Genomic DNA, 71,728 nt, shown 5'->3' with positions numbered 1-71,728 from the left:
TAGCTAAAAATGAAATGAAAATCATACTGTAATTTTGCTTTTGTGGCTGCAAATTAAGTTCTCTGAAAGATTCTATCAGTAAAAATCAACACTTCAAAAGATACTGTTATCAATCCCGCAGGCCAGGAACCGAAAGTACAGTCTCATCCACAGTGTACTGCATTTGACAATTCTTTAATATCATTTCTAGGCATATCATTTATTTTTCACTCTGCCAATGAAATAATGAAGGCTTTTGTGCCGTGTTTCATTGGCTGGACAATGATAATCCTGAGTATCCCAGCTGGTGCTGCTGGACTCCCAATTAAAGAATAAAATTAAACTGCAAAGAATGAAGATATCCAGAAAGTCAGGAAGCAGAAAGAAGAGGCATCATGCTTTATGGGTGTTCATTCTAGATATGTTCATTATATGCCAAAGCCTGGGGAAGGCAAATATGGAATTTAAAAAGACACCATCTGTTGTGTGATGTTCCAAATTATAAACTTAACCCTTAATTTCTACATCCCCTGCTGTTCAGTAGTTCTCCTTCTTCAGGATGAATAAAAAAAAAAAAAAAAGGTTAGCACATTAATGAAGCAGATTTAGTAGGATTGATGCATATGCCCAGTACGATATTTTGATAAGCCCAACATCACAACCTGTATATTTTCCTCAGAAAGAAATTCTTGTTATATTTTACTCCTAAACACTACCCATAAATATAGTGGTTGCCATAAGCTGAAGGTCCATGCAACACACAGCAAGCCACAGTCTTTATGTGATTTTTATATTACTTATTATCTTTGGACCCTTTGAAAGAAAAAAGCAGAGATTTAAGAAAGCTTTCAAATCTGTGAAATGAAAAGTAGAATAATCCCTCAAGGGAAGAAAGTTTCTTTTTTAAAAAATGCTTTTAAGACAAAAAAAGAAAAAAGAAAAACCACCCCAAAGAGTGTATAGTCCAAATCAAAAAGATTTCCTGGGTAAATATTCAAAAGCAACCTGTGGCATACATAAGAGGAGAAATTTCTATTAAAAAGAAAAACAAGAGTAGGGTATCCTCGGAAATGCCTATGTTTTCTTCCCCCCATGGGTCTGAAATAGCCCAGTTTCTAAAACATACTTAACAAATAGGACACAGCTCATTCAGGGTTGATTAGAGTTCACAAAATAGTTTTATTATATGTAAGAAAGCATACAGGCAATAAAATGAAGAAACATTCACAATGCATAAATAACACAGACCTGATGCAGGAGATAATTTTCAGTGGATTTCCTTCTTGTTACCCATTTCATCTAAATGCTAAGTAAATTGCTTATCAGCAAGAATATTCTGTAAACATTTCAAAGAAATTCTCTTGAAATGCCCCACATGAATGAGTATCTGGCAGGAGAGACTCATGATACTTTATACAGTTGAGATGATGAGCTAGGAACTTGATTCCAAAGCATAGAGAAGGAGCTAGCATTTGTCAAAAGATACTGATGGCTTTGGGGCACTTAACACACCCAAAGAGAAGGGGTCTCCTGTTTCTTCCACCAAGAGAAGTATCTAACTGGAGGATGATAATGAGGCACTATTCGTTAGTTAGTATACTATTAACATTTAGACTTAAAAAAAAAAAACAGTTCTAAATTCAGATTAAAGCACTACAAAAAGTCGTCCCACTGAGTGGTGTGATTTGATCTGGTAAGATGGTGATGCAGGATTTGACCTTTGTCCACTGGTGAGACTGTAACGCAAGAGTTAAGGAAACATACTATCTTCAATACACTACATGTGTCTAACCAGGACAGCCATTTGTTTGGTTCAGAAAAACTACCTGACACTGAAATGAGAAAAGACACAGAGGGCCAATTATTTTACATAAATACAAAGTGGCACATACTTTTTATTACCACCTAAGGTCATAAATTTCAAGTTGGGTCCTTCTCAAGCTAGCTTTTATGTAAGATATTTACAGAACTGCAAATCAGTCTCCTGGGAAAGTCTTTGTCATTAAAAAAATTTGGACACAATAGTAGCTATGCCTTTTTAAGTTTTTCAAAAATTTTCTAGAAAAAAAATCCATTCACAGCATTTGCAAATTCTCATCTTGTATTTATTTATGCCAATGAATTTTCTGTCAGTCTTGCTGTGTTTCTGGAAGTTAGACATGAGGATTTAGAATCTCTGAGAGTTTGTGTGTTTGTTTCATTGGCCAATAAAGTGCTAGTTTTAAGTGGACGAAATGTGATTGTAAGGTCTCAGATAACTCATTAGCTTATCTTATGACATCTGATAAATATAGATTTATTTAATAAATTAAAAATATCCATATAATACAATAAATAAATAAATAAAACCAATTACAACAAAGCATCTCTCAAGTCTGAAAAAAATATCACTCCTACTGTAAGGCTCAATTATGTTTTAGAAATAATTTATGAAGGCATGCACCTACCTTTACAATCTGAAAACTCTGCTTGGGCCAGTGTTAGCACCTGTTTGTACACAGCAAACTCAACCCTTCTCATTTCCTTCCTGGAAAGGATTTATTTTTTAAGCGATGCTGTTCATTGTTGATTCTGTGCCCTATTTTTTGAGTCCTAAGATAAGAATCAGTTTCTAAAAATAATTTTGGAGCCTAAGACACATCCCTGTGAACATTCACTTCGCATATGTCTCTTTGATTCACTATGAACAACACAGAAAACACACCGGAATGGATTTTAAAATATAGTTAGTTGTTGAAGGGAGTAGCTGAAGGGAAGCAGCAGAGAGAGAGGAGGGCTTGCCTGACATCTGAGTCTCACCACACCTAAGTTTCTTAACAGCAAGCCACTGAAAATCTCCTCCAGCTTTTGGGATAAGCCTGTCTGGCAGGATTCATCTCAGGGTTCAGGTTGGATGCTGTCCATTTTGTGTGACGGGCTGGATCTTCTCTAGAGAGACATCAGTATCATAGTCCAATATGACAGACAAGGCCGGGGACAGCTTCTCCAAGGGTCTGGCCATTCCACCTGCCTCCTCCTTCTTGAGGTCCTCAGAGGAGCCCACTGCATGTGGGATCAGATAAACCAGATTGCAGTCCTTGGAAATGGAGCCTCGAGGCTCGTGATGGCTGGAAAACACCACGGCCCCATTGTTATTGATGCTAACCGTCTCTATGGCATTATTCGTTGTAGGGCAAAGTCTGTAGCATCCTAAGAGGGTTGAAAATGCCTTCCGAAAATCAGCATTAAAGGCATAAATGATGGGGTTCAAGGAGGAATTAGCCCACCCAAACCACACAAACACATCAAAGGTGATGGAATCAATGCAGAAGGGCTTGGTCTCCCCAGACCCACAGAAGGGCACCATGCAGTTCAAGATGAAGAAAGGAAGCCAGCAGCACACAAATACCCCCATGATCACAGACAGCGTCTTCAGAACTTTAGTCTCTCTCTTGAAGGACATCTTAAAGGAGCTTTCTGGTTGAGAACACTCCACAGGGTTTCCATTACCTGTAGTGGTCTGGCAATTCTTGGCATGGACTGCTGCCCTCTCTAAGGCCGAAATGCGCCGTATTTGTTTCTGGGCGATCCTATAGATCCTGGTGTAGGTGACAATCATGATGGCCACGGGGATATAAAAGCTTATTAGGGAGGATGAAATGGCATATGTCCTGCTTAAGCTGGAATCACAGTTGTCCATGGTCTCACCCAGGGAAGTGGCATTCCCATCGGAGGAACTTGTGGGTTTTGCCTTGTGCCAGCTGAGCTGCACTGGGATGAAGGAGATAAGTACAGACAAGGTCCACGCCACGCTGATCAGAATGAAGGCTGCCTTGGGGGTCATCTTCCTCTCATACCGGAAGGGACTAGAGATGGCCCAATACCTGTCCACGCTAATCACACAGAGGTTGAGGATGGACGCAGTGGAGCACATGATGTCAAAGGCCACCCAGATGTTACAGAAGGACCCAAAGGGCCAGAAGCCAGCGATCTCCGCCACCGCTTTCCAGGGCATGACCAAGACGGCCACCAAGAGATCTGACACGGCCAAGGAGATGACAAAGAAGTTGGTCACCTTGGACCGCAGGTGTCGGAACCTGATGACAGCGGCACAGACCAGTGTGTTCCCCAGCAGTGTGGACAGGATGAGCAGAGACAGGAAACAGGCTGTAAGGATGCGGAATGAGAAGTCTCTCTCCACCACCAGCCCAGCCCCATCCATAGTAGAGGTGTTCAGAGTCCTCATATTGCTGAGGGAGAGCACACAGGGGGCTCTGACACCCTCCAGTTCCTAAGCAGGGATTAGGGGGCAGGCAGACCTGCAGGAGTTCTCACTCACCAGGCAGCCCCCTTGCACAGCCCCACTCGCTCCCCTGGGTGGAGGACCTCACCATCACAGGGCTGCAACAGTTTGTGTGGCAGGAGCCTGCCCTCAGCGACCCAAGTCAGCCCCTCGGAAGGTCCGTCTTGCTTGCTACAACTGTCTTCTGACTCCCTTGCTCCAGGTCGCTGTCGTGTTGACCAGCTGCCCCTTCAATTCTCCGTGGAAAGCCCTGGCTTTTTAGCATATTCTAAACTATCAATCCAGAGACTCCCAGGCCTCTGTGGATCTAGTCATCTGTAGTCACATTTGGGAGCTGTTGCCTCGCTGGTGGTGACGGAGGCTCCCCTTTAGAAGGTGCAGCTGAAAATACATGCCTCACTCCTCCAAGCCCCAGCTCCGCGGCAGCTCTGCAAACGTCCTATAAAAGCGAAAAGAACGCAAAGATTGTCCGCCAGGACTTGAGCAGATCGCAGCTTTACCCGTATCAGACCCACTTCCACTCGGTCCGAGCCACCTACCTTGCCTTGAGCTTGTCTCTCCCAAAGCCCCAGAGCTCGGAAAGCGGCTTCGCTGGGCGCCGCAGCTCCACGACGCCCCGGAGGTGCGCCCGAGTCCTGCCTCCTGCCTCCTGCCTCCTGCCTCCTGCCTCCTGCCTCCTGCCTGGCGGGCGCAGCCGGGGGCTGGCTCCTGACGCGCAAAAATCGGAGGACAGGTTTGGGAAATGGTCCCAGGCCAGGTCCCCGAGGGCCGGCGCTGCCCTGCTGCCTCCAACGGCTAAAGGTCGTCCAAAGGCTAAGGCGCCCGGGGCGAGGGTTCCCAGGCGCGCGGCGCCTCCTTGAGAGAGGCCACCTCCGGGGCTGCTCGCGCGGACAGTGGCTGTCTCCGCTGCCTTTCTCTCGGCCCCCCGGGGCAGGGCTCTGCGCCTCCCGCCGCGCCGTCCGCTACCTCCCGGGAGCCCGAGCCCGTGGGAGCGCCAGGCAGAGCGAGCCGAGCTGGCACCGGAGGGCGCGCGGGCCAGCCGGGTTCCCGCGGGGCACAGCCCACCCCGCCCGCGCGTCCCCTCCCCTGCCCTGGGGGCGGGCTCCGCTTGACAGGCAGAGTCGCGGGCGACAGCCGCACGTGGTTCCCTGGAGGTGCGGCGGGTGAGAGGGGGGCGGCGCTGGGGCGGGGGTAAGCCCAGGCGAGCGCCCGCTAGCCCTGGGGTCCCGGCCCACCCCCGGGCCCTCGGACCCCCGGACAGCGCGCCAGACAAATCCCCGTGTTCAAACCTCGGGTAAGCCTGAAAGCGAAGCTCGGCCGACATCCCCGGGGTGGACCCCAAGCCCTTCCCGAAGACCGACGCAAGCTGGGGCCCTGCCCACCGTCCACGCACACCAAGCCCTGAACGGCCTGCGTCCGACCTGCGCGGTCTCCAGGCGTCCCCAAGTAGGGCGAGGCGGCCGCGGCGCCCGTACTCACCGCTCTCGCCGTCCGAGCGCGCTCCGCGCACAGGCGCGCCTGGCGGGTGCGCTCACCTGCTCCGCCCGGGCGGCCGGCGCCTCGCGCGCCTCGGCCACCGCGGGCCTGCAGCCTGCGCCCCGCGCGCGGAGCGCCCCGACCCAGCACCGCGCGCTCGGCAGCCCCGGGGCGCCCTCTGCCGGCCGCGGCGGCTTCGCGAGGCCCCTCGGCGCCCTCGCGGGTACAGACCTCCCCCGCCCGGGCTCTGGGATCCCTGGGTTTGCGCGGGACCCGCGCGCGGACCCGCCCTTCCCCGACCTTGGCTGCCGGAACCTGGAGAAGAAGATGCTCAATATTCCTCATTTAGGCCTCATTCTGCTAAAGATCGACAAGAACGAAAAGTTCCTTTTGCTGGCACTGCGTTCACTGAATCGGCGTATTTTCCTGAGCACTCATTGGGGCGAGAGGGTCATGAGCAAGGTGCACGCTTACTCCCAAAGGGACCACACGGAACGGGCATTTCCTGAGCGGCCTCTGCGTCCCGGCACATACCTTCGGTTGTTCACCCCCTCCCACAATCCCTCCTCATAGGCCTGCTCCTCTTCACCTTGCCCAAGTGGAAAATGAGGTTCAGAAAGATGTTCAAAGTTACAGGGCTGACGAGGGTGCGGGCTGGCCGACTCCCGCCTGCGTGTTCTTTTCACTTACACATCACTGGCCACGGGGGGCTCCGGGTCCAGCGTCGGAGCCAACACACTAAATAAGTAATTACCCACAGGTCTAAAATAGGGCGCGGGGCAAAACGGAGCTACTGGAAAAGACCTCCCTGGCCTCCTCCCAGCTCGCCTGGACAATGCTTTGCGGGTCAGACTGCGGACTGACTGTGCATAGATGGCCATAGCGGCGCCTTCCTGCGCGAGGAGCATCCACCGCAGACCGCCCGGCTTCCCGCCCTTGCCCTGCCCCTGCGCTGCGGGCCGCGTGGGCTCCCTCTCTTCCCCAGCTTGGTTTCTTCCTCTGCAAAATGGTGATGGCCTAAGCAGGATTGTCGTAAGCATCACATGAGTTCACAGAGGCTTGGCCCTGAGCCTAGGTACTCAGCCCCCCGCCGGGCAGATGTCCCTGGGGCTCATTAGAAAACCAATAGCCTTAGCTCCGTGAGAACCCGGCACCACAGTGGAAGCTACAGTTTTCTCTGTAAAAACCCAGAATGTTAAGTAACAATTCGATTCACTTAACCAGTACAACTTGCACCTTAGTTTTAGAGGATCCTGACCAGACCATCCTGTGCCCCTGCCCCCGGCTCTGCGCTGCCACCCTCTTTCTCGGTGTCACACGCCGTGAGTCATGAGTCAAAATCACAGACACACGCGTGCCCGAAGAATCACATTCTTGTAAAGCCGTAAGTCATGCTTAACATGATACTTCCAAATCCTTGGCCTTGAAGCAGTTCCCCCAAGCGTCTTCATCTTTCTTTCCCTTTTACTAAGAAGTACAAATTAAGGGTATGCTTCTGATTCAAGATGGCCATGTGAGCGTGAACATTTAACTCCCCACATCCAACCACTCCATCCTGAAATGTTTCCAGTGTCTTACACCCGAAAAGACACAAGTAAGAGAACTTCAGCATTAACCCTGGAAAAGACGGGGCAGCCCCCGGTGGCGCAGCGGTTGAGCGCTGCCTGCAGCCCCGGGCGTGATCCTGGAGACCCTCGATCGAGTCCCATGTCAGGCTCTCTGCATGGTGCCTGCTTCTCCCTCTGCCTCTCTCTGTGTGTCTCTATGAATAAATAAATAAAATCTTAAAAAAAAAAAAAACCTGGAAAACAGGAAAGAGTGTGGTCCTTTTTCTGGGATAAAGAGCAGGTGGGATTGGATTAGAGGAGGGAAGACCTCCCTGGCATTTTCCGTATGGAATGAAACCCCAAAAGAACACATTACCGAGATTGAGGTAACAGATGCTGGAGGTCATGGTAAGGCCAATTGAGAAGTGCCCTCAACGCTGAAGTCCTCCCAGAGTCAATAACCCTGACAATGCCCACTGCTCTTTAAATTAAAACAAGGAAGACAACTTCAGCCAGAACACCCAGGTCCGCCCCCCCGTAGTCTCATCTATATAAAGCCCAGTGGTGACTGGTCAGGTGCCAAGTGACATCACATTTAATGAAGTACCAGTCCATCGGCCAAAAAATACTTGACATGAAATGTAACTGTTACTCAAAAGCTTGTTGGAATCCTCGCTTCCCTCAAGCTCCGCAGCTGCTCCGGGGCAGGGACTCTTTCTTTGCTTGAAAAGTCCCCTAAAATTTTTCCGAACTAACCTACGCTGACCTTTGTCATTTTCTCTCAACTCATTCACCTGACAGGTCTAGGTGTTCAAATCAACACACATCACTTCCGTGGTGGCTGAGAGTTATTTCTCATTCACAAGTAAATGTCTGCCATTTTCAGTGTCAGAACATCAAAGCTCCTCCTTACCGTAATACACAAGAAAGCTAGAGAAGGAGGGAAGAACCCGTGAATACCCGAGGGAGTGGTTTTGTTTCCTGTCACCAGGAAACCAGGAGAGTGGAACAATTTCTCATGATTCCAAGACAAACACCTGAGATCTTATTCTAGCAGACTTAGTTCACTGATTTTTGAACATGATTGCAGAGAGAACAGGAAAGAGTAAAATGTAGCTTAAATCCCATGGCTTTTTTCACTTTGCAGAGTGTGAATTTCAGAGGAACTTACAATTTGGCTGGAGATTTGGGCTTTTTCCCATTTTTTTTTTCCTCTCTTGAAGCAAGGTGAAACAAAGGCTTCCATTTTGTTCTAAAAAAATCTCCCCCACAAACATCAAGAACACGAATATAAATGCAAGCAGGTATTAGCATTAGATCATGCTGGGAATGTAAACCCAAACACAAAAGCACCTTTATTTCCCAAATTGGCAGGTCTTTTAAGCTCCGCTGTGATTTATGCACTGCAGGAAGGAGGAAGTTAAAATGATGCTTTTCAACAAATTTTTATTTAGAGTTTGTAAAAGTAAATCAATACAAAAGGCATGTTATCACAGAGGTATCTTAATCTCATAAAGGAATACATAAAACAACTGAACTGCCAGGTATAACAAAGACATATTGGAGAAGCTTTGGGATTACTAAAGCTGATGTTATACCAAAAATGATTGCTTATAATGTCAATGAAAAAAAATAATGAAGCTTGGCTGACCTTGACTAAGTAACTAGAATGAATGCTTGTTTTCCACCATAAATACAGCATCTCTGAAATTCCTAATCCCGTGTCATATTTTCTTTTCCTATAGTTACTACACAATTCAAAACTCAACGCCATTAACAATTTTGAAATCAACAAATATTACTTTGTGTAGTGGTTGCGATGTAGCTCGGCACACATTAAGTGCTTTCATTATTGCGTATGTTCATGGTTCCTTTTTTCCTCTTCCTCTTTTTCTACCTTCTTTAAGCTTAACTGAATAGTTTTTTATCTCCTGCTGTCCCTTTATGTTCTATAATTCTTTGTTACTTTCATCATTGCTTTAGAGTGCATCCTGTATATAATAAGATTTTTATGATATAATTCATATGATACATACTACATATTTATATAGGATGCATACATTATATATGAATATCGCTGATCTATATTATGTATCAGCATAGGATATATATCCATATCTTACATTATACGTCTTTCCTAAAGCCTATCTTCAAACTATAGTATATCATTTCATGCACAGTCAAGAATCTTGTAATAATTTTCTTCCATGTCTCCCCTGCCAGCTTTATGCTGTTATTGCCATACATTTTACTTCTCCATGTGATATAAACCCCATAATACACTGTTATAATTTTTCTTTAAACAGCCAATTATCTCATAGATTTAAATAATAAGAAGAAAATACATTACTTAGCCCTGCACCGTTTCTGATGCTCCGCATTCTTTTGTGTGGCTTCATACTTTCATCTGGTACCATCTTTCTGCTTACAGGAGGAACTCTAACTTGTCTAGTGGTACAGGTCTGCCGGTGATTGAGCCGGCAATCAGCTTTTAGATCTCTTAGTCTTTATATTCCTTTTGCTTTTCAGAGATATATTTTTAAAGATTTTATTTATTTATTCATGAGAGACAGAGACATAGACAGAGAGAGAAGTAGACTCCCTGCAGGGAGCCTGATGTGGGACTCCATCCTAGGACCTGGGATCACACCCTGAGCCAAAGGCAGACACGCAACGACTGAGCCACCCAGGTGCCCCTTTCAGAGATATTTTTGTTCAGGTTAGGTTAACAGAGCTTCCCTTTTAGTTCTTTAAGAGGTTAGCCCAGTGTCTTCTCACCTGCATGGTTTCCAGTGAAAAATCTGCTGTTACCTTTACCTGTGTCCTTCTCTACCTAACTCATCGTTTTTTAACTCTGGGTGCTTTCAAGATATTTTTTCTCTATTGCTGATTTTGATCAATTTAGTCAAGATGTACCTTCTTATAGTTTTCTTCAAACTTTTGGTGTGCTGGGGATGTTGTTGAATTTCTTAGTTCTGTGGGCTTGTAGTTTTTGTCTAATTTGGAAAATTGGGTGCTATTGTCTCCTCAAGTATTTTTTTTTCTGTCTTCCCCTGTTCTCTTTTTCGGGTTCTTCAGTTACATATATATTAGACTGCTTGAGGCTGGCATACACCTCACGGATGCTCTTCTGTTTCCTCAGTATTTCATCTTGGGTAGTTTCTATTCTTTAAGTTTAAAGTTTAAAGTTTCTATATCTTTAAGTTCATTACTTCTTTTTCCTCCAGTGTCTAATCTGTTGTTAATCTCCTCCAGTATATTTTTCATCTCACATTTTGTAGTTTTCATTTCTATTAGTTCATTCTGCATCTTTTTTTTTTTACATCTCCTATGCTCCTAATTAACTTTCAGAATCTATGAAATATACTTGTAACTGTTTTCATGTCCCTCTTTGCTCATTCTAACCTCTATGTCAGTTCAACTGCTGTTTTTCCTCGTTATAGGTTGTATTTTCCTAATTCTTTTCATGCTTGGTAATTCTTGATTGGACACCACATACTATGAATTTTATCTTGTTAGGTGCTAGCTAGGTCTTTAATACTCCCACCAATATTCTTGAGCTTTGCTGTAAAACACATTTATACTTAAAAACAGTTTGATCCTTTCAGGTATTGCTTTCAAGGTTTGTTAGGTAGAACCAGAGCAGAGTTTAGTCTGGGGCTAATTATTTTCCATGACTGAGGCAAGATTCATTTGTGTACTCTACCAAATGTTTTGTGAACTTTGAGATTTTCTAGTCTGGCTGGTGGCAACAAGCACTGTTCCTGGCCTTTAGGAGTTCCAGATACTGTTCCCTATAATCTGCACACTCCCTTTCCTCATATCATGCACCTTTTGGGTCTCTGCCAAATACTCAAAAGGACTCTGAAGGTATCTAGAGTTCTCTCTCTCTCCCCCCCCCCTTTCTTTTTCTCTGCAGGTCTCTCCTCTCCAGTAGTCTGTTTTGCAACCTCTAGATGGCTTGGTGTCCCTGAACTTGCAATTTTATCTCTTCAACTTGATGAGTCCACCAGATTCCACCTGTGTTCTTCTCCCCTGTACCATGGCCTGGAAATCCTCTCAAGTCAGTAAGCTAAGGTGGTTGTAAGGCTCACTTCATTTGTTTCCCATCTCTCCATAATCACTGTCCTTTGTTGCCTGATGTCTGGTATCTTGAAAACCAGTGTTTTGTATATTTTGCCCATTTTATTAATTCTTTCAAATGAGTGGATTGATCCAGGCCGTTACTCCATCTTATTTGGAAATAGAAATACTGACTGTTTTTTTCATTGACCCTCTTCTCTCAGGAGTCTTTTATTTTATTTATTTCTGTTTTATTTTTAAAAAATATTTATTTATTTGTTTGACAGAGAACATAAGCAGGCAGAGGGAGAGGCAGACTAGACTCCCTGCTGAGCAGAGAGCCCAACGTGGGGCTCTGATCTCAGGCCCCTGGGATCATGACCTAAGGAGAAGGCAGTTGCTTAACTGATTGAGCCACCCAGGTGCCCTGAAGTATTGACATTTTAGATTTCAAATCTAAAAAATAGCAAAGGAATGTAAGCAACAAGGTAAATTGCTATTGGAAGTAGAGACTTGTTATACAACACTGATTTTCTTCTGGTTTTCCTGCACCCCATAACTGCTACTGGCTTATAGCTCTGGGCTGCCATAAGCACTAAATCTAGCCCTAGCCCACTTATTATTATTATGGCTCCAAATTTTTCCTTTCCTCTTGCCTAAATCCCTCAGTCCTGAGAGATGTAAGGAATCACTTTGGCCCAGCATGGCCTTCTGGAGCTGTGGACAGAGTCAACTCTCTGAGAAAAGTTAGAATGTTTACCAATGCCATCATGCATTCCATAAATATTTACTGAGTGCTTTTTATTGGCCAAGTATGTTTCTAGATGCTGGGAATATAGCAGCAAACAAAACAAACATCCCTGACTTGACAGAGTTTATATTTCTGTGCTAAACTATAGATATTTTTTACACAATATAAACTTGCTATGAATTTCAATTTTGTTGAGAAAAATTAATGCTCTTACTAGCAAAATCATAAACTAAAGCAAAGATGAAAGACAGGCTAATTCAAGAAAATTGTTTATAGTGTGTAAATATAGAATCTATTTGAGCCACCTTAAAGAGCCTTCTGTAGGCCATTTACAGAAAACATGAAGCCCAGGGGAGCCGCTTAGCAGAGAAAATGCCTCAACAGGCTCTTGAGGCTCTAAACCAACGCTGTGTGGAGAAACAGAAGCTGCGGATTTGTCTGTTGGGTCCATGAGACAATACATGATTGGAAGGCCTCAGAGAATCCTTCACAAGAGAATTCATGGGCTGAGGCCCTTCTCCCAGCCTCCTGGGAGGTGGCGCATTCAAGTGCCCCACCTGGGTGAGAAGATAGCACGGGTTATAGTGGGAGCGATAAGTCAAATAGGCCTGGTTTTGAATCTTGGCTCTGCTAATATCTAGCTGTGGGACCTTAGTCAAGTTTCTACATTTTTCTGGCCTCCTATTTTCACCTCCCTGAAGATGCAAATACTACCATTTACCATACCAAGTTGTTGAGATGAACCAAGATCCTGGTATGTAGGCAGAGATCAGGAAATGTTACCTCACTTCACATTCTGTCCTCCCAAAAACTGTTTGTCAAGTGTCATTTGTCAGGGTTTGCTGGCACTGCATCTGTTTCACCTTCTCTCGTAAGGAGCATCCCAGATTTTGAGGAGGGACTTGCCTGTCCTTTACTGACTACATTCTTCTGACATGATAAGGTAACTTGCCCCTCTGCAACTAAGCAGATGGACGATGATCTGAGGATGCTTCCTCCCTAAGATCTGAATGTTAAGCAGAAGGATGGAGAGGCTGAAAACATCTGGCAGTCATTCATCCCATTGGTATCACCATGACTGGACTATTTCTGTGCTGAGACTCTGTGCAACTCTTGCTCCCAGATAGCACTTTGCTCCCCATCTACTCCAGGCCTGTCTTGCATTCTCATCCCTGTCAAGTGTAACCTTTCCAGCAAATTTCCTTTCATTTAGGTTAGCCATAGTGAATTTCTCTTGCTTACGACCAGAGAGCTCTATCTAATGAGCAAAACAAAAAGCAAAAAACAAACGAAAACCCATATTTCATGTTTTATTCAGATTTAAGTCAACTAGAGTCAGCACTTTTACATACCTGGCCAACAAGGAGGAACATTAGATTCAGGAAGTGTCAGCGTTTTCCCTAATTAACAGAAGAGCCTATATATTCCATATAGCAGTAGGTCTTCCCAATGACATATTTCATTGAAAGCCACCCTTCCCTATAACAAACATATCCAATAGATTAAGTGAATGATGTAGTCTATTTACTTGCTTGCAGCAATCCTTAGAGTTGCTCCAGCTACCTCCACCTGGAATCCTTAGAGCTAATATGCACTGAAGCCCCACATTTTGGACACTGGAACTTAGCTGATTGACTGCTTCTACAAAGAGTGGAAGCACCCATTCCAGCTTTGGGAGGCTGGTTTGAGATTAAGGGAGACTTCCCAGAGAAAACAACATCCAATCTCATTGTAAAATAAAGGTGGGAATTATCCAAATGAAGAAGGAGGGGAAAGTATATATGGCAGAGGGAACAATATATGCAAAGACTTGGAGGAAGTGAGGAGGGATGGGAGAGGAGGGGAAAATGACAGATGAAGTTGGAAGATTGGAAGACGTGTAAAAGGGCCCACCCTGGCATTCAAAACCCAAAGCATTTTTAAGGTCACTGTGTTTTTACTCAGAGGCCTATGGGGGTCTCAACATATCCAATAGGTCTTGTGTTCATGAGGTAGAGAGCTAGAGCAGAAGCCCCCATACACCTCAGTGGCTCCAGTTTGGAAGAGATGGAGAACTTTGAGAAGTATTGAAAGAATGGCCAACAACCTTACAGACAGAATCCTAGGGGCCTCAAAAGCAGGTTTCCTTTCCATATGGTCATGAGTTGTGCAGGCCCAGTCTTCAGCCACGCACGTCTTCAAAACTCTTATGTCGCCAGCTATCTACTCAACATCTCTACCAGGTCATACAGTTATGTTCTTTGTTAAATTTATCATTCTCCTTCAAAATCTGCTGTTCTTCTTGTGATTCCTCTCTTGATGGAAGGTAGTTCTACTTTCCCAGGCACCACAGCACAGAATCTATGCATTATCAGATGTCTTCTCGAACCTGCTCCCACGTTCAAAGTCATATACTCCTGCCTGTCCTTCTGGGATTCATGGAGACATCTGCCCCCTTTTCTCTACTTCTACAACTACTCTTCTAATCCAATCTCAATATCTCCCACTTGGTAACCACAGCTAGCCTCTCAATCATCATCCCAACCTATGCCTAGGACACCAGTTACTAGGTCATGGGTTCTATAGCTTTAATCCTCAGACACACCTTGTAAAGTGGGATTAGCAGAGATGAGCAGAATCTTTCATTGATCCCTCCATGGTGCTACCTGAGGCTACCAGAAATTGTAGCAAGTATTATTCACCACTTAACCCTTTTTAAAAAAATCTATTACTTCCTTATGCATTCTTGTATTAGTCCTTATATTTCTTTAGGCATCACCCTGTTGGATTTAATTCTAGGAAAAGGAATTTGATCTGCAGCCTTGCAAAAGAATCTCTCTTGATTAAAGGTAAAGGAACAAAAACAGCTGGCACAGTTGTGCTCAGGGAAAAAACTCTAAACGATACAAACTTTTGCAAAACAAGTTTAAATATAGTTGGAGGCAAGAAATATTTACAAGAATCTAACTCAATTTACTGTTTAATAACCACACAAGGGGCCTCAAATATCTCTAAAATCTCTTTGGAGATGCCTGGACCCAGTGTCTTTCTGGTGTAATGTAACTTTATTCACACAAGGCCTTTTGTAATGATTGGTCATCACAGGAAACACTAGTCAAATTTGCATCTATCATTCTTGGAAGGTTTATAAACTGCAATTTTTCTTAGCCAGATGTCATTTTTTAAAAGTTAGCAGGTTAACTAGAGAATATGAGACACGGGCAGAACCACATATCTCTAAGATCCACTTGAGTCAAATTATTGCAAAGCACAGTCAATGCAAAATCAATGGGGTTTCTGAATCAAAGCAGTATATTAAAAAATGTATTTTATATTTACTGTGATATAATAAAGGTTGCGTTGAGGCTCCTCTGCTAAATCAGAACGATAGCTATTATAGCAACAAGGTAGGAAAGAAACTGATGTCTCTAGCGCCATCTTGAGGCCAGCTTTGGTGGAAGTTTTACTGTCCTTTTAAATAGAAAGAAGCAAGCTCAGTGATTATTTGTCAATTTGCCTGACATCCGTAGAGACAGGTCTGGGCTTCACACCTGATTCTATCGATTAAACAGACTGGGATCTTTCCAGCTTCTTCACATTTTTGTGTTCATTCATTCCATAATAATTTACCAAAAATCTACCCTGAGTCAGGCCTCTCTTTCTCTCTCTCTCTCTCTCTCTGTGTGTGTGTGTCAAACACACACAGTTTCTAAATAAGTGTGGATGTATTTAAAATTTACAACATAACTTGTTATGAAAGAAATAAAAAATAGGAAATAATACAGGCTTTTTGGTAGGTTATATTATCATATAAAATATTTGCCCTTCCCTAGGAAAATATTGTACTTCCCCAGCTCATTGACTTCATGCTAGGCCATAGGACTCATGCCCTCCATATAGGAGCATTAAGCAACCACGCCTTGTTGCACTAAGGAGTGTCCATGTGACTTATTTTGGCCAATAGAATATAGCTGGAAGTGATCAGCATTTTTGTCAGGAAGATGCCTTAAAACCAGCTCACAGTTTACCATCTCTCTTCTCTCTGCCCACAATGTCCCAGGTAGAAGCTGTCCACCAGTTGGTCCCAGAATGAAACCATTGTGGATCAAGCGGATCCTTGATGGACATGCGGCTGCTGTAAGCCACTGAGATCTGGGGGTCATTTGTTAATGCAGCATCACAGAACCTATCCTGACTTATGCACTTTCTTAATTGAGAGTTGGTCAGTGAAGACTCCTTTGAGGAAGTAACATATGAGCTGAGACCCAAATGAAGGATCCTGCTAGATAAAGAGCAGGAGAGGACAACTTTCCAGAAAGGACAAAATAGCCAGGGCACCTGCCTTAAGGTGAGAAAGAACTTGGCACATTTGAGGAAACAAGGCTTTGGTGTCTGGAATGGACAAGAATGGTGAGAGATGAAGCTGGAGAGATGTCTTGGCTTTAGCATAGGGACCTTGAGAACCAAGTGAGAAGGCTGGATTTCATTCCATGTATGACAGGAAGCCACTGAAGGTTTCCAAACAGTGGGATGAAGTGATCAGATTCAAGTATTTATAGTTTCATATATATATATATATATATATATATATATATATATATATATATATGAAATAGGTTTATTTTAAATATACTGATACAAAGGATGTATAAAACAAAATTTATAAATGATAATACATTATATAATATTTGTATAAGTTTCACAGAGTTGCTTCTCCCTCGGTCTTGGTCTCTCTTTCTGTGCCTCTCATGAATAAATAAATAAAATCTTTAAAAAAAAAAAGTTTCACAGAGGTAACTGATTTTTTTAAGATGCTTCATTGATTTTTGCCAAATTATTGTATTCTTAGCCTAATTATGATGCAATTGATCAACAGATTTAGTTCTGATATATTGGTTGACATGGTAAAACAAATGTGAACTAATTGCGATATATGTTTGAGCTTTACTTAGGTAAGAATGTAAGCAATTTCCATAATTGAATTAAATATCTATTTCAAGCTCCCGTTCCAGTGAGGTGATTGAATGTTTATCTTCATTAAAATTTTACCTACCTTCCCATTTTCTTGGGATTGCATCTAAATTCCAAGGCCCATTGAGCGGGAGGGCCCATTGAGCCTTCATTATTTCAAAGAAGCCACTATTTACACATTTATACACCTCATTGCAAATGTCAACATTTACATATCCTCATTCCTGTCTTCCAGGACTCTTGAGGTTAGAGCTGTTTCCACCACTCATCCTCAAGAGCTTGACAATCTCTACAAAACAAAGATTCTATCTCCCTATATTCATTACAGAGTCTTCCAGGAAAGCAGGAGACAGGTTCCTCTCCCTGGAACATATTAATATCTAGATTTTCAATGCTTTCCCTCTTCTTTCCTCCACTTTCAGCCTGATGAAATCATTCCCAGTCTTGGGGAGGAGTAAATCCCCACACTCCTTAAATATCCTGACCCTATCCCAATTCTATCCTAGTAGATAGAATTGTAAAACCTGGCTCATTCTTTGGAGAAAATAAGATTGAATTCCTACCTCACACTATATTCAAAAGTAGAATCTAGATGGATTCAAGACCTAAAAGTGAAGCATAAAACTACACAACTAAGAATTAAATATTGAAGAATATCTTCATGACTTAGCATCTGGGGAGACCTTCTATATGAAGAAACTCAAAAACTCAAAACATAAGGCAAGTTGATGGATATAATTACATTGACATTAAAAATTTCTGCTCAGGAAAACACACTATGGACAAAGAGAAAGATGACAAATTGGGAGAACAGTCATGGAACACCTGCAAAGTAACAAAAACAGGAAATGAATTTTTAAAAAAATAGGCAGAAAATATGACCAAACAAGTGCTAATAACAAGCAGATGAGAAGACTCTCAAATTCATTAATAATTAAAGAAATACAAATTAAAACAGCAATATAGCACTTTATTCTCATCAGAGAGGCAAAAATCAGAGAGAAGAATAACATTAGTTCTTGGTGAGGTGTGGAGAACCATAAGTACTCTCGCACATTGCTGGAGCCACCATTCTGGAGAGTTCTTTGGTAACATTTATCTAAATTAAGCATGTTTGTATGTGCGGAAATCTTACCCTTGGGCATGTTTCCCAGAGTCTTTATTAAACAGGATTATCACTAGACATATGAGAAGGTATTCATCACAGAGTTGTTTATAGTATTGAGAAGTGGAAGGCACCCTGGGTATTCATAATGGGTAGTGGATAAATAAAATATAGTGGCTCTACATCAAAGATTTTATCAGCAAGACATATATAAAATAATATAAACATACAAATAAGGACATGTACAAAATAAGACATGTCCAAGAAAGATCAGACAAGACATGTACAAGACAATATAAACAGATCCCAAATACTTAGGGATGAGTGAAAAACAGAAACCAAATGAGATCTACAGTAGAACATCATTTGTACAATTTAAAAACCATGCAGCCAAAACATTACATGTTTTACAGGATATTGGGACGCTTGGGTGACTCAGTGGTTGAGCATCTGCCTTCGGCTCAGGGCGTGATCCTGGGGTCCTGGGATCGAGTTCCACATCGGGCTCCCTGCATGGAGCCTGCTTCGCCCTCTGCCAGTGTCTCTGCCTCTCTCCGTGTCTCTCATGAATAAATAAATAGAATCTTTTAAATAATAAAAAAAAGGATATAGAGTAACTTGTCAGAGTTGTTGCCTATGGAAGTGAAGAATGCGGATAGTGAATAAATATAAGGAGAGTATTTAATTCAAACACAGTGTGTCCACTCAACCTCTCTCCATCCCACTAAGGGCTCAAGTTTGTTGAAGACCAGAGTCTAAAAACTTCCTTTCTGCCTTGTAGCAACTTTCCACTGAGGAAACTAATCTAGAACGGCCTAGTTATTTGAAGAGAAATGGTGGGGGTGGAGGGAATACTTGAGTGACTCAGTGGTTGAGCACCTGTTTTCGGCTCAGGTCATGATCCTGGGGTCCTAGGATCAAGTCTCACATTGGGCTCCCCATGGGGAGCCTGCTTCTCCCTCTCCCTATGTCTCTGCCTCTCTCTGTGTCTCTTGTGAATAAATAAATAAATAATCTAAAAAGAAAAAGAAGAGGAATGAGGGAGACTGTATAGAGGGTTGAGGATAGAGATCAATTAATTAGCTAACTAGCGAATCTCTCAAAGTATTATCCTACTTCACTGTTTCAGGCTTCTCAGTGAGAGATTTAAAACCCATAAAAAAGAATCAGAAAAAGAAAGTCTATTCCATCCTGCCATATTCCTATAACTTAGGTTAGTCAGTTTTTTTTGTTTGTTTGGTTTTTTTTATAGATTAGTCAGTTTTAAATGAACCTCAGTGAGAGTGGCTATATACAGTTGTATAGTCTGTGCACTGCACAGATACGCCCCCAACCAAGGGAATACGGAAGAGCTAGAATCGAGCAGGGGCTCTGTTTATGAGCCAGGTGACCTGGGGTTGCTTCAGTCACAAGTATGAGTGGCTTTTTGTAACTCATTTGCCAAAGAGGGTGACCACAAAGGCACTGTATGTGCCAGCTGGAGCCCCAACTCCGTCTCATCCATATTCTTCTCAGAAATTCCCATACCAACAACTCAAAGGTTTCTTTGCAGCCTCAGCTTTCAGTTCAGTTCTGAGGCTTTTTCACATGGCTTTACCTCTGTCTGGATGCTCTTCTGATCTCTGCAAGGCTCCTTCTCTCCCTTCATTCGAGTCTCTGTTCCAACATCACCTCCAAAGAAAAGCCTTCCCTGAACACCCCCTCTGATTTACTACCCCCATCCTCACCTTGCTCTGTCCTCTTAACCAGCTTTCTTCATTCCACTTATTGCTCTCGGAAATCCCCTATGTCTTCGTTCTATGCCAACTCCCCCATGGGGGATGTAAGCCCCACAAAGGGAGGGACTCAGCCTTACTGGTGCCTGTCTGTGCTGTCACAGAGTTTAGGTGCTCAGTGAACAGGTGTTGGGTGAATGAATGTGTTGGATCTAAAGAGCAAGCCGGATATGGAATTCTTGAGTTTAAAAAAATGGAACAGTGAGTACTTAACCAGAGCAAAAAGAAATGTAAAGTATTATTTCTTCCTCATTTCTGCCCTATTATGTTAAGATTAATTTGACTAATGAACCAGTTCTTTAAAACTCATAATGGAGTGAGTCAGCTTTCTCAGAATAATCAACATTGTGTTTAGCCTCCAGGACCTATTTAAAGACATAATTGGCTTTCAAGTGATATTTAGTGTTGCTTTATTTTTGAACAAAGAGCCAATTCATGATGTGTTTTTCAGATGCTTTGTGTGTGAGACACACTGAACTTTCACTCCCAAACAGGAATGCTTTTAGGATTATTGTCTGCATATTTGAGGAACAAAAGTCTAAGGCCTGTCTACCTGCTGACCAGAGTCTGGCCCTATTAATGGGCAGACGTCAGGTCAACTCTACAGTTGCCACTTAGATCCTGAGGCAAACCCCCCTGTGTCTCAAGAATGGACAGGCCACTTTAAATCAACTGAAGGATGATTTTGTTGATTCTTTGGTGTTTGGTCCATCCTGTGAAAGCAGCAATTTCCATCCTTGACTGCACATTAAAACTTTAAGAATCCAGATTTCAGGTCCCACCTTTCAAGATTCTGATTTAATTTGTCTGGGGAATAGGAAGAAAATACGAGAATTTCCAAAAGCTCCCAGGTGATTCTAAGCTGGCACTAGGGTTGAAAGTCATTGTTTTAAAAGATTCCTCCATAGGACTTGGGCAAAACAGCATGAAATCTCACTGCCATCTTCATTCTGCCTGGAGAAATACCCTTGGTTTCCCATTTGTCCATTTTTCTGCTCATGCCTCTCTTATTTGCTGGCCCTTCCTGGTCCTGACCTCTGGCCTTGACCCCATTCTCTCCCTAACCTCCTTGGCAAAGGAACCTCAGGAGGATACTTCTTCCAGCTTTGACCTCAACCCCGGGCCTGGTCAGACTTCCTGCATGTCACCCAGCTATACAACCTCTATCTGATGGGGAAGGGCTCCCCCTGTCTCTTCTCCACCCCCCCTCACCAACCCCCTCCAACCCTGCCCTTTGAGACCCACCACCAGGCCTACTCTGCATTCCCCACAGGAGTCACAGCTCTCCCATTCACAGCTGATTTGGCCTTTCTGCTATTGCATATGCCACTCCCTCTGCAAAGAATGTCCTTTTGAGCCTCTGCACCTCACTTTCTCTTACTTATCCTTTGAGCCCTGGTCCATCTCTCACCTCGGCCAGGAGCCCTTCCCTGACACGGACCCAGAACAGGCCAGTTGTTCCTCCTTCTGGACTCCGGGTTTACCGCTTAGACTACCTGGCCCCTGCCTGTGTTGTGCTCACTGCCTCACTGGACCCTGAGGTCTCACCAGCAAGACTGTGTCTAACTTGCCTCAGGGCCCAGAGGACCACTTGGGCTCTAACTCAACACACCGTCAGAGAGCATGGAGAGTGAACCGCTAAGCTAATGGGGCATCAGGGAGAACTAGGAGATTTGGTTTGGTTTACAGGTGAATCTGTGTTTGGGCCACAAGCAGTAATTTATCATTTTTATTTTTGACCTTCTAAAGGTAAGAATTATCAGAATGCAGGCTTCATGCAATAAAGCTTTTGTGCAAGGAACATATTAGTGAGCAGTGGCATTAATACAGTCCACAGATGTCTTTTGATTATCTTACCCAGTATTTAAAATAATAACTGAGTTGTTAATATTCAAAAATTAGGAAATTTTACAGATTTTACAGATTTTTGGCTTCTCAGAAAAGGAGGCCCCACAGAGCCCATATTCCCATGGTGACAATTTGCTGGGCTGGGTGGACTCCGCCCCATCTGGTGGGTGTGCCCTGTTCCCTTGGCTCAGCTCCATGCTCTCTGCTGCTCTCATGACCAGGACCCAGCTGACCCTCGAGGGCCTTTGAGCTTGAGCCCCCAGTTTCCATGAACTTTGTGCATGGCGACTGGCATGCACTCACCCTATGCCACAGAGTTAACAGCTCTGAGCCTAGAGTCACAGTGGCTGTGTGGCATTAAGTAGGTGACTTCTCAGCTCTGAGCACCCTCTCTGTCTTCCAGCAGCTCAAAGAGGAGAAGACAGCCCAGGATCACAGAAATGTATATGATGAAATAAATACTTTAACAGTATTAATGCCAAAGCAAGATTAATGCCAAAGATTCACACCAAAGCACCCAGTGGAAAGTACAATAAAGCACCTGGCAAATTGAAGTGAAGATTCCTGGAGGAGATATCTTTTGAGCCAAGCTTTTGAAGGTTGTACATCAGTTCGTCCAAGAATCAAAACTCCCTGGGAGAGAGGCATTCCAGGCAAAGTGTGTGCAAAAACAGGAGGAAGAAAACAGCCTGGCATATTCTGGAAACAGTAAGCTGGTAGATGTGCCTGCAGCAGGTGTAAGGCAGGAGGTGAAACTTACTAGAGGTTGAGGTCAGTAACAGAAAGCCTTGAATGCCATATCAAGGAGGGTGGGCTTTATCTGGAGGGCAAGAACAGGCTTCTAGTTGCAGAGTAACATGAGCTTCATATCTTGGAAAGATCACTCTGGAAACAGAACTTACAGTTCAAACCACATCCACCAAACATTGAGAACGAAATGCAAAAAAAGACAAAATTCTGCTCTCATATCTATAAGAAGTTTGTATATGAATGTTCATAGCAAATTTATTCATAACCCTGAACTAGAAACAGTGTAAACTACCCAGAAATTGTAAATTCTTATGAAACCGAGTTCTACACCATGAGAAAAACAAACCACAACTAAATCCAATAACATGGATAAATCTAAAAAACATACTGAGTGAAAGAAGCCAGACACACACACGCGCACACACACACACACACACACACACACACACAAAAGCATACACTGTACAATGTCATTTAGATGAAGTTTCAGAACAGGCAAACCTAGTTAGAAATGAGTGATAGAAATCATAGAAAGCAGGTAACAAGATATCAGGATAGTGTTACACCTGGAGTAGGAGTGTATTAACAGTGAAAGGGCATGAAGGAACTTTCTGGAGTGATTCAGTTTCCCATGATATGTGTGACTGGGGGGCAGACAGCATCTGCCCTTCAGGTTTTTGCTTCAGATTCTGTTGGCACATGACCTCAGGTCAGCCAGTCAGTGGCACCTGCCTAGACGGCGGAGCATTCCTTCCAGTGGTGACTGGGGCAAGCAGTTCCCAGAGCAGGAGTTACTCTTGTGTAACCTGCAGTATCCAGTGGTCAGGGTGAAGGCCACAGGGTCCTTACCACAGTGGTGTTGTGGCATGATTTGGGTAGATTACTGGGGCAGACACTGTTCAAGGAACTGAGAATACAGTGGAGGATACAGCAGAAAGAATCCTTGCCCTTAGTAGAATGCTAGCTGAAGACACAGAGAAGAAACAAGTCAACAATAAACAAGGTAATTTTGGATAGTCACAATGTAGTAAAAGAAGTAAAAGAATGAATGAGCTCCAATGTCAGTGGGGAGGCTACTCAGATAGGTGGTCAAAGAAGGCTTCTCTGAGGATGTGACATTTGACCTGAAAGCATTCCAGGCAGTGAGAACAGCATATGCAAATACCCTGAGATAAGAATAAGTTGGCCCTGTTCAGGTTCAGAAAGTGATACTAATATGAACAAGGGGGAGAGCGGCATATGGTCAAACCGGAGAAATAGGACAAGACAGAGAATGAGGTTTCATAAGCGATGGTGAAGAGTTCAAATTGTATTGTTAGCAAAATTGGGAGATCCTGAGGATTTTAAAACCGGAGATGACACGATCTGATTCACTTTTTCAAAAGATCAGGGAATGGATTACTAGAAGCAAAAGTGGAAGCAGAGATGTAAAATCAGGTGAAGAGTAGTGTGATATTTAGTTTTATGTGTCAACTGGGCTAGGTTACCGTCCCAGGGACTCAACAAAACTGCCAAAACAGAACTCAACAAAACTGCTAGGTACTGCAGCGAAGGTACTTTGTAGATGTGATTAACACCTACCATCAGTTGACTTTATATAAAGATTGGCCTTCTTAAGGAGAGTGGGCCTCATTCAATCAGTTTGAAGGCCTTAAAAGCAAAAACTGATTTTCCCAGAGAAGTTCAGCTCCTCAAGACTGCAGCATCAGTTCCTGTTGGGGTTTCCAGCCTACTGTCCTGTCCCACAAATGTCAGACTTGCCAGCACCCCACCCCCGAATCATGCAAGCTAATTTCTTACCAGAAATTTCTCCACAGATAGATAGATAGATGGATAGATAGATAGAAATAGAGATCTATCCTATGGGCTCTAATTCTCTCATGAACCATAACTGACACAAGTAGTTCGCCCCTCAGGGTTTCTGTGCCAACTAGAGAAGAGGATTGTGAAAAAGACTTCTATGTGCCCTGCTCACAGGGGCACACAAATACTGTTATTCCCTACCTCCTTTTAATAAAGTTCTGCTGAGTTGCTGAACAAAGGATCTCCAGATCCTTCCCTCTCCTGAGGAAAAAAAAAAAAAAGCCCACAAGATCAAATACACCTGAATGGATAGTGTCCCCTATCCATAGAAGAGTTGCCTCACCAGCTTGAGGGAATGATGATACAATTGCTCAATGGAATGTTCTACTGTCATTCAAATAACTAAGGGCCCTTTCCCCAGAGGTCTGCCCCATGACACTCCCTGCCACCTCTCCCTGCTTTATTTATCCATGGCACTTCCCATCACTATACACTGTACTCATTCACTGTTTATTATCTGTCTCCTCTTTCCAGAATGTCAGTTGCCTGAGGACAGGAGGTTAAGTTGATTCCTTTCAATATAGAATCCCCAGCCACTGGAACAATTACTAATATACAATTGGTTTTCAATAAGTATCGAATGAATAAAAGCATAAATGAATGAATAATGAAGATTATAATGCAATCTGAGAAAAATGTTTATACTCTAAATGAAGTCAGCAGATCATAAAATATGCACATCATGATCTAACCACATATTCAGCAGACACATACTAAATCCACCACATGCCCTGCATTGTGCTGGACACTGGAGATAGGACTTTGAGTAAGATCATGTGTTTTTGTTGATGGTGTTTTTTTTTATTTTAAAGGGGTTCATGGGCTAGAGAGAAGACAGGACATTAAGACTATGATGGAAGTTTGGCAGGTAAGTGCCCACATGAAATTTATGATGTGCTGACAGAGTCATGAAACTGGGACCCTTATGACAACAACTCTAAAGTGTTGAGCCTCACTGAGGCCAGGCACCCTGATAAGCTCTGCATATACATCATCTCCATAAGAGCACCTTCAAGGCTTTATAGACAGAGAAGCTAAGGCACAGAGAAGTTAAGGAGTTCTTTGGTCCAGGGTCTCATAAGCAATCAGGGCAGAGATGGAACCAGAAGCCAGGTTGGTCTGCATGCAGAGCCCGTGTTCTTAAGCACTGGGCTTCATGCTTCCGTCATATGTACAGAGAATGAAAATTCAAACAAAGGATAAACTGAAATTCTATGGGTCAGAAAACAAAACAAGTGCTAGAAGAAAACTTACTCAAAAAACATCTATCAGGGAGAGTGCTGGGGAAGAGCATGGAGTATATGCATGAACTTTTCCATTCTTTTCAAATTCAAACAATTGTGTATTTATTTTATCATCATAAATACCTGCCTAGTATAATCTGGAACTTAAAGTTTTCACTAGATTGTTAATATAAAAGAAAATGATTCTCATCAAATTCCCTGTGCTATCATGAGGAAAACTTCATCTTGTGATATACTCAGTAAGATCTTTCTTCAGCTCACTGAACTTTTACTATGCTCAGAAATGTATCTCCTTCTTTGCTGACTTAAGCATTGTTTTATTTTTGCCATGGCCTGACCGGTTCAAAGTCCATATTAAAATGTAAGGGTTTTGCAATCTTTGTTGATGCAACCCTAGCAAGAATTCCCAAGCACTCAGTCCCCTCATCCACAAAGCTGAAAAACCCTATCTTAGCTTCCATTTGAAGCTGTTTCGGAAGGCTGTTTATTTGAAACAACAGTAAGAACACATGTAGACACTTTTCATTCTTGCATCCTCAGCTCCTTTCTACTTCCTTCCTCTGACTCCTTTTCCTTCTTTTCCAATTCAGTTGCATTCAGCTCAAATGTCAGATCTGTGAAACCCCACCCCAAGTCAATCAAGGAATAGAAATCTAACTCAAAATACCTTTGTGATCTAAGAGAGAGAGAGAGAGAGAAAGAGAGAGAGAGAGAGAGAGAGAGAGAGAGAGATGCTTTATTGGTTCCCATAGCTGGAAGCCCAGGAGCCCAGAGTTCATGTCATCTGAGCTCTGTTTCTTTTGCATCTTTCAACTTAGTTTCTTTTCTGCAGAGTGGCAGAAAGTCCACCCTGACAGATGGCCCCTGATCCACATTATCCCAGCTCAGTAACCCCATTAGGGGCAGCAGAGAGGAGATGAGTCCACATGCAAATTCAGGACGGGATTCTGTTTGGTCCAGCTTGGGTCTGGTACCCAGGACTATGGCAGGTCCAAGAAGATAGATGATTGACAATCTGACCAGGATCAAACAAAGTGAGACTAGGGAGCTCTCCCCAAATAAACTGGGACTCTGGGAAGGCTAAGAAGCACACATAACAGAATTTTTGAAAAAGGATGTCCCCAATTCTCCACCTGCCTGTATATCTATACCTATTTGCAATGTCACTTTACAGCTCCTCCCATCAAGAGATAAAAATCTATTTTCCCTTGAATCTGCACTGGACTTGTAATTTGGTTTGACCAATAGGATGAAGTGGAAGTGAAGGTGTGTCAGTCCCAAGCCTTGGCCTCAAGGGGCCTTGGGTTTCCTTCCCCTATTTCTCTCTCCTTCCCTCTCTTTCTCCTCCACCCCCTTTTGGGTTCACTTGCTCCAGCTGAGGCCCAAGACAAGTGAGAGCCCTGCTAAGATCCACAAAGTCACTCACAGCCCATAGCTGACCAGACATATGAGTAAGCCTCTCTGAGCCCAGCTTCATCAGCACAACTGCCAGTCAACATAGACTGCAGAACAATAATTAAGTTCCTTGTTGTATACTCCTGAGGTTTTGTGGTTGTGCTGTGACATTACTGTAGCAACAGATAACTGATACATTCTGCATCTGCTATCCCTCTCTTGCAGCCTGATTCTGCAGGCAAGCTAGGCAGTCCTTCCTCCAAGCTCTCTGGCACTTAGCTATACAGCCGACATTATACTGTTGCAGCTTTTACATTGAATTGTAATCATTTCTTGTAATTACTTGTTTACATGTCTATCTCCTTGCCAAACAGCTCGCGAGGGAGTGACTTTTTTAATCTTTTTGCGACAAACAGTTGGCACAGGGTATGGTAGGTAAAGAACAAAAAGTGGTTCAACATTCGTAGGAATTCTGAGGATAAAGAGTGTCACCAGAAAGCTGTTGGTGAAACCTAGACTGAGTGCCCAAATGACTGACCAGTTTGAATATCTTTACTTATGTATGGGGTCCATTTGTTTTTCCTTCTCTGTGAATTGTATATTCATGATTTTTGTATGTCTTATATTCATGATTTTTGTATGTCTTTCCATTGGGTTATTTCGTCTTCCTAGTTTGTAAATGGTTTTTTGTAGCATTTTCTGGAGAGGCATTCTTTGCCATATCCATGCATTGAAAATATTTCCTCCCAGTCCGTGAACTTTTCATTTTTCTTTACTACCATCAGTGAGTATAATTTTTGAGTTTTAATGAGGTCTAACTTTTCAATCTTTCCTTTATATTTTGTACTTTGTGTTTATTTAAGAATGCCTCCTTATGTAACAAAACATGAGAGACACCTAACTCTGGGAAATGAACAAGAGGTACTGGTAGGGGAGGTGGGCGGGGGGTTGGGGTGACTGGGTGATGGGCACTGAGGGGGGCACTTGGTGGGATGAGCACTGGGTGTTATGCTGTATGTTGGCAAATTGAACTCCAATAAAAAAATAAAAATTAAAAATTAAAAAAAAAAAAGAATGCCTCCTTATCCCAGGGTCATAAATATACCCTCCAACAGAGTTTGTTAAAAACTTGGGAGTTTTGTTTTTCACACTTCAGTCTTTAATCCACCCAGAGCTGTTTTGTATGATATAAGGTAGGGATTCAGTTGCCCCAGCATTATTTAGTGAATATTTATCCTTGCCCCGTCACTTGGGATGCCAGCTCAGAGCACATTTCTGATTCTGGGTCCATGTCAGGTATCTCTATGTGGCTGCACTAAGCTCTTTGTTCATGCCTGCACAAACTCACTACCTCCCTGTGTTTGTAGGATACGTCACCTTAACCTTGCTCTTTTTCTTCAAAATTGTTTAGGCTATTTCTGGTTCTTTATTTTTCCGTATAACACTTTAAAGTCATCTTATCAAGTTGTACCCTTATCACGTTGTACACACTCATACACGCTAGATTTGTTAGAATTTTGTTTGGAGTTGATTTGTTTTTATAGGTTATTTGGGGAAGAATTTATGACTTTACAAATGGAGTCTTCTCCATGAGCAGGATGTTTTTCACCACACAGTAGATTTCACCTGCCCGCAGGATACCCGCAGAACGCAGCAATTCTCACCACCCTAGCAGGCCGGTCCAGCCCCATCCCATTATATCCTGGTTAACCAGAGTAGCCTCCGTCCTGGCCTCCTTGGGCCTCCTTGGGCCTCCACATCGCCTCCCCAGGAGCCTGTTGTCCACCCCGGAGTCGGAGCCGTTCTTTTAGAGCCATAAACCAGTTGGGGGCACTCGCACGGCCCACGGGGCCAAGCTGCACACTTCGGGAAACACGGGTCTAAACGCACGAGTGAGCGAGCGAGTGAGCGGCTGCGGGGTCTCCGCAAGGGCCCGGCAACAAAGAAACGGCGGAGCAGGGCGCAGCGCCGTCGGGGAAGCCGGGCCCGCGGGGCTGCGGGGAGCGCGGGGCGGGGCGGGGCGGGGCGGGGGCGGGGCACGGGGGCGCGCTCCGAGGGCGCGCGGGGCCGGGCGGGGCGCAGAGCGCGGCGACTCGGGGGCGGGCCCGGGGCTCCACGCGGCCGCCGCGCTCCGCACGGGGGCGCGCTCCGAGGGCGCGCGCGGGGCCGCTCCGGCGGGAGGAGCCTTCCGGCGGCGGCGGGGAGCAGCGGGGAGCGGCGGGAGCGGCGGGAGCGGCGGGAGCGGTGAGTCGCGGGCGCCGGGCCGGGTGGCGAGCGCGCGGGGAGCCCGCGGAGGGGCGGGGGGCGGGCGCGGCCGGGGCGGGCACGCGCGCCCGCGGGGACCCCGTGCCGGCGGCCCTGGGGCGGGGCCCCCGCATCCCGCGGACCCCTGGTCGCCCGCGCCTGGCCGCCCCCGCCTGCAGCAGCCCGGCCTGCGGCGGAGGGCCCCCGAGCGCGGCCGGGGCAGCGCGCCCTGCCGGGCCGGGAGGGGGCTCGTGCCCCCCGCCCGCCCCGCCCGCCCCGCCGCCGCCGCCGCGTGACCGCGGTCCCCGCCGTGAGGGCCCAAAATGGCTGCCGCGGGGACCGGCCCCGCGCTACGGGCGCGAGTGACCGCGGCGACCGGCGCTGCCGACCCCCGGCCCCCGCCTTCCGGGCCCGCGGCCGCCGCGCCTGGTGGGGGAGCCCCCGGCCCCGCCCCGGAACTCGCAACTTTGTGGGAAACAGAGAGGGGAGCCCGGGGTCCCGGACGAGCCCGCGCCCCCTCGACCTTGCCCACGGGGCACAGGCCTCAGCCTTCCAGAAGGACCGCCGTGGCAGCGACTGAGGTCCCTTTACCTTTGCATCCTCCCAGCCCTGAGGCTCTGGGTTCAACCTCCATCATCCTGATGCAAAAGGTCACACGGCCGGCGTCTGTAGAGCAAGGCCAGGTCTCAGCTTCAACGCCACTTGCTCAAAGATGCTTTTCTTTGACTGTGCCTCGTGTGGGCTCCTGAGACTATCCCTGTGATGTTCCTTTATTAGCGTTTCTCATCAGTTGAAGAATTAACTGTGTCCTTGCCCCTTTTATTATCGTCCTGTGATCAGGGCCTGCGTTTGTCTTGCTCACTTACCTGTCCCTGCGTCCAGCAGTTGCCTGTACCAGGTAGGCCCTCGGTGAATATTTGTCGAGTGCTTGAATGAAAAAGGCTACTTCTGAGTGACTTCAGAGCTCAGGAGGCACTTAGCCACCCCAGGGACAACTGCCTTCTGAACCCCCACGGCATTTTGTTTGTACTTTTCCCAAACTCATCATCTCTCTTCTGCCTTGCCCTCTAGATTCTGACTTGGGCACCTCTTGATTTTCTCGTTCATTCTCCTACCCCCAGGTAGGACAGTTTTCAGTATCATGCCAGCTTCCAGGTATTATAATAGGTGGAAAGTGGGTATGCAGGTAAATAAAGAGGCTTTGCCGCACTTACGCTGCCAGACTCAGACTTGACATACAAGATATTTGAGAGAGGAACTCCTTGGGAGGGTGGGTGGAGACTCTATCAAGAAGTCCTGGGACCTTAAGCAGGTTCCTTTCTCCCCTTAGGACTGCAAGTGTCTGGCTTGCAAAAATGACGGTTTGGAAGGAAAGGTCTATCAGTTCCTATCTAGCCTAGCCCTGTGTATAATTGCTCAAAGTATGCATTCAAGTATCAGATTGAGTGTGCAGGTTTTAAGCCCCATGGGTCCTCAGGAAAGGGACAGTATCCATGGTTGTAGTTGTCAAAGAGGAGTCTGTGTAGCAGCAGAGGTTGGCTGTATTTCATGATCAGTCAGATATTAGGATCCTCTGAATACCCTGTGGAAATTTTAGGAAATCTCATACAGATGGGTATAGAGAGGTGCCAACTGGGAAGAAGCATCCCTCTCCTTCCTTACTTCCTGGGGAGAACGCTTACAGGACAGCCAGAGCAGCAGTGACCTTAAAAGCATGTCTATCATCCAACGTTTTTGCTGTCCAGTACCTTAGAATAAAATAGGGCATCTATGTCCATCCTCCTGTGCAAACAGTGATCAGATATATTTAGTTGGAATATAATCATGGGTGGAACTGACCTTTGGTGTGAGGTTAAAGGTAAGAAATCAGTAGCAAGAAGTCATTAAAAAAAAAGGCTGACTTATTTAGAACGTGAAAAATTGTTAAGTTAAAATAAGTATCAAACCTATACTTAATTATACAAAGTTCAAAGTTATGTTTAGTTAACTATTTGTCAGATGTTTTCAGAGACAGTATATGTAATTTGATTTGAGTCTTTATTTTTTTTAAAGATTTTATTTATTTGTTCATGAGAGACACAGAGAGAGAGGCAGAGACACAGCAGAGGGAGAAGCAGGCTCCCTCTGCGGGGAACCCAATGTGGGACTCGAACCTAGAACCCCAGGGTCACGCCCTGAACCAAAGGCAGATGCTCAACCCTTGAGCCACCAGGTGTCCATGATTTGACTATTTAAAGTGGGTGGTAAAACACTCAACTGAATAATCCAAAATACTACAGTCTGGCAGTATTTTAACATTTTTATAAGCCGATGCCACCATCTCAAGTAAAAACCAATAGAATTAAAAAAAAAAAAAAAGATTAGAACATCATTCATCCTAAGGAATTCACCCAAGCCCAAAATTGATCTTGTGGACTGGAATACAGCCGATGATTGCATTGTCATTAGGATGTCTTCAAACCAATCCAAGAGTAGGATCTACATTGTGGAATGGGAGATAGGGGGTGAGGAGGATGCTGGCAGGGAGACAGGTAGAAGGCAATAATTCTCCATGTCTTCTTGATTCTAGAAAAGCCCCCTGGAATAGAGGAGAGTATGTGCCACAAAGCCATTGATAAGTGGAAACTTGCTTTGCAGGAGTCTAGTTCTTTGCCTAGGATTCAACTTTCTGGTCTAGAGTTTGATCTCCTGTGTGGCCACGCCCATGAGAAAGGAATGCTGTGTGTGGACAACCAGCCCAAAGCCAAACAAATTAATAAATGTGGCATTTACTAATGCTCCTTGAGTTAGGATAATTGCCCTTGATAGCCACATCACCTCTGGCCTCCTATGGGTCAGAAGCATGGCAGAAAGTCAGGCAGAAGGACCACTTCCTGGCTCTGCCATCTTGGATGTGATGCTTGATTTTTCTGAGCAGCTCTACAAAACAAGAGATGTTTTCTTGGAGGACTGAAATGAGGATTTGGCATATAATAATGCCAGGAAAACCTAGTGTCTGGCACATAATGGGCACTCAGTCATGTCCCCCAGATAGCGACTTTGGCAGGGTGTTTCACACCTGCCTGGCTCTAACTAAACAAACCAGGGCAACCAGACTTTCTTTCAAACCTCTTTCAAAGTTGTTTTAATCACCAGCAAGATTCCAGTTTAATAATTTAATTTCCATTGTTAATCTTTAGCCAGGGTTAAAGGTCTTTATTACTAAGACCCTGATGAAAAGCACATTCTGTGCTAATATTCCCTGCAAAAGTTTGGGAGAATTTTTTTCCAGTTTAAGCATTTACTCGGCATGTAGCTAAAAGTTGGAGAATAAAGTTTATCTTGGTGAAAAGTTATTTTTGTTAGACATATCATCTTCTTCAGGCAGCCAGGCGCCAGTCCATTTCTACCCCAACCCCATCACCACCACTGCCACCAGTGACTGTATTTATGGGCGGGACTTTAGCCAGTGAGGACAAGAGCTTCCACTTATGGGCAAGTGGCTTCTTAGAAATGTTCCCTACCTTTGGTTAGCATTTTACAATTAATAAAGGTTTAAAAGTTGTCTTGTGCACCTCAGCTTACTAATCTTACTCACTCTGTGAGCCAACTCTCTCCTCCATTTTATTAGACAAAAATTTTGAGGCTCAGAGATGTGAAGTGACTCACATGGTGACATGCCTAGAAAGGAAGTGACAGAGCCAGGACTCCAGTCCACACTGCATTTGATCCAGTCCAGTTCTGATTCCATATGCCATCAGGGTAGGTGCTCACAGGACCAGGCAGCTCCTCTCAACAGGAACCTGCCAGAAAGAACAGGTCCAGCAACCAGCATTAATGTCCAGGGAGTCATTTAAATATCCATACTGGCCCTGCAAGAGAGCAAGCATCTTCCCTCAACTGGCAGGGTATTTGGTCATTATTTATTTATTACTTTATGCAGTTCTCTCCAGCATAATTTCCCCAAACTTACCTGATTATAGGATACCCCTGGTGTACTTCTTAAAAATCTAATTCCTAGGCCACCATAGATCTCCTGAATCGGAATCTCTAGGGAAATACTTTCCTGGTCACAGCTACCTCTCCAGGGAGCAGAGTTCTGGAGCTAGACAACTAAGGTTCACATTCAGGCATCCCTTACTTACTTCAGTAAGTTAGCTACCCACCTTGGAAACTGAACTATTACGAGGGTTAGATGAGATAAATATATAAGGGAAGGTCTTAGAATAAATGGTTATTAAATTAGTGGTTATTACTAAGTAGTATCCTAATTTTGGTGATAAAGATACAGAAACTTGGAGCTGTGGGCCAATATGTACAAGGTTATAGAGTCATTGTGTGGAGCTGGGATGTGAACTTGGATCTGTTGTCTCCATAAACACAGTCACCTGACCAGTATACACCGCTTCTCTCAGTCCCTCCATCCAGGAATCCCCAGTTACAGGACAGTTAGGAAGGTACAGCTTGGAGCCAGGAATTCAAGCTCAGCTAACCAATCATCCAATGAACTTATCTGGAAATGAAACTGATCCCCATTTCCTAATTCATGTAGACTCCACAAGCCATGAAGCTTGTATATGTGGTGGGAGGTGGTCCTGGGCCTAGGAACCAGGGTGGCCTTCACCCTTGCATAGCTGTGCACTGACTGTGTGACATCTAACCTACAAGGAAGGCAGAAATGCCCTCCCAGAATTGTTCATAAAGATCGTGATGTAGTTTAAATAATGACTTGGGTAAATATGGAGTTCATTAACATTGACAGTAGGCCTGTAATAAGTGATATATTAGTGTATTACGAGTAGAAGATCTTTATCATGCCACTCGTTGTTTTAAAAGCTCAAAAAGTCAGAGCACCTGGGTGGCACAGCTGGTTGAGCAGCCAACTCTTGGTTTTAGCTCAGGTCATGATCTCAGGGTCATGAGATCGAGCCCTGTATTGGGCTCTACACTCAGTGAGGAGTCTGCTTAGGACTACCCTCTCCCTCTACCCCTCACCCTACATGTATGCTATGTCTCTCAAAATAAATCTTAAAAAGCTTATAAACTCTATGACTTAGTTATTGTGGATTTCAGAGCAGGCTTACTGCTATTTTTTTGAAAAGTATTTTTGAAAACTGTGTATGGATTTGGATACCAGAGACATTCTGCAAGATTAGTGATCTGATAACTCAGTTGAAAACTTTATCAACAGAGTTGGATGATGTCCATACACAATGAGCTTTATGTGTGAAGCATGTCTCCAAGTTTTTTTGGGGGAAATACAGATTGTATTTATTAAAATATGTTTGTTTTTCAACTTATTGTTTACTGTGTGTTGGGTCTTTCCAAACCCAGGATCAAGCCAGTGTTGGGTACAAGAGAGGTCTTCAGTGAATATTGAATGTATAAAGTAATTTTGTTTATGAATGAATGAATAAAAAGACTTGGAGAAATTTATTTTGATGAGGCTCCATGAGATTGTATTTATACAAAACTTTAGCCAAAAGATTGAATTTTAAGTTATTTTCTTCCTAAAAGATTATTTCTGTCCTCTTCCGGGGGTTAAGGAATCAACATACATAATATGTAAAATAATCTCTTCAGAAATGACTTTTTAATTTTTTAATTTTTATTTTTTTAAAGATTTTACTTATTCCTTTGACAGAGAGAGACAGTGCACAAGTAGGGCGAGGGGCAGAGGGAGAGGGAGAAGCAGACTTCCTCTTGAACAGGGAGCCCAATGCCAGGCTCTGAGGCTCCATCCTGGGACCCTGGGACCATGACCTGAGCCAAAGGCAGACACCCAACCAACTGAACCACTGAGGCACCCTGAAATGATTCCTTTTTTTTTTTTTTTTAAAGATTTATTTATTTATTTATTCATGATAGACACACAGAGAGAGAGAGAGAGAGGCAGAGACACAGGCAGAGGGAGAAGCAGGCTCCATGTTGGGAGCCTGACGCGGGACTCGATCCCGGGACTCCAGGATCATGCTCTGGGCCAAAGGCAGGTGCCAAACCGCTGAGCCACCCAGGGATCCCTGAAATGATTCATTTAAATGCAGTCTAAATCTCTAATAGTTAATGGTCCCAGATAGCTACATCCTGAGTTCATTGTAAGTGATTTTGTCTTTAAACAATAAGGCCTTGGCTTTCTTCTGATAGCAAAGTATTGTTAGTCAACCACAGAAAACTTTATTAAATCTCACATTTTTTCTGCAAAAAATATTTTAATACCTTTAAAATATAAATTTTTCTTTAAAATTACTCACGGACAAGATTCTTTTTTAAAGGACACCTCGGTGGCTCAGCAGTTGAGCATCTGCTCAGAGCACTTGGCTCAGGGCATGATCCCAGAGTCCCGAGATCGAGTCCCACATCAGGCTTCCTGCCTGGAGCCTGCTTCTCCCTCTGCCTATGTCTCTGCCTCTCTCCCTCTCTCTCACTCTCTGTGTCTCTCATGAATAAATAAATAAAACCTTAAAAAAAAAGATTCTTTTTTAAAAATTTGACTTAAATTCAATTAATTAACATATAATGTATTATTGGTTTCAGAGGTAGAAGTCAGTGATTCATCCGTCTTATGTAATACCCAGTGCTCATTACATCATGTGCCAGCACGGAGCCTAACGAGAGGCTCCATCTCACAACCCTGAGATCATGACCTGAGCCGAAATCAAGAGCTGGATGCTTAACTGACTGAGTCACTCGGGCACTGCTCTGAAGCTTTCTTTTGAACCATTTTGGCTTCTTGGTCATTCCTCCTGTCCCCAATATCATCATAAAGTCATACAACGTAATGACTTCGTCCAATGTTCTCTGCAGAAATTCCTAGTTGATAAGTACCTGTTATAAAACTGCCAGAACCATGTGCTCAGCTGTGTTTGAGAACAACTTTATAGAGGTGTCTGATCTTTGACCAAGTTCAATGTGGGCGGGTTGAGGGAACAAGCCCAGGAACCAGAAACCTCCAGAAGGCTGCGCACTTTATGGATGAACCAGACTGCGAGGAAACCAAGGTTCCTTCCCCTTCCTCCCCTGGGGACTTGGCTTCCCTCCCACAGAGGTGCCCCAGGTGGCCTTGGCACCCCCAACCCTCTGACCCAAAAGCTGCTCAGTACCCAGTACACTGCCCACCAGCCAATGGGCACCTAGGACATGGTGGTTTGACCAAGCAGTCAGACCCTGCCACTGCCCAGCCAGCAGATGGAAAGGGCATGCCCAGGGACCCCACCACCACCACCATGTGGTGGTAAAGGCCATGCAGGCACATTCGCCCTGGAGGTGGCTGCAGAGTCAGGGGAGCCTCAGTCCTCTCCCTTAGCACCTTAACTCAGTGCAGAGAGCTGCTGTTTGGTCTCCAATCAGAGCACCCAGGCCTGGGGGTGGACAGGAGGGAGATGAGTGCCCCAGAACTGTGGCAGGACCATTCCTGGCCCCACTATTTCATGTGGAATAGAAAATGGACCATTAAAAAGAAAAAAGTAAAGTAGGACTCCTGATTCTAGAAATGAGTTGATTTATTTAGAGTTGTGAAAGTGAAGTGTGCTTGAAGGTTCATGCATGAAAAGGCTGTCTAATTGAAACATGGGAGTCACAGTTAATAATTAAAATTTTACTTGGTTTGAGATCAGCTGCCTTTGTAAGAATGTTACTATCACATTCCTGACTAGGCTTTATGTTTTTGAAATTTGTAGGAGCAGAGACCGGTTCTTGAGGCTGGTTGGTATTTCTTATGCCAGTATATAGTGCTATCTGAAATCCTTTCTAAGTAAGAAAAATGGTGCTGTATTTGTTTTCTATTGCTGCTATAACAACCACACAGTTAATAGTTGGAAACAGCATGTTACAGTTCTGGAGGTCAGAGGTCTGAAATGAGTCTGGGTTACTTCTGGAGGCTCTTTGCCTTTTCCAGCTTCTGGAGGCCGCCCACATTGCTTGGCTCACCGCCCTACATCACCCCAATCTCTGCTTGTCTCATCTGTTCTTCATACTCTACCCCTCCTGCTCTTCTCTTGTAGGAGCTCTTGTGATTACATGAGGCCCACCTGAACAAGCCAGGCTCATTTCCCAGTCTCAAGATCCTTAACTTACACACCAGCAAAGTCCTTTTGCCACAGAAGGTAACATATCCATGGTCTGTGGGGGTAGGATGTGCACGTCTTGGGGAAGAGGCATTATTCTGCCTACCACAAGTCCACACAAGGCCCATCGCTTTTAGTGTGGGGCTTTCATGGGCTCGGCCAGGAGTCCGAAGATCAGCCTCCTTCCTGTCTTGCTGGATAGACAAGGGTTAGTGTGAGTAGCATCTCAGATTCCTCCTTTCCTCTTCCATAAAATGCGTGTAGTATTCATAGAACACAGTGTCGTGAGAGCTGAGGTGGAATCTTCTGCGGTGGGCGCAGAGTAGGGGCTCACACTCCAGGCGGGCATCCAGCCCAGTTCCTTGCCTGCATGAGAAACTCCAAACGTGTCGAGGTTCCTTTCCCCATCTCTCTCCTTTTTCTTTGTTAAACAAAGACTAAGGCTGCGGCCCCCACCGCCTTCTTTTTCACACGTTCTAGAGTCACCACTGGGTCCTTGTAGTTGTAGGACTTCGCAGTGTCAGTAGAAACCTTTGCATGTAAAGGACTTAAAAGGAGGGCCTCAAAGATACCAGTTCTGTGCAGGCATTAGTTGGTATACTTCGAGGGGAAAAATAGCTAAAAGAGAGTGGTAGAGAGGGTGAGCTGACAGACCAGTGCCCAGGAATGCCTGCTTTGGGTCCTCCAGCTTTACTTCTGCCACCAGCACCAGTCATACAACCTGGTCAAGTTATTTGCCCCTCTGGACCTCTGATTCCTCATCTGTATGGTGCAGTTAAAAATGGTGTGTCTTAGAAAAGATCTTATCTAGCTCTTATGCAGTTAGGACGTCTTTATTTTATAGAGTAACCATGTTTTAAACCCAGCTCATGTTTGTGCCAACTTGACCGAAATGTTGCTATTTCACAAATTGGAAGTGGTTTGTGAGTAAGAACCAGAATTCTGTGAAAGCAGTGTGTTAATTTGGGGGATTATGTATGTTATGTATAAAGGACAAATAGGATTATACCTGAAGACAGATTACTTGGTACTCAGTTTTATGAGAATAATCCATATCAGATATCCATCCGCTGGGGAACACGGTGATTGCTCAGGCCTGAGGGACAGCATAGGCAGCTCAGAGAAACACAGGGAAGGAGACTGCTCAGACTGCATGTACAGCCACAGCTTGGTGCCCAGATCGCTTGAGGGCCGGGCCGAGCGCTGGCAAATCACATGCCTGGCCTTGTGCTTGACCTACTGAATCAGAATTTCCAGACAGGAGATAGTAATTGTCTTTGCAGGAATAAACAGTTCCCCAGGAGGGACACTTAATGTGTGTGTGCAGTCTCTCCCTACTTGATACCACCATGGCTCAGAATTTTTAGAATTTGCCAAGATGACTGTCTCTGCAGTGTTCCCCAACCTCTAGAGGGGATCGTATTCTCCTTTCTTTATGATTGTTTCCTTCTTGGCATTGTATCCTTCTCTCTTCACAATCCCAAAGTAGAAGTAACCACCTACCAAGGTGTTCTTCCTTTTGGCCAGTTGGACTACGGAGAGGCTGTCTTACAGGACACTGCACTCTCCTTGCTTTCTCTCCTGCTGGTCCCTCTTAGTCAGCCTCCTTTGCCATAACCCCACCTGCTGAATCCCCTCCATTTCCTGGGGTGCACTGAGGTATCTCAGCAGGGCCCCAGGTCTCTGCAGACAAGTCTGAAAACTACTGCTCTCCTGGATGTGAATTGGAGTTTTTGTTTTGCTTTTTGTACATTTTGGAAATAACACATGTGATGTATTCTAATTCAAAATTTAGACATTTCTCACACAGTGGCACAGCTCTTTGATGTACATTTTATTTCTTGTATCCCCAGACTTAATGCCCATGATTTGATGTGTTCTAATGTGAAATGTAGACATTTCTCTTCCCACAGCTAAGTCAGCCAAAACCCAGCAGGAATAAACCTATAGTTTAACAAAGTCACACTCGTTGGCTTCTTGCATTGAGGGAGACCACACAACAGAGGAACAGAGTGCTCACCAACATGGGAGGAGATAGATCTGTTAGAGCATCTTGGAGAATAGTGGACTTTTGGTGAAGTTTAATGAAGCTTTGATTGACTTAAACCAGGACTGGGTTTTAAGGTCTAGACTGTGAAGTGGCCCCACTGCCCTGTTTCCTTGGAAATTACCAAGTTAAGAAAAACAGGGAAAGTCATGTCCAGAAACTCTGTAATCTGAAACTCCACATCTAAGCTAGAAATCCAGGTTCCTTTTCTTTGTAAGAGTGGGACATTTCATTCTTTCTATTTTGGTTTCAAATAGTAAAGTTTCTAACAGTTTGTGATTACAGAAGATAAAATGTCTTGATGAGATAAGAGAGCAGTAGTCACTCAGAGAAGGATGGTGTTATGACACTTGATAGCCATGACCTTGGGACAAATACGGCGTCCCATTAACTTTGCACCTGGCTTTATCTGTGCTTGTTATTCCAGCTGGCTTTCTGAGTAGCAGGGCTGATTGTTACTTTCTCAGTCTCACTGACCAGCTATTTCACATGCTGGATTCTTTGCTTCTGTTTTCCTAATGTGCTTGATTTAGATCCAGTGGGCTGTGATATGTATTAATTTGAGATTTTGATCAAGAGGACAAGTATGCCTAGCATTCTGGCACCTGGCATCTTAACGTACCTAAGAACTTATGAAGTACAAAAATATAACTTTATGAAAAATGACCTGGAAAAGAAAGCTTCTATTCAAACTAGTATTAGAAATATAGGGAAAGGAAACAAATAAAAAAGCCGTGGTTTGAAGTCTGCATGGTAGGGATGCCTGGGTGGCTCAGCGGTTGAGCATCTGCCTTTGACCCAGGGTGTGATTCCCAGCATTCAGAATCAAGTCCCATTTGCAGGCTTGCAGGGAGCCTGCTTCTCCCTCTGCCTGTGTCTCTGCCTCTCTCTCTCTCTGTGTCTCTCATGAATAAATAGATAAAATATTTTTTTAAAAAAACCTTTTGAAGCCTGCATGGTGATTCGATCCTTCAGTCTGCTAATGTCACACAGAGAGATCTAGTCTGAGGAGATCACCAGCTTTGAGGATAAAGATCAGAGACAAAAAGAAACAGTCAACAAAACTAAAAGACAACCTACAGAATGGGAAGAGATATTTGCAAATGACTTATCAGATAAAGGACTAGTATCCAAGATTTATAAAGAACTTATTAAACTCAACAGCAAAGAAACAAACAATCCAATCATGAAATGGACAAAAGACATGAACAGAAATCTCACAGAGGAAGACATAGACATGGCCAACAAGCACATGAGAAAATGCTCCGCATCACTGGCCATCAGGGAAATACACATCAAAACCGCAATGAGATACCACCTCACACCAGTGAGAATGGGGAAAATTAATAAGACAGGAAACAACAAATGTTGGAGAGGATGTGGAGAAAGGGGAAGCCTCTTGCCCTGTTGGTGGGAATGTGAACTGGTGCAGCCACTCTGGAAAACTGTGTGGAGGTTCCTCAAAGAGTTAAAAATAGACTTGCCCTGCAATCCAGCAATTGCACTGCTGGGGATTTACCCCAAAGATGCAGATGCAGTGAAACGCCAGGACACCTGCACCCGATGTTAATAGCAGCAATGTCCACAATAGCCAAACTGTGGAAGGAGACTTGGTGTCCGACAGATGAATGGATAAAGAAGATGTGGTCTATGTATACAATGGAATATTACTCAGCCATTAGAAACAACAAATACCCGCCATTTGCTTTGACATGGATGGAACTGGAGGGTATTATGCTGAGTGAAATAAGTCAGTTGGAGAAGGACAAACATTATATGGTCTTATTCATTTGGGGAATATAAAAAATAGTGAAAGGGAATAAAGGGGAAAGGAGAAAAAATGAGTAGGAAATATCAGAAAGGGAGACAGAACATGAGAGACTCCTAACTCTGGGAAACGAACAAGGGGTGGTAGAAAGGGAGGTGGGTGGGGGATGGGGGTGTCTGGGTGATGGGCACTGAGGGGGGCACTTGATGGGATGAGCACTGGGTGTTATGCTATATGTTGGCAAATTGAGCTCCAATAAAATAAAAAATAAAAAGATCAGAGACAAGGCTACAACATTATTTATTATGGTGAAAAGCTGAAAATAATTTAAAAATTAAAGGTGTTGTATATACCCAAAATGAATATTTAGCACTGTGGGGAATGCTCCTTAGGTAAGCGCCTCTCCCCAAATATCAGGAAATTGAAATAGAGAGTATGCTATCAACTTTATTTTTTTATTTCTATGATATGAATAAAAAAATGTCTGCAAGGAATTGCCAAAACATTAAGGATGGTCATCTCAGTGTGGTTAAATTAGCAAAGATTTGTTTCTTTATTCTGTTTTTTAAAATTTGTGTATTTGCGGAGAAAGAGCACAAGCAGGTAGAGCAGCAGGCAGAGGGAGAGGAGAAGCAGGCTCCCGCTGAGCAGGGCACACACCCCCCCCCCCCCCCCCCCCCCCCCGCCCCAATGTGAGGTTCTGTCCCAGGACCCTGGGATCATTACCTGAGCCGGAGAGCAGACGCTTAACCAACTGACCAACTGAGACACCCAGGCGCCCCATTCTGTATTTCCTACAACAAGCTTATATTATTCAGAACACTACCATAAGCATGCATTACAGTAATACACTGCAGTTCTAAAAATAAGTATATCGCTTAGAGAAAGAAATCAGTTACTTTTGGGAAAACAGTAGTGGTTCTTAGCCATGAAATAGGTATTCTGTGAGGGAAATGATATGCTACAGTGTGACTTGTATTCACGGGCTTGTCTAAATGTGTTTTACCCACTATGTTCCTGTTAGATTGAGGAATATAACTTTGCATTTTTTTTAAAGATTTTATTTATTTATTCATGAGAGACACAGAGAGAGAGGCAGGCTCCATGCAGGGAGCCCGATGTGGGACTTGATCCCGGGACTCCAGGACCATGCCCTGGGCCAAAGGCAGGCATTAAACCGCTGAGCCATCCAGGGATCCCCCAACTTTGCATTTTTGATTGGTGGTTTTTTATGCTGAACAGGGCTGACTGAATCTCAGTCTTTTTCCAATTGTAAAATTTTTAGCATATAATCCTTTTTTGCATAATTAGTCACTTCTATCAGTAGAAATCACAAATTTAGTAGACTAGAATGAAGCAGTAGTTTTGGCGCTGGTTGTTGCACCCAGAAAAGGGGTTGCAAACTTCAGACCTTGTTACTACTAATGTTATTTTTAACTTTTTCTATTTCTGTTTTTTCTAGAGTATTTCTGGGCTTCCAAACATTAAGGAATGATGAAATACTGTGTATTTATAAAGAGAAATATGAGGGAAATTATTGAAATTTGGTTAGGATCAGTTGGGATTTATTGACAAAGTAAACTTTGGATTTAGATTGTCTTTCTGCCATTCATAGCAAAGTTATTTTTGTAAAAAGGAACTTATATAAATCTTTACCAGGAAATTAATGTGACTATAAACTTTCTAAAATGTATGGCAGCATTGTAAGTCTTAACTAGACTTGTCTTTTTGACCCTCTAGAGTCCAGGACGATGTCTGGAGAACTTCCACCAAACATTAACATCAAGGAACCTCGATGGGATCAAAGCACTTTTGTTGGACGAGCCAATCATTTCTTCACTGTAACGGATCCCAGGAATATTCTGTTAACCAACGAACAACTAGAGAATGCAAGAAAAATAGTCCATGATTACAGGTAACATTTATGATTATGCTTTCTGATTAATACAGGAATAGGTCACCATGTTCGCCTGTTGTCTTTAAACCTTCACTTAGTGATTTTACAACTTTTTTTTTTGCAATGGAATCCTTTTTACCAGAAAAAGAGGAAATAGGAAGACATGTTCTATCCCCTGAGGCTGAGCCTTAATGCAGAGATCTGGGGTTCACAGTAACCTGAAAGTAAGATAGCTGTCCTTCCAACTCCTAGGTACCAATCTTGAGGTCCCCTTTCCCAACACTCTGCCTCCTATTCTCCAGTACGTCCCTGCATCTATAGCACCCCCCTGTGTATCTCTCTGATGGAGATCACATCATGCAGAAAGCAAGTTGTCAAGAATTAGAGAAGGTTGGTTGCTTGGAGATAAAAACTCAGTGAATAAACCTCACAGGTAGGAGCTCAGATGGAAAGATGCTGGTGGCAGGTTTGTAGGTTTGGGCTGCAGTTTGTCAATTCAAAGAGCCAGTCATGAAGTCAGAGAAGAGAGATGCTCTGATAAGGCAGAGTCACAGCCGTCTAAAAGACCACATAAATATTTCAGGCTTTGTGGGCCACAAAGGGTTTCTGTTCACTGTTTTTCTTATTTTATTTTTTTAACATCCTTTTAAAAAATTAAAAGCTACTTTTGGCTAGTGAGGCAGACAGGCCACGACAGTAGTTTACACACTCCTGCTCTAAGGGAGAGTCAGTCAGAAGCTGGGAATTAGAACAGTGGATGCTACACACCTGAACATGCCGTGAGCAGGGCACACAAGGTGGGTATTTGATGGACACATGAGTGGTTAGGGAAGGACCCAAGGGCAGTCTGTAAAGTTTGTTGCCAAACACTGAGACTGGCCCAATCTTAGCACACGCCAGTGCATCAAGAGAGAATAGCCAGACAACAGAACACCTCGGAACCTCGTGTGAGAATACTGAAGAACAAGGCAGAACACAAGCAGAAGCACATGTCAGGAGTTCAGGAAAGCAGATGCTCTGTGAATCTGGAAGAAAAGCCATAAAAAGGAGAGGTGGAGAGGAAAAAAGCTAGAGTCGTTGAAAAGATGACATACAAACATTGCAGAGAAACTGTCGCTGTAAGAGCAAGAGGAGGGAGCAGTGCTAGAGGTGGAGCTGGGCGCTAGAGACAGACAACAGTGGCTACATCACTGCACATTTTCTAAAACTCATTAAATCATACACTTAAGATGGGTGACTTTTGTTGCATTTAAATTATTCCTCAATAAAATTGATTTAATTTTTCAAAAAAGGCGATGCTTCCCAATTCATTTGCAACACTGATCCTGTAAATGACAGAAGCACACTAAAAGAATGCAGTGGCCCATCTTGCAAATAATGTAAAAATCCAAAATAAAATACTAGCATGTTAAATCTGTTTCGTTAAATTATGAACAAGTCGGATTTGTTCCAGGAATACAAAGGTGATTTATTTTAGGACATCTATTAATGTAATTACACATCAAAGCAGGAAAGCATCTTGATAGATGCCTGAAAGAAGGTAAAATTATCCATGTTTTTCTCAGAAAATAATCAGCGAGGAATAATGTACGGTATTTCTTACATATGATGAAGAATACACATCCCACATTAGCAGCCAGCATCACACTAAATAATGAAACAGTAGGGCTGAACTTTCCAGACAGTTCTGCAGAAAAGCAATCCTGTGGAATATTCCCCCCCCGCCATACCAGAAAGGAGAGAGAGAAAGAAAGACAGAAAGAAAGGCAGAAGGACAAATAGAAAAAGAAAGAAAAAAAGAAAAGAAAAGAAAAAGAGGCTTCCAGAGTCAAATTTCGAAAGATTTATATCCCATCTTTTTTTTTTCCTTAAATTTTTATTTTTAAGTAATCTCCACACCCAACACAGGGCTGGAACTTACAATCCCGAGATCAGGAGTTGCATGCCTCACTGAGCCAGCCAGACGCCCCTACATCCCATTCTTCAGGATGTCACATCCTGTTGACTTTTGAAGGATTCCAGGAAGTATTAAAGTAAAGAAAGCTGCCAGTCTGTTTCCCAAACTTGAACATGGGACTGTTTTCTTTCCTGTAACACCTAATAACATCTAAGAGAATACACTCCTAAAAATCTTGTATTACAAGGCATTCTCTTAAAGTCAGGAGCAAGTCAGAATGCCTCCATCTTCACTATTGTATAACATTGTTCTGGAAGCCCTAATCAGTTCAGTAAGGCATAAAGAAATAAGGGCACCTGGCCGACTTACCGGTGGGGTCCTAAATTTGAGCCGCACATTGGGTATAGAGATTGCTTAAATAGGAGGGAAAGGAGATCTTAAAAACAAGAGACAATCTCTTTTTTTCCTCTCTCTTTTTTTTCGCAAATGATGGTATTCTCACCAATCAACTAAAAAAACCAGTAGAACAAATAAGAGAATACAAGTGGGCTATACAGTTTCTTATACAACAGCAATAATCAGACAATATTTTTCAGATTTCATTCATGAGATTAAAAATATATATATACCTATATATAAAATATCTGGGAATACACTTACCCGGAAGTGTGAAGCAGTTCCAAGACTGCTGGGGGTGGGGAGGGGTCATTAAAAGAAGCCTTTGGTAACTGGAGAAACATGCAGTAAGTCTGGATAGAAAGTCTTAATACAGTAGAGGTGTCAGCTCTCTCCAAATCAATATAGTTTCAGTCCAAATACAATTGTGCTCACCTGTAAAATTGACAGAAGAATTCTGAGCATTGTCCAGAAAATTAATGAGTATAACTCAGGCACTTTTGAAAGAGGAAAGGAGTCGTCCTGGCGGGAGAGACTACTATTCTACTGGGCACAGAATGGACTGTCAGAGGGTGGGCACGGGCCCCACAAGGTGAAAATAGTGGAAATTATAGAAAGCCCCAAAACCAAGCCCAGCATTCAGAGAATCTCAACTGATGATGACTATAGCATTTAAATCTTGGGTGTTAGGATGGCAGAGCAGCTAATGGGAAAGGCAAGTTAAGCAAGTTTCACATGTTCATATCTTCATATAAATTCCAAATAAATTAAGAACTTCAGAGACAATTAAAAAAAAAAACAACTGGTGGGTAGCCCTGGTGGCGCAGTGGTTTAGCGCCGCCTGCAGCCCGGGGTGTGATCCTGGAGACCCTGGATCGAGTCCCACGTTGGGCTTCCTGCATGGAGCCTGCTTCTCCCTCTGCCCATGTCTCTGCCTCTCTCTCGCTCTCTCTGAAGCGATAAATAAATAAATCTTAAAAAAAAAAAAACTGGTAACAAAAGTGCAAGACATAGAGGTGAATATTTGTATAACCCTGAAGCAGGTCAAAACTTTCTAGGTAGAGACTTTATTTGTTCCTACCTGACTACATAAGATAAAAATGTTCAGGGGAGCAGATTACACAGCTAACAAGATTACCCACAGTGAGTCAAGTTCACACGTGAGCCGCTTAAACAGTGAGGATGCTGCCGCCGCTGACAATCAACAGACATACTCGAGTACAGAAAAAGGACAAAAGGCGTATTCACAGCCTCAGTATTTTACACTTTTGTCTCAGCCAGTGTACTCATTTCTTCCTGATTAACCTTGGATGTGAGGCAAGATTTATTAATAAGGAGATTGACTTCCTCATCCTTTACAAACGGAAAAGATTAGAAGCAATTAAAGTGTCCACTAATCGGGATTGGGATAATCTACTATCTTATAATCGTACCGTGGGAACTGGAGCATTTAAAAGGATGATGTGTTACTTTTAAACTATTACTTCCACAAAGACCCTGATTCCAAATAAGGTCACAGTCTGAGGTTCTGGGTAGATATGAATTTGGGGGGATACTGTTCAACCCAGTATAGATGATATAGAAGAAGATCTGAAGAAACAGAAAAGTGTTTAAAAAATACTATTCATTTTAAAAAGGTCATAAAGTGATGGTACGGGGTTTATAGAGATCCTAAGTGGCTTATACAGATCCTGCAAGACAGTGGCAGTGTCTTCACAAAACAGTATAAGTACAAATGAGTAGTCAAAGGCTTGAATGGTTTTAATTGCACTAAGAGTGTCTATATTTTCTAAATTTTTAGCAATGAACATGTGTTTCTTTGATAACAAGATAAAATAATGAGCCTTTCTAATTAGGATTTCAAACTATAGGTATAAAAATGAATTCATGTTCTTAATTGCCTATCACAATTATCTATCTAATTGGTTGAAAATATTACAAGGTTTGCAAAGTTCAAAAATGTTTTTAAATATATCATTTAAAACAATATTTCAAAGTTGAATACTTCAGGATACAAGATAAGTTTTGTTTTTCAAAATTACAAAATTTGAGATACATGGGTTTGAAATGTTTTGTGTTACTATCTTTTGTGTTACTAAAATTTCACTGCAGGCATAGTTGTTTTAGGTAAGGGTAAACTTAAAAACTTTCTAGCTATACGTCTCTAGAGCACTGATGAGATATTTGAAATGAATGGTTCTCTTGCTATTTCTTATTTCCCTAGGCAAGGAATTATTCCTCCAGGTCTTACAGAAAATGAATTATGGAGAGCAAAGTACATCTATGATTCAGCTTTTCATCCCGACACAGGTGAAAAGATGATTTTGATAGGAAGAATGTCGGCTCAGGTTCCAATGAACATGACCATCACAGGTTGTATGATGACATTTTATAGGTAAGTTATTAAGTGTAATAACAGCAATTCATTTTATAGTACAGAAGCTTAAAGTACATTTGTATATGTAAATAGTTTTATTGAAATGAATGTCATTTCACATTGAGTTCCATTTTATATAAATGTCACAACTCTAGGGTTTTTTTTTAAACTTTTCCCTGTGCTAAATGAATAGTATTCTCTTTGTTATTCAAAAGGAGACTGAATTTTTCCCTAACTCTTACATCCAAAAGAAAATGAGATGGAGAAAGAAAATTAAAAAGTCGCTAAGCAAATTCTCTTTTTAATCCATTCATAAGATACAAATATAAGTGTAGGTGTGGCCATAGACAGACATTTAGGCTTGCATGTGCCATTAGGAGGGATCAGGGCTACTTCACCTACAGATGCCTTGTTTTTTCCCCAAGAGAAGGCACCTGATATTTGTTGAGTGCCTACTGTATGCCAGGCTCTCTACAGAGTTAAGATCAAATTTAAGGAAGGTAACTTGATCCTCACTGTTAACCTTTTGAGGTTAGTGTTAACCCTCTCTAAAGAAGGATACTGAGAATCAGAGGATGGACACCTGCCCCACCACACAGGTCCAAAGCCTTCGACGCAGAACGCAGGGTCTTTGACCTAGCGTACTCCCTCGTCAGTCCATCTCCTCTATGGTTACTGGTGTTCATATTTTCTGTCCTGCACAGCGGCTAGATAGATCACAGGCGATGACCAGTATGTGATGGATCACTCTGTTTTAGGACTACCCCGGCGGTGCTGTTTTGGCAGTGGATCAACCAGTCCTTCAATGCCGTGGTCAATTACACCAACAGAAGTGGAGACGCTCCCCTCACTGTAAAGTAAGACTGGACCAGTTAATGGTTCTCTGTTCCTCAGGGTGCATTTGGTTCAGTGGTATATAAGCTGTTGATTTGTTCGGAATATCATGGGGCATATTGTACAGTAATGTTTCTTCTCCTCCCTTCTTATCAAGATGATTGTTCTCAGCCTGCCTTCTCAGACATAACTCATGCTGTTAGGCAGATTTGTCTCCCACATCCTCAGGCTCCCCCTGCAGAACACATTTCTGGGAGTTCAGGACCCGCCTGTGGCAAATGATAAGCTGTGTCCTCATCTACCCTGAGCCTGTGGCCAGATAACAGCATCAAAAGTAGCGGCGTCCATAGTGTAATTTCTGCAGAAACCAAGGAGATTTGTCTTTACATAAGCCAAGTATAGAGCCAAACAGAAGGTGAATAAGTTTAAAATGTTACCTCCTGTAAAAAACTGTTTGAACAGGCTTAAGTGATTAGTGAACCAAAACTTTTAGCTCAATTTGGAGAATACTTCGCAAGTGTTTTTTTTATTTGTCACCTTTAAATGGCTTTGGACAGTCCATTGTCTTCCCTTGTCACCATATGAAACAAAGGCTATGGAAATCTGCCATTGGCAGTGTTTATCAAACCTTCATTTCTTGCAACCCCTTGAATTAAAACTTATTTTATTTATATATTTTTCTTACACAGCATACAAGGGGGCGGGGTGTGGACAGAGGGAGAAGGTTAGACAATATTAAGTAGGCTCCGTGCCCAGCAGGGAGCCCAGCATGGGGTTCGATCTTACAGCACTGAGGTCATGACCTGAGCCGAAACCAAAAGTTTTAAGATTTTATTTATTTATTTATGAGAGACACCGAGAGAAAGACAAAGACACAGGCAGAGGAAGAAGCAGATTCCCCTCAGGGAGCGCATTGAGGGACTCGATCCTAGGACTCCAGAATCTCAACCTGAGCCAAAGGCAGATGCTCAACCGCTGAGCCACCCAGGTGCCCCAAGAGTCAGACACTTAACTGACTGAGCCACCCAGGTGCCCCTAAAAGTTACTTTAAAATAGAAGGGAAGAGCAGTGCCTAACAGCCTGTTGAAGATGGGACTTTTAGTACTTCTATACCATAACTTATAATTTTAAGAACAGCATTGTACTTTTACTTCCAGTATGTATATTTATAATTTTGAGAAGTACTTTTTATTTAAGCAGATGCTGCCCACACTTAGGCCAAGATGCTTTTTCCTGCTCGCTCACAGCCCCCTCTGTCCGCCCCCAGGGCCCGTTCCCTAGGGCCGCTTGCCGTAGGTGGTGGTGGGCTTGTCTGCAAAAAATGCCACTCTTCCAGGGTCTGCTTGCTTCCCTACTATATGTGTCTGTTTGTGAAGTGATCATGAGTGTTGTTTTGTGGGATCTTCCTTCATAATCATGCTCTTTCACTTTCCCCCTCATTTCTTCCAAAAAATGTCAAACCCGGGTTTCTTGACATGCAACTTGTTTTTCACACACTGCTCTTTCTTTTCAGTGAATTGGGAACAGCTTATGTTTCCGCGACAACTGGTGCCGTAGCAACAGCTCTAGGCCTCAATGCATTAACCAAGGTACTTGGATTTTTATTTCCCTAGTAAGACTTCTTAATTTGTCCTCACCTGCCTGGCTCCAAGTCTCTCGATTATTTCCCAAAATAGTTCAAGTCCTGGGACTTTCTTATTACCATCATTGTCTTCACCTATGTATCTCAATTGGGCCTTCCAATGAACTGGGGAAGGGCTGTCACTGGCGACGTCTGCCAAGCCCCTGCTCCATCCTTGGTACTGGGTCACACATGCTCAGTGTTCCCTGACCCTAACTGCCCACTAGAGGCTGTGTGCCGATGAGTGTGCCAGCACCCGCACCTCTGGAGAAGAGCAGATGCCAGCACCTGAACTCAAGACCCTAGTCCATTAGGCAGGCCAATCTGGCCAGTGTCTCGGAAGTGTGCCTTATCCCAGTTGCCCATACTGGAAATAGACAAACACCACCAGGAAACAAATTTTCAAAGTACTCCTGGCCTGAGCTTCCGTATAAAGAAGACTGTTTTTAGCAGATTTCAAGAAGAAATAAGTATTTTGCATTTGGTCATACGGGCAAAAGTAAGATAATGCTTTTGGGATTTTTCTTTCTGCAGCATGTCTCACCTCTCATAGGACGGTTTGTTCCCTTCGCTGCAGTAGCTGCTGCTAATTGCATTAATATCCCCTTAATGAGGCAAAGGTAAGGGTCATATGTAGTCTTAGAAAAGACTGGTGCTTGACAAGAGAGCGTTGTAATAAGTTTTGTTGAAACTTTTAACAATTTGTTTTAATTTTTATAGATGGAATTATATGGGACCTGGGGTTGCTTCAGAGTAATGTGTCATGGGCACAGGGATGGGTCCATTTGTGAAACAAGCTTAGCCATCAGTTGCTAATTATTGAAGTAGGCTGATGAGTGTAGGGAGGGTGGTTAGAAGACTCTCCCTGCTTCTGTGTAATAAAAAGTTTAAAACATATATCTCAAACTAACATGTAGCTGTTCTAGAGCTAGGCAAAGAAGGTCTATACACAGAAAGTTTATTTCCTAAAATAGGTTCTCCCCTTCCCACCCTAGAACTGTCCTATTGGGTTTAAAGTAATATTAATCCATATTTTTGGAAGTATTCTATAGAACTGGCAAAAATTAAATGAGAAGAAAGAATAAGAAAAAGCATAATGAAAAACAGGGTAGCAATAGGAGCTATAATTTTAGTGTTAGTAACTAGAATTAAATATCTAGTAGTGCCATATATTAGTGATTCCTATGTCAGGATAGTTAGTTTACTTAATAATATATTATATTTATCTCTCATTTGGAAAGTTGTTCAGATTTGCACATGAGCATAAAAATTAGCCTTATCTTTAAGTTAGCATATTCACCCTTTAAGTTATATTGTTACTAAAAAGGTGTAACACCTTTTAAAAAATAAATAAATAAATTTTTTAAAAGTAACATTTTTTTTAAATGGAGTTTACTAGTGTTATTTTACTTTTTTTTTAAGATTTTATTTATTTATTTATTTATTTATTTATTTATTTATTTATTTATTTATTAGAATGCACGTGCAGGGGAAGGGGCAGAGTGAGAGGGAGAGAATCTCAAGCAGACTCCTTGCTGAGTGGAGCCTGACACCAGGCTTGATCCCACAACCCTGAAATCATGACCTGAACTAAAATCAAGAGTTGGATGCTCAACCGACTGAGCCACCTAGGTGCCCTGTGTTATTTTACTTTTATGCCTATCACATAAGGATTAGACTTGTTCATGGTATTAAAAATAGACCTATTAGGGCAGCCCCAGTGGCTCAGGGGTTTAGCGCCGCCTTTAGTCAAGGGCCTGATCCTGGAGACCCGGGATCAAGTCCCGCGTCGGGCTCCCTCTTCTCCCTCTGCCTGTGTCTCTGCCTCTCTCTCTCTATCTCTCATGAATAAATAAATAAAATCTTTAAAAAAAAATAGACCTATTAGTGCTAAAAATGACACTTGAGTGGGTATTAGGATTAAGTAAGGACTTGATCTTCCATGACCCAGTGCTCTTTCCAACCGTTTCATGAAGGCATCTGTGAACTTCTTTGCATGTGTTTTACTCGGCAGGGAACTCAAAATTGGCATTCCTGTCACAGATGAGAACGGGAACCGCTTGGGCGAGTCGGCCAATGCTGCAAAACAAGCCATCACACAAGTAGTCATCTCCAGGATTCTCATGGCAGCCCCGGGCATGGGTTAGTAACTCTTTGTCAGCGAGCCCTGGCTGTAGTCTGAGGGGCAGGAAGCCACAAAACAGTTTAAGCGGGGGAATGGTGTAATTCGTAGGCTTTAGCTGCCTGACATTGGGTGCTGTGTGGAGCAGAGTGAAGAGGGCCAGTCGTGATGGTTGGAGACTGGCCAGGAACCTGGCTCACTAGAGCAGGCGAGTGATAGAGCTGGTGTGGATCAGGGTAGTGACAGTACGGGTCAGGAGAACCTGAAGGCAAAGACTTGGATTTTTGTAAATTGTAAGAAACTTCTAAAAGTTCTTGAATCAGAATAATTTTTACTGAAGATTTATTTGTATTGATGAGAAACTCTTAGAATACAAACCAAGTTGGGTTGGTTAGAGCAGCTATTAAGATGTATGCCAAGTTTCTACTCAGTTTTGTCAATAGAGCTTGGAGTTAGCATAATCCACAGCCAAAATCTACACTGTATATAGTTCCTCTAAGACTCTGAGCCCACTCTTAGGGCTTCCCACAGGTACCCTCAGACCAAAGGCTAAGAAAAGATTCTCAGACTTACCCAGAAACCAGAAAGCCTTGGAAGTCTAATGCTCTTTCCAGAAAAAGATTGAAATTAATATGATTGATTTTATCATCTAAATACAAAAAGCACCTGGCTATTAACCAAGCTCTCACAGGACGCATACTTAATCAGTTGCCATCAGGTTGTCCTGCTAGTATCTCTTCTTGTCTTTGAGTTCCTTTTGTCATTATGAATCTCATCAGTGGACCAAAGTTGAAGGAAAGAGCCTGAAGGAAAACTTCAAGGAACTGTATAATGGCATCAGTTACAATCACAGATAATTGGGATGATCTGTTTGAGCCACCATTAATTGATGGAACAAAGGAACCCTTTGGCACCCTCATGAGACAGCAGTGTGCACTATGGGGGGGTGGGTGCCCTGTGGGAACCACAGTCGTGAAACAGACCAGGTCCCCTGAGTCTGGCACCAGCACACGGTTGCTAACCTATGAGGAGCTGCAGCGCCTGCCCCAGCATGCCTGCTGAGCCCAGATTTCCAGATCCTCCTAAATCAAGCTTGCAACTCCAGCTTCTACCCTGCATTTGCTTTTGGTTTTGGTTTTGGTTTTGTTCTTTCCCATTTTGAAAGATAAGGTTCCCCTTTGGAGTTCAGCCAGCCCAATGGATCTATTTCTAGAGGCTTGGTTATTTTATTTAAAAAATTTTTATTTTATTTTATTTATCTTTTTACAATTTTATTTATTTATTCATGAGAGACACAGAGAGAGAGAAGGGCAGAGACACAGGCAGAAGGAGAAGCAGGCTCCATGGAGGGAGCCTGATGTGGGGCTTGATCCCAGGATTCCAGGATCATGACCTGGGCCAAGGCAGATGCTCAACCACTGACTGACCCAGGCATCTCGAGTCTTGGTTATTTTAAACATAATTTAGTCCCTGGAGAAGAAACACAACTTTTGGGTCCCAGTAAAATCTATGGAGGTAGTTGCCATATTGAAGTGGTTGCTGTGACAGTCTGATAGAAATTGTGAGTAAATAATAAATGAATTACCAGTACCCAAAGTGCATTACTGTCTCTAACCATCACAGCCAGTGTAATAGAATTCTCCCCATTTTATAGATGAGGAAAACAGAAAACTCAGGCTCAGAGAAGTTAGATAACTTTTCTAGGATCACTCAAGGCAGAAATATTTTTTCTTTTTTTTAAGGCAGAATCTTTATATGGAATGCCACGTGGGATGGATGCCTGGGGGAGGTTGCATTTGTTTTATTAGTACAGGAGGGAGAAGTTCCTGATGTTTGTACTGTTGTATATTTAAAGTTAAATGTAAAGTTCTCTACAAGATTATAAAATTATCTGGCTGGTAAAGAGCATTACATTGTTTTTAATTTTTTTTTAAGATTTTATTTACTTATTCATGAGAGACACAGAGAGAGGCAGAGAGAGAGGCAGAGACAGGAGAAGCAGGCTCCATGCAGGGAAGCCCGATATGGGACTTGATCCTGGGACTCTGGGATCACTCCCTGAGGTGAAGGCAGAAGCTCCACTACTGAACCACCCAGGCGTCCCAATTTTTTTTAAATACTCGAGTATTTTAAAGACTTATTGCAAATAATTTCACTCTGCCAGTGTGAAAATAGCCCAAAAGTGACGTGAGTCTTTTATAAAACTGTTGAAAAAGACGTGAGCTGAAAATAAATATTAAAGACTTAAGCAGATCTATCTTTACTTACAGCCATCCCTCCATTTATCATGAACACTTTGGAGAAGAAAGCCTTCCTAAAGGTAAGCCCTGCTTCTATTAATCTTTGTCTCAATCCTTTCAGTTCCTTTTCAGACTTCAAACTATACAGAATATTTCCTACCCAGTGAATAAAGAATTTGAAGGCCATTGGCACTTGGGCACCCACGTAAATAAAAAGATGTTTCCAGGAACATTTTACTTCTGATACCAGAAATTTGAAAAAGCTTTCATAAATGAAAGTGGCTGCCCACTCCTCTTGAGGGGTTATACTCAGTTACACACTTACCTTAGTCATCACCTAGGTACCTAGTTAGGTGATAATGAAGAGATAGTGTGAATTTGGAATGATGTGTTTATAAGTCATTGTAGATACTATTAGAAATGGAAAGAGAGTTTGGAGTGGTAGCTTTGTAGAACCCTGTATATATTTCCAGTGTATTTTTGTTTGGTGATCATGTCTAGTAATTCATTGATCTATCAGCCATCTCCTTCCAAGGTCTGAAAGTACTACAGGATGAAACTCACCAGGGACTCTCAATGCTTGGCATTGCTTTTGTAGCTTCCACAGCTTAAAGCAATAGTGTTCATGCATCCCTTATATTTTCCAATTCTTTAACAAGTGGGATACAGTAGAATAGGGTGACTCACTTGGCTCATGTTGTTGGAAAGCGGCATTGTTAGATCTGATAGGAGAAAGGAGCCAGCCTCTTCGCTGGAGGAGCAGGTGTGTTGTGGGGAGGACCATAGCTCTCTTGAGGTGAATTGTTTCGGGTCTTAGAAACAGAACTGTGACACTGAGGGGACACTATAAAGCTTCGAAAAAGGACATAGTTCACAGGCCAAACACTTCCTGAATGATTTCATTCATTAGGAGTATTCTAAATGTGCAACAGGTATGTTCACTGACCCATATACTCCCCCTGGGCCCCAGAAGGAAAGCTACAGTCAGTACTAAGGGTACACTTCATAACCACTTTCAATATAATGATGTTCTTAGATAAGTAAGCCAGAAAGTCTGCTATGAGGAACCAGTAATGCTGAGTGCTTCATTTGACCCATGTATCCAGGTTGTTACCTGTCAATGCACCAACTGCATGTTAGCAAAAGGGGACCCTCTCTCTAGCACCTTTTCTCATAATCTTTCTTGGGAGCTTTGGGCACATGGAAGAGTTCTCTTCCCTGAGTGCATCCTCCTCTAGCAATCATAGACATCAGTGTGAATTGTGCAATTGTCATAGTGACTCTGTAGGGACTGATCTGTCCCCCAATACAAAATGGTTATATGTATGTATGTGCACCCAACACCTCTTTAGCAGAAGGATCTCTGCAACCTGGCTCTGGAGCTCAGAATTTTGCCACCTGCCCCTGCGTATGGCACTTTATTCTACAGACTCTGGCTCTGGCCTTTGGGCACCGAGCACACTCTAGCTGCTAATATGTGTCCTGATCATGGCTGGATTCCATTCTAGAAGAAAGTCTGCATTTGAAGCTCTATTAATGCTGAAAAGTTAGGTCACTGGGGAAAACACAAAATGACGTTTGGTATATTATTATTCTCCTAATGTAGTCATACCTTGGTGCTCCTGAGGTCTCAGCATTGTTGGAAAAGTTGCTCTGGTTACTCTGACCTCTGAGTGACAACATTGGACAGAAGACCTAGTTGGGCATCCTGCATCATTTTCTTGCTATGACAGATAGAAATTGCTTGGAGATGCAGTCTAATAGCATTTCCTGTGTGAAGGAGCCAGCAAATGATACAAGCAGTGAGCCACCCATTGCCACTCTGTTGTGGGCTTTTTCACATTAATAAATGAATTTAGATTGTTTTCCTTCCTCATCTGTTTGCAGTTTTTGGCTTTGTTTGATACTGCTTGATACTTCAGTAGTAACTTGGAGGCGTGCCACCTCACCTGTCCTTCACGAAGAAGTGCTCCGCCTGCCCCACTCTCCTCCAGTGAAGAGCCTCCCCCAAAGCTGGGAGAGGAGGCTGCCAGCCTCAGAACCCCTGTGGCCAAGGCCAGAGCGGTGGTCAGAGTAGCTCATGAATCAGTCCCAGTGTCCCGCTAGTTGCAGGGGGTTCGGTTGTAGCTGTGCTGCTTTATACCTCAGTGGAGAATGTTGCTTTGAAAAAGAAATGGCTGAATGTTGAGCTATTCTTACACACATACCACTCCCAAGTGCAGCATTGCCTTACAGTACTGCCTTTCATTGCCTGAAATACTGCATTTTGCCCTTGGAGAGAATTCCATAATAGGACTTAACTGTTAGCATAGCTGTTACTAAGACACAGGTAGAGGTGGCTTGTGTTAATATCCATACATTTCCATCTTCAGAGCACTTTCACATGCATCTTGAAAGGCAGGCTTTACCGTGTGCCTTTGACAGAAGCTCCAGGGATCATTTTTCCGGCAGTTCATAATGTCCACGTGGGTGGTGTTGGCCTCACTTGGCCCCCTGGTTGTCCCACAGCTCAGCGGCTAGATGTGCGCCTCCGTAAGGATGTACTTATCTGGCTTTTACCTTGGACGTGACCAAACTCCTCTGCAAACATGAAACAATTTGAATATTCTTGGCTTTTTTAACAGTAAGCTTGGGGAGCATTCAGGATGACTCATCCCTCCCCCTGTGCCGTATCTTTTCCCAAGTGGAGTGCTGGAAAAAAGCCTCAGCGGTGGGCAGGTGACTCACAGAAATCTTTGCAATGAACTAAAAAGCTCACTGCCTAAAATTTGGCGCTTCAAAGAATGGTGTTCTTGAAGAATAACTCCTGTGGCCTCTTCACCTTGTTGGCACTTTCATTGGGAATAAGTTAATATGGTTTGGGTCAGATGATAGTCCCTCATTCCTTAAGTTCTTCTACTTCCATATTCCCTTTAATAAAGGTGGACTGCTCTGTCTACTCAGTAGATTTTCAGGACTTTCCATTAGTTAAATGTGAGTGTAGCATTTATTTGTCCATTCACTCATTTATTTACTCAGCTGTCTTTCGCTGAGTGCCTGTTATGTGCCAAGCAATGTGCTAGGTGCTTGAGTCGTAGAAATAGGGCTTGAGCCCTGCTCACGGGGACCTGATAGCACAGTGATGGGAAGAGGCACAGGGCAGTGGTTCTAATAGTTGGTGATTGCAGCACAAAGGGAATAGAAGAGGTGTCTCCCTCAACTACAGGGGGCGGCAGAGACTTGAAGAGGACAGGTCAAGGGTACATGCTTTGCAGAAGCTCAGAGAGGAGGACACACAGCATGGCTTACTGGGAGACTTGTGGATGGCCAGTTGCCTGGCATGTGGGCCATGTATAGGGAATTGACTATGCCATATATAAAAGTTAATTCACCATGATTCCTAGACTCTAAATATAAAAATCTACAACTATAAAACTTCTGGCAAAAAATATAATAGATCATTTCTGAGATCAAGAGTTAGGCCAACATCAGAAAGGATGAATATCCACCATTTGCTTCAATGTGGATGGAACTGGAGGGTATTATGCTGAGTGAAATAAGTCAGCTAGAGAAAGACAGTCATCATATGGTTGCACTCATATGTGGAATATAAGAAATAGTAAAAGGGACTATAAGGGTAAGGAGGGAAACTGAGTGGGGAAAAATTAGGCAGGAAGACAAACTATGAGAGACTCCTAACTCTGGGAAGCAAACAACTGGTTACTGAAGGGGAGGTGGGTGGAGGGGATGGGGTCACTGGGTGACAGGTACTAAGGAGGGCACTTGATGGAATGAGCACTGCGTGTTATACTCTATGTTGGCAAGTTGAATTTAAGTAGAATATTTTTTAAAAAAAGAGGCCAAGATTTCTTAGACATAACAGCAAAGGCAGTCCATAAAAGAAAACTCTATAAATTGGACTTCATCAAAATGGTAAAATTCTGTTTTTTGAAAACCATGATGATGAAGAGACAAAAAGAGTGGGAGAAAATCTATACAAAGCTTGTATTTGATAAAGGATTTATACCCAGAAGATATAAAGAACTCTCAACACTCATTTAAGAAAAAAAGCCAGCTTAAAAAATAGGCAGAATGAATATTTTACCAAATACGTATCTATATCAAATAAACACATGGAAGAATGCTCAGTATCTTTATTTGCTGGGGAAATTCACCTTAAAACTACATGAGCTACCACTAAACACCTATAGGAATGGCTAAAATCAAAAGGACTGACCATAGCACGTGTTGGTAAGGATATGGAGAACTGAAACTCTCATATCCTGCTGGTAGGAATGAAAAGTGGTACAACTTTGGAAGATAGTTTGGTAAGTGTAACAGACACTTACCATCTGATTGAGCCATTTTACTCCTAGCTGTTTACCTAGGAGAAATGAAAGTGTATGTCCATAAAAAACGAAGGGTTCACAGCAGCTTTATTTGCAATAGCCAGACTCTGGCAACAATCCAGATGTTCATCAGCCAGAGGATAGATTATCAAATTGCATTGTGCCCATGCAACAGACTACTTCGTTCAGCAAGGAGCTGTTGATACATTCAACAACCCAAATGAATCTCAAAATGATTATACAAAAGAATAGATACCATATATAAAATGCTAGAAAAATATAACCTGTTATATAGTGACAAACAGGAGAGCAGAGATTGCCAGGGCCCCATTCCTGGGGGGTAGGGTTTAGGAAAGAGCAGAATTGCCAAGAGCACAAGGAACAAGAATTAAGAGTGACAGATACGTTCTTACCTTGATCATGGAGATGGCTTCACAGCTGAATACATATATAAAAACTCATGCTGTACACATCAAATATGTGTGCAGTTTACTGTCAGTAAAGTTATTAGAAAAAAAATCATGGCAGAAGGAAGACTTTAGTCATAGTAAACTTTTTAAGCTTTTATCTCATTAAATTTAGATCTTTTTAACTTAGATTACTGTCTTTAATTCATTGGAACTTTTATTTACAATTTCCTGTTTGCACAATTCTAAGTTTGTAAGTATGTAGGGGAAGATCAGACAACCACAGCTCACTCACTGAGTCTCAGGCTAAGTGGTATTTAAGAAGTAGGGATGAATTAAGTGGATGGGGTGCCGGAGAGGAGTCGGGAGATGGGATGAGGTCGAGCTTACGTTAAGTCAGAATTCTCTAGGATCCTTGTCGTTACTGAGAGCCTTTCCATCGAAACTATTGGCCTCGTTTTCTCTTTACACATCCTTCTTTGAGATTACTTGCAGCTGTTCCCTGGGATAACAGGTGAACCCTGTTTGCTTTAGACAAGAGTCCACTTGAAATAAGAAGGCCACCCTCAGGGGCTCAAGTTCATCCTCTACAAAATCTCCTTCAGTACTTAGTTGGCTTTCCCATCACCCACGGCAGATGTCACATGTCGGAGAGGTGCCAGGACAAGGATTTACATCTCCTTATGAAAATCCACCATCATCACGTGAAGCCAGTTGGCCAAAATACAATATGATTTTTTCTTGCTGTCCTTTGAGGGGTGGGTCTGTCCCCTCTTGATGATGTTTCTCCCTTCCTCTCTAGTATATGCCTCTCTCCCCTCATGTTAACCTGTGTGACGTACCTTTTCGCCAGAGGAGTCTTCTCAGGGACCAGGGTACGCCTCTCATGCAAGCTTCTTTGGGATCATGATATTTTAACAGCTTGAGTTGACTCTGCGCTAAGTTGGCTGATTTCATAACAACCAGTTCATAACTCAGATACCACTGTTTCAGGGGCCTTGTTTCTAGAACCATCTATCCCAACATTCTCCATATTGCATGTTCTGGTACCATTCTTTTTTGAAAACTAAAAATCTAACAATGCTTATTCTCCAAAAGACCAATCAACTCTTTCATTTCCATTTTTAAAAAAAGTGACAGGCAACATTTTTCTGTGCCAGCAATAGTTTTAGCCATATTGATAGCAACTAAAACCAAGAAAGGGAAGCTGCAGGGGAGGAGGGAAGTGTTTTGCTAGGTTTCTGCTACGCTTCTGGCAACGTCCTAGGTGCTTTACGAATGTTACCTGGCATATGTCCCACACACTTTAGGCAACTGCTGGGATCCTCGTTTTTCAGATAAGGAAACCAAAGCTTGGAGAGGTTGAGCTCTACCTGCCTCTGTTCCCACAGTCTGGAATGAGATGGCAGGGCAGAAAGTTGAGTTCAGGTTTGTCTGTCTTCAAGCCCTGGCATCGAGCTATACTGCCTCCTCAGCCAGGAGGTGAGTTACAACTAAATGGTAATGATTTCTCTACCTGTTTAGAGCCCTGCATCTCCAGACAGTATGTGTAAGAGACAAAAACTGAGAAGCCACTTGATCTTTGCATGTGCATTCATTGACAGATCAAGGAGGCTATAGGAGTCAGGACTAACATGCTTGTTGCAGTGTGACCCCCAAATTTCACTAATCTGGATCTTGTAACATGAAAATTTCCTTCCTATTAAACAGTAAAAGAAATGATCTTTAAGAGCCTGTATAAAAAATAATCAAAATGATATATTTCTCAATACAGAGGTTCCCATGGATGAGCGCACCTATTCAAGTTGGATTAGTTGGCTTTTGGTAAGTGGGATTACTTTTATATAATTAATTTCTTTTTTTAAAGGTAAATAAACAGCATATGAAAGGTGAAGGAACGGGTGGATAGGGTTTTGAATGAGAGACTATCCCAGAACATCTGGAACGTATGGTTCCAACAATTAGATAGAGGTAAAGAAAAACCTTTTTAAAAATTATTTTGACAGTCCTTGGTAATAAAAGTATACAAACAGGACATTTTTTATAAGGAAATAAAATGCTTAAAAGAAAGGGGATTGTTAGAAAAGTAAAAAAGGAATCTGAAAGTCATCCATTTGAAAAGGCTCTGATTTGCTCTTTTCTTTTCTTTTTTCCAGTTTGGTATTTGCTACACCTCTCTGTTGTGCTTTGTTTCCTCAGAAAAGGTATGTACTTGCTGTTCTTTGGAATGATCACCAGGTTTCTTCATCCTAAAAACCAGTTGAAGATGCAGGTGCTGTTACTGTTTCATTTGTAGGGAAGTCAAGATACAAAAAGATGAATGAAGCCAAGTCTCTAAAAGGAAGAGATGGAGGTGGAAAAATCAAACACACATCTGTTTAATTTCAAAACTCTCTTTATCCAGCTCCACCATGACATTTGAAAACGTTTTATTCTTTTGGAAGAGTCAGGTTAACTCTGGCACAGATTCACTTTTATAAAAAATTTGAATATGACCTGTTGTCATCCAATCCATTGGCAAATGCAGCTTGTAACACAGAAATATCAGAATTTAAGATCCGCCCCAAGGACAGTAGTTATACACTTACTCTCAGTGCTTGGTTTATTTGCTGTCCTTCTTCCTACAGTTTTTTGCCTGCCAATCCTTACTGTGTATTTCTATCATAAGCCACCCTTAAATCCTGCTTTTGATGGAAGAATGAGATCGATGGGCATTAAATCAGCATGGGATAATTCTAGGTCTCCAGCCTCTTCCTGATCTGACATGAAAGCACCAAGAGCAGCATTTTGTTTTGCTTTTGTTGAAGGGTTCCCAGGGTCCTGCCTTGGTCATACCCCCATGTGCCAACAGGCCCCAAACATATGGTCCATAAGGCCTAGGGTTTCAAAGGACAATGAAGTGTGTTGGAACTAACTTTATTAGGTCCGCTCCACCTGACAGAGAACTCCACGTTTTATCTGCTCTTTCACTTCAGTCTTTGACTCCTACTTGTCTTAAATAGGGCATTGAATCTTAAGGAGAGGAAGCCTCGGATCCCCTTGCTGCCTAGAGCCATACCTCTCTGGGAGGGGGCAGGGCCTTTGCAACCTATTCTCTAAACCCAATACAGACATGTTTCCTCAAATCCAAAAAGGAGGAATTATACTTATTTACTTGTTCAAACCCCATAATCTCAGGCCTTAACATAAGAAAAATTTATTTCTCTAGTATATAACAGTATCCAATAGTTGACCTTTTACTCCGTGACTTAGAAAAAGTGTATGTGAAATGTTGAGAACACCTAATACAAGGTAAGCCCTTAATAAATATAGCTGTTATAATGTTGAGATTAAAGGATTTGAAAATCCATAAAGGAGCTTCCTACATAGGCCTCAGTTTAAGTGAAGTTTATTCCTGATTTCTTGCTTATACATATGTTTATTTTTCTTTTTGTTTCTTACTCATCAGTTGCATCAAATAGAATTACTCTTAATCCTTGGTTCATTACACGCTGTCCTTTTTGGTCCAAGAATGACCCTACTTTGTTTACTTTAATGATACCATGAACATCCATGAACCCACTGCCCATTCATGAATAAAAATTCTATGTTTTTGTAGGTTCTACCCAGCCCATACCCCTCCCTCCTGCAGATTTAACCATTATGCTGAGTTTCATATTTATCATACAATTTCATTTAAAATTTATTTATTTATTTATTTATTTATTTATTTATTTATTTAAAGATTGTATTTATTTATTCATGAGAGACAGAGAGAGAGAAGCAGAGACATAGGCAGAGGGAGAAGCAGGCTCCACGCAGGGAGCCCGATGAAGGACTTGATCCCGGAACTCCAGGATCATGCCCTGAGTTGAAGGCAGGCGCTTAACCACTGAGCCACCCAGGGGTCCCATATTACATATATATATTTATTTCTCATGTAGTTTAGTTGTGCCTCCTTGGGAACTTTTTAGGCAATGGGGTCCTACCATATATAATCTTCTTCCACTCGTTCTTTTTTATTCAATATCATGTAGCTAAGATTCATCCATGTTATTGTATGCAAGCTAGGTTCATTCACTGTTTACTGCTGTATAATAGTCCGTTGTACAAATATGCCACAATCATCCATTCTCCTGCGCACATGGGAAATAATAAAAAAAACTCTCCTTATCAGAATTTGTGGGAATCAGCAAAAGTGTTGCTTTGAGAGACATTTATAGCTTTAAATATTAGAAAGGAAGAATGGCTAAAAATCAGTGCACTAAATGTCCGACTTAAGGTCAAAAAGTAACAAAAAGGGGATCCCTGGGTGGCGCAGCGGTTCGGCGCCTGCTTTTGGCCCAGGGCGCGATCCTGGAGACCCGGGATCGAATCCCACATCGGGCTCCCGGTGCATGGAGCCTGCTTCTCCCTCTGCCTGTGTCTCTGCCTCTCTCTCTCTCTCTCTCTGTGACTATCATAAATTTGAAAATAGTAACAAATAGTAACAAAATCATCTTGTGATGTCTGTCACAACAAAAGAAACAATATTATGAATGAAAAAAAAGGTGTAACTACAGATACAGCAGAGTTAAAAAGAGAAGTGAGTATTATCAGCATCATTATTCCAGTAGATTTGAAAAGAGGCAATGGGGGCACCTGGGTGGCTCAGTGGTTGAGCATCTGCCTTTGGCTCAGGTCATAATCCTGGGGTTCTGGAATCAAGTCCCGCATTGGGCTCCTGGGAAGAGCCTGCTTCTCTCTGCCAGTGTCTCTGCCTCTCTCTCTGTGTCTCTCATGAATAAATAAATAAAATCTTTAAAAAAACACAAAAAACAGCCAAATGGACAAATTCCTGGAAAAATACTAACAATGCTGAAAAATTAAAAGGTCTGAATTGGCATATCATTAAGGAAGTTGAAGTATTATTTAAACTTATATTTGGGGCACCCCGGGTGGCTCGGTGGTTTAGCGCTGCCTTTGGCCCAGGGTGTGATCCTGGAGACCTGGGATTGAGTCCCACGTCGGGCTTCCTCCATGGAGCCTGCTTCTCCCTCTGCCTGTGTCTCTGCCCCTCTCTCTCTCTCCTCTGTGTATTCTCATGAATAAATAAATAAAATATTTTTAAAAAATAAACTTATATTTGTACAAAGCAAACACAAGAACCAGGTGGTTTTACAGGTGGAGTTTACTCAACTGTCAGGAAACAGATTACTCCAGTTTTTAAAGAAACTCTCCCAGAAGATTTAAAAAAGAGAGAAAGAGTGTCTCTCCATCATCCAGGAAGGTTTGAATAACTGTAATTCCAAAATCAGAGTTGGTCTTTATAATATATTTAGTAATTATGAGTACTTCTAGATCAATGGAAAAATAGGACCAAGAGGGAATATAAGGTGTTGCTTAGAAGCATGGCTTTTGAGTTGAGAAAGCATGGCTTTTGAGTCAAATCTCAGGTGTCCTTCCAGTTTCCTTATCTATAAAACTAGGATAATAGCTGACTTTCAGGGTTCTCATGAGGATGAAAATGCATAATATCTGGCCCAAGAAACGATCAGTGTGTCATAGCATCATCATTATCTTTGGCATTATTTTAATACTACCCTTCATCCCACTATGTAGAACATAACCATGGTGATACTTTTTTTTTTTCTGTTTTAAAAAAATTTTATTTATTTATTCATGAGAGACACACACAGAGAAGCAGAGACACCGGCAGAGAAAGAGAAGCAGGCTCCGTGCAGGGAGCCCGATGCGGGACTCAGTCCCAGGACCCCAGGATCATACCCTGGGCCGAAGGCAGATGCTCAACCACTAAGCCACCCAGGCATCCCGATACTTGTTTTTTATATATTCACAATTTTTCTTTTATTTTTTTACATATGTTTATAAGTCTGTATCCTATTTTTAACTTCATATTTTCTCACATCTGAACTATATTACAGACCAATTCTTTTTAAAAGACTAATTACATATGAAAATGTTACCAGGTTTTCTGGTAGTAAACAATATTTCTTCATACTTTTATATAAGTGTGTATCTATAACAAAAAAGCAAGCTTAAAAATATAGAACAAGTACTTTTTTTAGATGCATAAAGCAAAGACTATAACAGGTCATCTGTCAGTGTTGTATCACTAGGAGTATTGGATTTTTCTTGTACAGTTTAGTATTTTCTAAAAGGTTTGCAATAAGCATATAGTATGATACAGTGGAGACAAACATATTAGTGCAAGTGCATTTTTAGTGTTAAAAATTCCACTAAATGTGTCTTTTTTGTTAATGGTGAATGTCTATATTGTTTTCCTTGGGGAAGCAGCACTACCACACATTATTTCCTAACACCAGTAGGGTCTGAGAGTGTCCTTGCTTGCCTTCTTCCCAGCGATGAACAGTTTTTAAGCTTTTAATAATTGTTGAGTTCTTAAGGTGCATTTCTTTGATTATCAGCAACAGTGAATTTTCTAAAAGGAACTGAGCACTCATTTTGAAGGCACAGAAAGTGTTTTTCAAACAGGACTCTGTCTTAGAATCTCAATCATGATTGGAGGTGGGGGGGGGGGGTAGTCCCTTCTCTGCTGTGTCCAGATTCTAGTTCCCTGCTCTGCCCATGTAATAATCTTATCATTTCTCCCTTATCCCAGTTCCATGTCTGTGACGAGCTTGGAGGCTGAATTGCAAGCCAAGATCCAAGAGACCTATCCTGAATTACGACGCATATACTTTAACAAAGGATTGTAAAGTAGCAGAAGAAACTCTACAGCTTATCATGTCCACTGCAAATCTGGTGAGGAAAAGCCTGTTCGACCTGGGTTCTCCCAGTTACAGAAAGCTATTTTAAAGATCCACATTAGCCTTTTAGAGTCAAGCTGCTACTTACAGCACAGTCCCTGGTATCGTATGGGCCAGGCACCCGACACCTGTTTTGGCTCCCTTATATTTGAATCACGATGTGATTTACAGAAATATCCTTCCTATAGCTTTTATAGTAATTGTTTTTCAAAGATAATATACCAGCCCTCACCCAGAGTTTTAAAAAGCACTGCTAGGCATAGAGTAGATGTTTAGTATACAGTCAATAAATATGTCTTGATTATCAGTGAGTGAAAAGGAAATCTGTTTGAAATACTGGATTGCTATGCTGTTCTTGTTTTGAATCACTCAGCAATGATTGGGAAAAACACAAAAGCTCTTGAAGCTAAGCTATAAGAAATTATTGTAAATATTAAGGACATTTGCTTCCATTTTGGGCAGTGGGCAACCCAAGGTAGATGGTAAGTCTTTTGAATTTATAAGATAAAAGCTCCTCCATCTACTTCCTGAAAGTCACAATAATAATAGACAAGTGTGATGAGCTATTCCTGCTATCAACAACTGTATGCATTCATATTGCTGGTAGATTTCTTTGGTTGACCTTTAAGCTTATTGTTTTACATTCTTATGAAGTTAATCTTACCTTGCATTTGTTGACTTTATATTCAGTTATTTACATCAAATAATCAAATAACTGAAATGTACAAATGTCAAATTTTGGAAGTAATATTCAATACCAGTGCTGTATGACTGGATCGAATCTGGTTTGTTTGATTTTTTTAGAAATGAGAGCACAGTTCCAGCCAGCTACCTGTCTTTTCTCATCATTCTAATAGATCTCTGGCTTTCAGAAAGAAAAGGAAATAATGTGTACGTGAATCAGTGACTGATGAATTTTACTTGAATATTGTGTATTACATTCCACCCTGTTTAAAAATAAGGAATCCATGGACCACTGTTTACATCGTCTGTAGTAGCTTCACATATATTTAATGTAACAGATTATGGTTTCAAATTCAAAGATGTTCAAGGTATATGCTAGGTGATTGTTCTGTTGAGTGAAGACCACTCAGTTCAATTGTTAATTCAGAGACTTATAAGTGAAAAAAATGTAGTAGCTAGTTTTGACAGATTTTTCCAGATAATGTGACCAGACTGAATTTCCTCATAAAGAAAAAATGGTGTGCCTTGTGTCCGTGTTTCTCTTTTCTCTGAAAGGATTAATGGATCTGAAGCTTGGGACCACTCTGAGTCTTCCTTTGTGCCACCAGAATTTTCTCATTTAGATTTTCTGTCTTAAATCATTTGAGGCAAAATAGCTTCCCCATGACAGTCTTGCCTTGGATGTATTTTGTTGCCATAGATGCTTCTCTTTAAAAAAGTGGTAAGAGACTGAAATTCAAGTCAGATCTCCATGAGGTGCTGAAAGGGTGCTATTAATGTGAAAATGAAGCACTTGAGCCCCCCCACCACACTCCTGCCCCAGCTAATCTCAGAATTCTTACCACCTCACCCTCATTAACTGGTAGCTGCATCTTAGAATCTTTACCTTCATTGAGAAATTAATTAGCAACTGGCTTGAAGATTGATGAACTAATTGAAATTTTATATGTACGAGGAAGGGATAATGAATATGGAGATATGTCTTTTTAAACATATTTATTGAAGCTTCCAACTCTTGCTGCTTTTATATAGAAATATTAACTGTATTGTTTAATCATGATTTATAAAAAGGAACAAATAAACCAAGATTGGCAGTCTTGCTGATCTCTTAGAAATACCTTTTTTGGAGAAAAGTCCACAGGAAGTGCTTATAAGGGTAGTTATTCATATTTCTATTAACATTATAAAGAATTACGATTGTGCGTGTTTACTGACTGGCAGTTTTTATTTCAGTATTAGCACAGTGTCTCGCCAGTGTTGGAATCGATGTATTATTTCAGTTCAACTGGATGAAATGTTAATAAACTCAGAATGAAAATAAATTCTCTCTTTTATTTGTATGTAAAGGGTAATTCAGTTTTTGTCACAGCCGATGGTATCTTTCATTCAGACTTAATATCTGGGTACCATCATAACTCCTAACAAATGATAGATTTGTATTATGCCTTCAGCAGGAAGCAGTTTCCTGTTCGTGGCTACCAGTCTTCCACCTTCGTGAACACTGTATGTGCAGAGCACACACCCCCTCACAGCCCCACGCAGTGTAATTCCAGGAATGTTTATTATGAGCACAGGGGGAAGTGTGACTCTGCTTTTGGTCCTGATAACGAACACCGCTGCACATGGTGGTGAGGTAAATTTGCTCTCATATTGTTTGTCCGATTCTACTGTGGAACTAGCATTTGACATAGTTCATGGAGAAAAATCTCAATTAACTCAAGATTGGAGAGTGCCTTATTACCAGACTTAATAAAGGATGAGCATTTTAACCTGGTTGTCCATGTCGCTGCATCTGTTTTGTGACTGTAACTTATCAAGTTACAAATGAGTTAACCGTATTCCAGGGCTTGGGTCTAGCAGTCAGACAGAGCTGGTATAATCTTGGTTGTACTCGCTTTTAAAATATATGTTTGGGCGACTGACATTCCCCATGACCTTCAGTTTTGTCTGCTTTGGTTTGGGAGAAAGTAATCGAATGTACCTCATAGAGTCGTTATAAAGATGAAAAAGAATCCCTGTACAGCAGTTAGCGTATTGCCCGGCACAGAGTAAACACCCAGTGAATGGTTGCCCAGCATATATTTATGTGTTCCAGACATACTCGTTGTACATTTTAAGAACACCAGTTTAGGGGCACCTGGGTGGCTCGGTGGTTGAACATCTGCCTTCAGCTCATGTTGTGATCCTGGGGTCCTGGGATCAAGTCCCACGTCGGGTTCCCTGCATGGAGCCTGCTTCTCCTTCTGCCTGTGTCTCTGCCTCTGTGTGTCTCTCATGAATAAAGAAATAAAATCTTAAAAAAAAAAAAAAACACCAGTTTATCAGTGTTAATGGTAAGATTTAGAACCCCAGCAACTTCCCCAGAGATAACCCACAACCTAATTAAAAATAACAGATTAAAATGGTTAAATGGAGACACTCGAATCACTCCTGTTTAAAATGTCTAACAATTAAGATTTTGCCTAAGTGAGACAGAGGTAGGATAAGTCTTTGCTCACAGATGAGACAACTAGGGCTTCCAGTGGTGAAGTACAAGCTCAAGGCTACTCCCTGTCACTTGAAAACTTCAGTGGGAACCAAGCTCTGACACCCAGACCTTCAGCCCTCTCCAAAAATGTGAACAGCTGGAATACTCAAATGAAATTAGTTTTTCCTTAGTGTATGCAGAATTTCACTGAAAGCTGAAGAGAAGTAAGGTTATGCTTGGTAGTGATGAATATAAGGTATCATTTAAAACATAGATACTCCAAGTGTGGTCCACGGACCAGAACATCCAAATTTGTTAGAAATGCAAGTCTTTGGGCCCCACCCCCAGACTTACTGAACCAGAACCCACAGGATAGCCGGCGCCCTGGGGAGCCCTGTGGACATCACAGTGTGAGCAATTCTGGCTGTAGCTATGTCCGGATGGTCCCAGAGGTCTGAGCATCACTGAGCGCATTTCAAAAGATCAATTTAACAATTTTCTGTGAATTCCCATATTTTACCCCGACCAGATTCGGAGAAAGTATCAAGGCTCAGTGTTGACACACTGAGGGACACAGTATCAAGAAGCTTATAAGGGCAGGGATGTCTTTTGTCCTCTGATCTATCTCCAGCACCTAGAACAGTTGGTACCAGCCAAGGGCCACATGATCACTGAGATCACACTAGACTCTTTCCAGGAGTCTCAAAGAGCATCTTCCCATTTCCTTGCAGAAAAGAACCTAGTTTGTGTCACAAAGAGGAGGTCTTCACAGGATGTGAAAAGAACAGGGAATAAGAATTTCTGGGAACGGAGCCAGAAATGAACATCATCCCTGGACAGACATAGAGGGGATGGCTTTCAGGGGCCAAGCTGCAACCGTTGTTACAGAGGCACCCCCTTGTCACCCCCTTGCCACTGCCCCTAAAGCTTTAGGAGCAGAAAGAGCACTTGGGGCAATTTAATCCTCAAGAAGCCTGTCATATCCCCATCTCTGAAAAGGGAAGGAATTTGAGGCTCAGCGAAGTACACCAACTTGTGTCACACAGTGGCCCAACCACCATCTCAATCCAGACCTGTCAAACTCCGCTATTTCCCCACTGATCCGATCCCCACAGATCCGAAGTGGCCAGCCTTTTTTTTTTTTTTTTTTTGCATACATCACTCCTTCTCATCCCAAGGGTTTCCTCTCCATTCAAAGGTGGGAGAACAGACTTGAAGACGTGGAATCACTTGCCACAAACCTAACTTGGTTCATTCAAAGGACTATGGAAGATGACTCTCATTCCCACATACACACCCACACACATAAGGTAGGTCAGCGAGGTCATTTCCATCCAGATAAGAGTCCCAGGTTAAAGTAAGAGTGAGAACCAGTGGCTCTCAAAATGTAGCCGCCAGCAGCAACAGCAGCATCACTGGAAACTAGAAATCTATGTTCTCAGGCCCTTTCCGTAAGCGCTGAATCAGAAGCTCGGTGAGGGGGGGCTAGGGGAAAGCCCAGACAGTTCTTAGCAAGCCCTCTGAGTGATTCTGATACAGACTGGGTGGCTCTTCTGATGATTGCTGCAGTTGAATTCAGCTCCATTCCATGAATTGAGCAGGCAAAGCAATGTCAACCTCAGCCTCCTCATCTGGAGAATGAAAATAACCCTCCTTCCCACACTGGGTACCCGTGAGGATCCGGGGAGTATTAATAAATAGCACCTAGCCTGGTGCCCGGCACCGTGCACGTTGACTCAGCACATTGTAGCTTAACTTCAAATGTGTGATCCCCAGGGCTGAAAGTTTGGCAACACTGTTGGTGATCTCGCTGGGAAACAGGCACTCTCATGACTGCGGGTGGGTGTGCAAGTTGCTGTGATTTCTCCGCAAGACAGTTTGGCAGTATCTATCAAAACTTACAAAAGCACATGCCCCCTCTTAAGCAAATCCGCTTCTAAGAATTAATCCCACAGACGAGCACAGTCGGGTTCATGGAAGGCCTGGCTACTCCCCTGGGAGCCATATGGAGGCAATGTGTCAGGCAGGAGTTGGAAGAAGGGGGAGGTTGGAGGGTGTTTCCAAAGAAATTGCTAGGCAGGAAAAAAAGAAAGTATGCTCTACTGTGGGGTAGTCTAAAATACAAGAATATATTTTCCCTTGGGAACTCAAAAAAAAAAAAGATTTTGTTTATTTACTTGACAGAACACAAGCAGGGGGAGCGGTAGGAGAAGCAGAGTCCCTGCTGAGCGGGAAGCCTGATGTAGGGCTCGATCCCAGGACCTTGGGATCATGACCCAAGCAGAAGGCAGCCGCTTAACTGAGTCACTCAGCCCCCCCCCCCCCTTGGGAACTTTTTCTTTTTTTAAGATTATTTATTTATTTATTAGAGACAGACAGACAGAGGGAGAAGCAGGCTCCATGCAGGGAGCCTGATACAGGACTCAATCCCGGGTCTCCAGGATCACACCCTGGGCTGAAGGTAGCGCTAAACTGCTAAGCCAGAGGGGCTGCCCACCCCCTTGGGGACTTTACAGTTTTTTTCAGATTTGTATTCTTGTGAGATAGATTAATAGCAGCCGATTGTCACAAGTATAAAGTT

The 71,728-nt window shown here is 42.8% G+C and overlaps 2 protein-coding genes across 10 annotated transcripts; one reads left to right on the top strand and one right to left on the bottom strand.

The window, feature by feature from the left end:
- Positions 1 to 1,138: 1,138 nt before the first annotated feature.
- Positions 1,139 to 5,861, bottom strand: DRD1 (dopamine receptor D1). 2 transcript variants are annotated; one of them, XM_026006871.2, is made up of 2 exons: positions 5,741 to 5,861; positions 1,139 to 4,700 (listed from the first exon to the last, which is right to left on the bottom strand). In XM_026006871.2, exon 2 carries the CDS (start codon positions 4,202 to 4,204, stop codon positions 2,864 to 2,866), a length of 1,341 nt encoding a protein of 446 aa, XP_025862656.1. In that variant the 5' UTR covers positions 4,205 to 4,700; positions 5,741 to 5,861; the 3' UTR covers positions 1,139 to 2,863. The 2 variants fall into 2 exon arrangements, with proteins under 2 accessions (XP_025862656.1, XP_025862645.1); XM_026006860.2 differs by lacking the exon at positions 5,741 to 5,861 and adding an exon at positions 4,801 to 5,319.
- Positions 5,862 to 29,193: 23,332 nt separating this feature from the next.
- On the top strand, positions 29,194 to 68,449 carry SFXN1 (sideroflexin 1). 8 transcript variants are annotated; one of them, XM_072756568.1, is made up of 12 exons: positions 29,194 to 29,271; positions 42,869 to 43,043; positions 47,543 to 47,713; positions 48,454 to 48,552; positions 50,043 to 50,118; positions 50,685 to 50,770; positions 52,165 to 52,292; positions 54,543 to 54,592; positions 60,050 to 60,122; positions 61,022 to 61,071; positions 61,404 to 61,451; positions 65,849 to 68,449. In XM_072756568.1, the coding sequence occupies exons 2-12, from the start codon at positions 42,880 to 42,882 to the stop codon at positions 65,876 to 65,878; spliced, it is 975 nt and encodes a 324-aa protein (XP_072612669.1). In that variant the 5' UTR covers positions 29,194 to 29,271; positions 42,869 to 42,879; the 3' UTR covers positions 65,879 to 68,449. The 8 variants fall into 8 exon arrangements, with proteins under 8 accessions (XP_072612669.1, XP_072612664.1, XP_072612667.1 ...); XM_072756563.1 differs by having other exon boundaries at positions 29,196 to 29,262; XM_072756562.1 differs by lacking the exon at positions 29,194 to 29,271 and adding an exon at positions 29,735 to 30,169.
- Positions 68,450 to 71,728: the final 3,279 nt, after the last annotated feature.

This window comes from Vulpes vulpes, chromosome 4 (genome assembly GCF_048418805.1).
Source record: "Vulpes vulpes isolate BD-2025 chromosome 4, VulVul3, whole genome shotgun sequence".
In the NCBI taxonomy this organism is placed as follows: domain Eukaryota; kingdom Metazoa; phylum Chordata; class Mammalia; order Carnivora; family Canidae; genus Vulpes; species Vulpes vulpes.
This window is presented reverse-complemented; position numbering and strand designations above follow the sequence as displayed.

What these genes read in the sequence shown, in the direction of transcription:
- DRD1 (XM_026006871.2), bottom strand. Translation starts at nt 4,204, where the DNA reads ATGAGGACTCTGAACACCTCTACTATGGATGGGGCTGGGCTGGTGGTG.
- SFXN1 (XM_072756568.1), top strand. Translation starts at nt 42,880, where the DNA reads ATGTCTGGAGAACTTCCACCAAACATTAACATCAAGGAACCTCGATGG. An exon ending in AGAAGAAAGCCTTCCTAAAG is followed by an intron (nt 54,593 to 60,049) that starts GTAAGCCCTGCT and finishes CTTCCTCTCTAG; the next exon opens with TATATGCCTCTCTCCCCTCA. An exon ending in GAGTCTTCTCAGGGACCAGG is followed by an intron (nt 60,123 to 61,021) that starts GTACGCCTCTCA and finishes TTCTCAATACAG; the next exon opens with AGGTTCCCATGGATGAGCGC.